This window comes from Cyprinodon tularosa, unplaced genomic scaffold, assembly GCF_016077235.1.
Source record: "Cyprinodon tularosa strain WSP-4 unplaced genomic scaffold, ASM1607723v1 ctg96, whole genome shotgun sequence".
NCBI classification, from domain to species: Eukaryota; Metazoa; Chordata; class Actinopteri; order Cyprinodontiformes; family Cyprinodontidae; genus Cyprinodon; species Cyprinodon tularosa.
Genome location: NW_024039740.1, coordinates 825057 through 897145, shown reverse-complemented (window position 1 = coordinate 897145; position 72089 = coordinate 825057). Strand labels below are relative to the sequence as shown.

The window sequence follows — 72089 nt, the reverse complement described above, 5'->3', positions numbered from 1 at the left end:
TGGCTGTGACAACATTGGGCAATATCTTCCAAAAATGTTATTCATAATTTCAAGAAAATGTCCACAAATTTCTTTGAAGCTTTACAAGGGAATCCCTTCTGTTAAGTGTTGTTGTCACACTTGAGCCTAATTCCACCTCCTCTCTTTTTACACTGGGTTATAGGTAAAACCAAACAGGGTTCTAAGATCTCTAAACATAACGACTATTATCCTGCTAGAGCTACTATGACAACTATTTTGTTGGATGGGTAGGATTTCTTGATCCTTTAACGTGGGTCACATCCCTTTTCAGTAGACAAGTCAGATAACCTAGCTAGCTTTAGGTCTTGGGTTTCTTTTCAACCTTGTTTAGATAATGGTGGCTGCTACATTAATACAACTGCCATTTTTTCTTTGATCAGATATGCTTTTAGTCGCTAAAAAGCCCCAAGAGTGTGGTTTATAACTTAAGTTTTACTACAGGCAACCTTCATGCCATGTACAGAGCTTTGAATTGTCGAAACTGGCTGTAGTCCTCATAGATAGGTGTAATTTCATTACTTTTTATTACGAGATGTGTGGGTTATTATCTAAAAGGTATAGAAGACAATCTTTTATGTCTGGGTGGATCATCTAAAGAATTGGTCCTCCTAATTGTCAATCATTCTGGTGGTATGTTCACGTAAGGCCGTCCTACGTGCTAATCCCATTAGCTATCTTTTTCTGGCCATGCGTACTTTTAAGCGTAAATGTGAGGTGAGCTACGGGTTCCGCCAATCATTGAAGCTAAACTTTCACACCACGATTCTGTAAAAAATGGCAGAGGGTTGTAAGAGAAGAAGTGTCTACGAAGTGTATGAGAAGAAAAGAAAGGCCTCAGAAGAGGCAGATATATCCCGGAATGCTTTGCGCAGAGAGCTCTCCTTGCAAAGCATTATGGGATTTGCTGTCACAGCTGCCCGCTGTCACTACCCGACAGCGGCGACTAATAATAAAGATGGCATAGGCACCGTGTGCTGAAGCAGGAGTTGCGTGATCAATGGAGCAAAAAGCAGTGATCATATGTCCAAACGGTCAGTTGACTGAGTTTGCTAGAAAGTCCACCATATATTCCCCGCTCCATATAGTGATTGAGGGATTTAGGGGTTAGGTTAGACCTTTTGATACGGTAAGCTTGTATGAGCTATGAGAACAGCAACTTTTCAACAGAGCGTGCAAAAGGAGAAATTGTCTCGAGCATGATCTCGTATGGGCTTTTTTTTTCTTTTTATTGGAGAGGGCGGGTCTTTTGTGAAAATCCCCCAAAAGAGTCTTAACTAAACTGGTCTCCTTGCTCATAGTTCAAAACTGTGCAGCATCAGGTACAGCCCCTTTTAAGCATTTGACGCAAACTGACAGAATTCTACATTTGACCAATCAGCCAATAGTAAGAAAAAGGACAAAAAGAAGTAAAACAAAACAAAGAAAAAATCTCCAAAGCACACCTGGAGGTGAAGCTGTTCAGCAAATACCAGACCTTCAGAATGAGGTCCTTCTATGTCCAGTGCTCTGCACATTTTACATGTGTTGTTGCTTCCACACTTGAATCATTAGTTAATTACCTCTTCAGATTGTAGTCAAATTCTCAAGAGTCCTGCTAATCACCTGATGTGTTAAAGCAAAAACACATAATGAAGGTGCTGGAGACCAGACCTCAATGACCAGAACTGAGGAACCCTCACGTACGCTATATGGCTAAATTGTTGTAGTTTTAGGATTTTACCTTTAGTTTTGAAAATGTGATTATTTGTTCTGTTTTGCTTTTGGGTCAGTCAGTCTTGGGACGATTGTTAGAAAACTTTTTTTCAATCTGTACAATGGCTTAACGACACAACGATAGGCCCGTAGGCAACATTATCTATGTGGGCCCCATACGAAGTACAACACCCAACTTGTTAACTGAGTAACTGATGATTGCATCTGATTTACTGTTTAAAATGATTATGATTAAGTTATGGGAAAACTTAGGTATTTCAAAGACTAAGAAGAATGCTACAATTGCATAAAAATAACATAATAACAAACTAAGAAATTTAGGGAAGACAATGGATCTAAAATCTAATAAGTTAGTGTAAAAGATAATAGATACAAGTTTTCAATTTAACTATTATGTCATTCCATAAATATTTTTATTAAAAAAACATTTTAAATAATAATATCACCAAAACACTAACACCAGATTTTAGTTTGTTTTTAAAAACAAAGGCCGAGTGTCAAAGGATAGACCATAAAATTAATTTAGAAAACACAAGTGATAAAGAAACATCATAAAAATACTTGGGCCTTGTATTTTTGTTAAAAATGATTTTTTGAAAAACTCAACTTTGATGGGCTGTATTGGCCATTCAAAGCTTTATTGCTAATACTATCTAAAGGTCATTGGTGAATTAGTACCTTTTAAGAGTGTGTTAGTCAATAATTAATATGCAGTACAGACAGTCATAAATTAAAAACATGGCATGTCCTCACAAATCTGAGTAATGATAAAATTAAGTGGGGCTTTGGGGTAGTAGAGCTATTCCTCTGGTAAACTAGAGTTGGCCAATAAATCTGTAGGAGGTTACACTATTTCCTTGGCAGCAGAGGATAGTTTGCAACTCCTTTGCCCTCTGATCCTCCTTCACATTTGTAAAGATCACAAGGAAGTTTTAATCTGCCTTTAACTTTTTTAATTCTGCTTCTGAAAAAATATTTCTCAGCAACTCAGTACTTCTATAAAGAATGTGAAAATGCATTCCATCACTTTAAAAAAAGTTCAGGCATTTCCTAGCCAATATAAACTTCCAGACCATTACTGTCCCATTTTCATCATTGGTTAATGTTTTACATTTTGATTTCAACAAGAATTGTGATCTTTATTACAACAATGCATTAATAAAGGATTGAGACCAAATATTTTATATCGAGATCTATTTATAAACTAATTTGCATTTCTTTGTCTTAAATAAACCATAACTAGAAAATATCTCTGTGGGTAAAGACATTGTGATGCCAAATGACAACAAAAACCTCTCTTCAATGCCAAATACGTGTTTCAAGCTGTCATTAATTTTGTATTCAGAGTTTTTTTGAATTTCCATCTTTGTGTACCTAGATGACATTTCAATCTTTTCAAGGAACCTCTTGGACTACAAAAGTCATATATACACTAAGTCATTCAACAGCTCCTTCAGAACTGATTCAGTGTTAAAGCTGAGAAATGTGACTTCCATAAACCATCAGTCATCTTTCTCTCTACATTTTTAAGAACAACCAGGTTCTTGCAGATCCCAGCAAAATTCAGCCCTTTCAAGAATGGAAGACACTTGAGAGCATAAACAACTACAACGCTTTCTAGGTTTTGCTAACTTCTAGAGACGTTTTTAGCAAGAACTACACTCAGATACCTGTCCAATTACCAATCTTATATCACCAAACAATCATTCACTTGGACCACTTACACTGATGAAGCCTTCAACCATCTCAAGACCATGTTCTCTGAAGCTTCCACATTAGTACAGCCCAATCCCCACCAACAATTTACTTTGGTTTTTGACACTCAGACACGTGGGTCATAGCTGTACACTCAAGATCCGACAAACCTACTTCTCTGACTGTACCTATTTCTCCTGATGCGTAACCCACCAGAGCGAAACTGTGATTAAGATGGGCACCACTGATTGGAGGGTGCCCATGGCATTGACAAAGTGTAAAATCTTCAAGGGTAACAACATTTCTGCAGGGTTCTGTTTATCTTGACACTATTGGGATGGAATTATAAGAAATTTGTTTTTTAAACCCAAACCTAATTTTAAACAATCACAAGCCTTGTAAGCTTTAAAACATAGCCAGTCACAATTTTCCCACACTAAGAAAGGCATCCATCCATCCATCCATCCATCCATCCATCCATGGTCAAGACATCCCTCTCCCCAGCCACTTAGGCCAGCTTCTCCGGACACACTATGGAGAAAACTCTTTTCGGCCCCTTGTATCCAGGATCACCTTCTTTCAGTCATGACCCTAAGCTCATGATCATAGATGAGGGTAGGCACATAGATCCCATTTCACAGCACACACAGTACCAATCCACCTGTTGATCTCTTCCCCTCATTCGTGAACAAGACCCAAAGATACTTAAACTCCTCCAATAGGGACAGTATATCCTCCCTGTCCGGATAAGACAATCTACCCTTTTCCGGCCATATTAGGCCTCCAAGGTTTCATAATTGAGACAGTAAGGTGCTGGGTTATGTCACAGCACAATATAGCTGGAAATAATAGAGGTGCAGTGGTACAGTGGTGTCTATCATACTTGTTCTGATACGCTCAGATACATATGGCTGAAGAAAAGAGTGATCACGTTTTACCTATTAGTCACAGAATTATAGCTTCAATTAGTGGGAATTTTATGACTTGCATGATTGATATAGAGCACCCATTGATGTGTGCAGTAAGTTAAAATTAGCTCATCTTGCAAATACATCCATCTAAGAAAGAGCAAAAAAAATTGTGTTAACATTTTAAAGGTAGCTCAAGGCATGTTCTATTTATTTCCCCATTCTCTCTTCCAAGTTGGCCTTTTGCTGCCTGCCTGATTGGTGCCTAATATGGCAACTTGTAAGGTTGCCTAAAGTAAGACTGAGTTTGAAGTGTTTGACTGATAATAACCCGCAAGCTGGCTCCCCGAGCCAGAGCTGGCAAGTCCAAGCACTGTAAGGCTGTAGCAATAATTACCCTGTTGGTTTAAATCCACTGTGTGTCATTTGCACAAAACCCTGTCAGCCTATCAGAGACAAAATCCTTCTGTTGCAACAGATGTGAGGAAAAGATCTGTTTGTTTTTCTTCTGGTACACTGTGTTATTTAAGCTCCACTGTATGGGGCGAATGATGGAGCTCTTCATCCATTTCACTGTGATGGGAGGTATGGTTACAATAAGAGGAAGTTCAATTCTGTTATGTGGAAAAAACATGAAAATTGATTGTGATTCATAGCACTGTTTACACTTTAGAAAATCAAGAGTGTACATCTATATTACGATCTATACACCAAAATGATCAGATCAGCATTAAGGTTTGAATCTGCTGAGATCCATAATGCAAGAAATAAACATTTTTGTTTTAAACCCCACCGAGTTTGGATGTTGGTCTCGCCCAGGGTCTTTTACGGCACAGCGTCCCATATGCTGTCTTCATTGCCAAGGCAGCGAGCTTACAAAAATATTCCCTTTAATCCACTGACAGTACACTAGTTGAGAAACCAAGTGAAAAGAGCCAGTCGGAGAAAACAATGAGTCTTTCTTTATGCAGTGAAACAAGAGGAGGCTGTCAATTTGATTAGAGTTTAATGCTGAATAATTCTGTGGGAAATGGCTCCATGCATATTTCAAAAACTGTAATGTTGTTGGTCATGTGCAATTCTGACCTCTTGTTCCAAATTGAATTTTCATATCACAGTAATTGTATCAAAGTTTTACACGTCATTGATATTTGCTCACTATTTTCACATTGTGTAGAGATGTCAGCTTATTGAATGTGTAAAAATATAAAAGACATTTAAAAAATATATATTTAATTTTAAGAGCTTTATATCGTAATTTCACTATTCAATAATTGATAATATGATTCTGCACTGACGCATACCATGAATGAATTTAAACTGTCACATATCCATCAGTCAGAGGGGGGAAACCGTGTCAATTCTGTATGAAAAGAAACCCTGACGTCTGATTGGCTGCTTGTCGTTGATTAAGATAATACAACTCTTTCCTATTTCTTTTTTTGTCTTGTTTTGTTTTTGTACTGTAATGTAAACATTTTAGCTTGATTCTTGTATGTAGAATTTCAGCACACTGAGTGAGCAATTCCCGTCTCTATATCCACAGTGTGGTGTATAAAAAGTTAATGAGAGAGTGTGAGCTGGCGTTAGTCAGTGAGCAGGACTAACTGTTTCCACTGAAGCTTTGACAGCTCCCACCAGACTCAACCACAGCTGGGTCTCTCGTAAGTTTATGAGATATATTTCAGACCAAACCAGGGATATAGAGGCTGGATTTGAACACATATTTGCTGTAAATAGATTGCAACATTTTTATTAATTTGTTTCCCACTTTCCCAGGCATTCCGATAACTTTTTTAGTAAAAGGAAACCATGAATAAATTGTATTTATTTCCAGTTTTAACAACTTGGTGATGCATATACAATCTTTTTTCATGAGTTTAAATTATTATCATTTCATAAGGTTTATTGATTTGTGGCACTCTCCATAGTAAACAGAGCCAACTTCAAAGATACTCGAAATTATACTATGTTTTCAATTAAATTAATGATGTGGACTGTGCAGGTGGCGCAGCGGGTAGCGCACACAACCCATATAAGGAGGCCTTAGTTCTTCGCCGTGGCTGACCCGGGTTTGAATCCGACCTGTTTTTGCCACATGTCTCTCCCCCTCTCGCATACCCCCTGTCCTGTCAGCCTACAATTGAAAAACGGGCCACTAGTGCCGTAAAAAAAAGTGTTGATGTGAACTGTTCACTATACTAAAGTTTAAACTGTTTTTCAGTAACTAGCAGTTTATATAACAAGGAATTAATATGATAACTGATTATAATTTCCTATAAATAGTATTTTTGGCAGTTAAAAAGATGAATAGACTTCGAATGTTTGGCTTTTTACCTATTTGTTTACTTACTTTACTTTGCCCTGCAATTTGTATTTTGCCTTCTGTAGCTGAGTTTGTTAATTTACTCTTTGGTGCGTATTTCATTTTGACAGTGTGGTTCCTTTTCACTTACTTTTTTCGTTGAAACTGCTTCTAATTTTTTTTTTTAATTTAATGATTTTTGCCATGACTCGGTCTTGTAGAGTTTTAATGTCACATTGATCCAGGTGACTAACCCTTCCTCCTCCCCATTATAAGGTCATGAGGTTCTTCCCTTGCTAACATTTTCTTTCTCACTGACGTGTTTTATTTTTTTCTACAGTGAGTAGACGAGCACACACTAGCCTAAAGTCTATGTTTACAAAAACTATGATATATTTACAAAACTACCAACAACTAGATCGATTAATACGATTTAAACAATTTAGAGACGTCAAATAACCTAACTGTCATGTTAGTGGGTGTAGGTGTGACTGTGCGATGAAACAGAAGTATCCTAACATTCATGGGGAAAACATGCAAACTCTATGCAGAAAGGTCCTGGGCCGGTAATCCAGCCTAGAACTTTCTTCCTGGAAGACAACCATGCTACATGTGCCACCGTGCCGTCCATTTTCTTTAATCATTTCAGAAATTGAAATCTAAAAAACACAGTTACTTTGTTTTGATTATGCTATGATTTCCAAAAAATAACAAATAAAAAAATGAAATTAACTAAACTCTTAACTAACTCTAAATAAGTTCCTTCTTTCATGACCATCTTCCGTTTCTTCCTTCCATCTTTCCATCCCTTTAGTCCACTTATGAAGAAACTATTTTCTATTTGTGGTCCCTGGCTTAGAGTTGCCAGAGCAATCCATACATATGATTGGAAAACACTGCATCATGAATTCCTACTTTAACAGCAGACAGTGTATATCGCTCTGTGTATAACCCAAAACAAACATTAAAAAATTAAAGAGGTCAAGATAATCAAAATAGTTTTTCTTATTGGCACAGTTTCAAATAGCTGTCTAGTTAGATCACAGCTCAATGTATACGTGTGTCCTTTTTTATTTGGAATCTGGCAAACTTGGTTTCATGAAATCATAAACCTTTTGGACGACTGTTTTGAAATGTCCTGTTAACTACCCATTAAATGGGCTGTTTGAATGGTGAGATGGACAAGCAGGATGGTGGCTTAACAATATCTATGGAGTTACAACATGTTAAACAATATTTACAGCAAAGGAAAAGGCATCTGTGGCTCTAATTAGAAAACTAGCACATATACTTTTAAAAACCATTGATACAAATATTAAGGTGTGTGTGAGAGTTGATGGCATATTTGCATATTCATAATTGTAGCCCCAATAGAATGAGCCGTGTTGTGCACACAGCATTAGGTGTTTTTAGCTTTAGTATTAGCAGCTAAAATGGCAGAGGTACAATTTAGCATGGTTAAAGGGACTATGTAGACATATTAGGGCCTAGTGAAGGCTTGTGAGAGAAGATGTAAAAAAAAAAGATTAAATTAAAGAGATAAAAGTGACCCTTTCGTAGCCATCAACTTTACAAATAAAAGCTGTCATATTAGGCTTATTGGCCTATTATAACTCCAGAATTTAGGCATCCAAGATAAAACAAAAACAAGATAAAAGAAAGTTAAGAAGGGTATGTTCAAAGCTATTTTTCTCTGCTCCTCTTACTTGAACCATTCTGATACACAGATAGGCCCAATAAGTTACATGACAGCCGCTCTGGTTAATAGCTGAAGTGTACGACTGCCTGTCTGCACACTGAATAGGCATGCATGGCTGCAGCCTTCAAATGATATGTTTTTTTAAATTTTTTATATAAATTTTTTCCTTGTTGACAACTAATCAAATCAGATGTTTCATCTGTGAGAATAAAAGTTTAGATGTGAAGACAGGTGAATATTTACGTTTATGAGTGAATTATACATTTACAAAAACAAATCTCAAGTTTTATAGGTAGTATAGATCTAATTTTTACAAGAACAAATCCCAAATTTACAAGAATCTGTCTCAAATTTATGAGTACAACTCAATAATTTAAGAAAAAACTAATCACAAGTTCATGAGCAGTAAATTTAATGGTATAAATAACAAAATTACCCTTGCTGGGGCGTTGGTTGGGGGCTGTTTTATTCAAGCAGTGAAAGAAAAGTGACCTAGTTGTCGTGTTCAGAGACTCTTGTGTTGGGGAATCTATTACTCTCTGAGATTATTTTTTTGCAGAAGCTTGGTTAGGTTGGCTAACCTTTTTTTTTTGGTATAGCTACAGTTAATAGGTACACAAATGGAATGCCATACTAGCATTAGATCCAAGGTTATTTTGAAAGTGTATTCTTTACTTAGTCAGAGAAATAGGATGTTCATATGTACGTTTTCCCAAATAAACACAACTCTCATAGTTCTATAATATGAAAGGAATCCTAGCTGTTACTCCTCCTTTCTGGGAGGACATGTGTCAATAAAAATAAGTAGATACAGTTCTTTCTGTATTTAGTTCTAAATGGAGAAGCAGCATTTAGTTCCTATCCACTTATCTGGTACAAACTTCCAGATATCTGTAAAAGTATTGAAAGCCTGAGTTCTTTTAAGTCAAAGTTAAAAAGCCACTAGTTCAGATCTGCCTTTGACTCCTGAAGTTATTATTAGTTGAAGGTTGTGATCACATTGATTTTGTTTGCTTTGCTACCTGTTTTGTCCTGCTTTTTTTTCATTTGCTTTAATTCTGCTTTAATGCTTCTTCTATTGTACTGTTTAATTCGTGTAAAGCACTTTGGGTTGTCCTTGTACTCAATTGTGCTATACAGTTAAACTTGGTGTGTCTTCATATATTTGTTGTTGCTGTTTTGTTTTGTGTAAATCTTAGTCCCTTTTCTTTTACTGGCTATATATTAGTGTTGCACCGATACCAGTATCGGACGGGGCCCCTATAATGCCCTAAAATGGTGGTATCGGCATCGGCGAGTACCAACAAATAGGGCACTGATACCATTTTGAGCGCCATAAGTTTATTCAACTATTGTCACCCAATCCTGGTAGGCAATAAAAACTTTTTATTTTTATTATCCAGTAGAACTTTTTAATAAAAGGTTCTACTGGATTCACTTTGTATTAGAATTTTTCCTGCTTCACAAAGGTAGGCAGCAGCTTGACAAAGCCATGATGGCAATTATTTTACATTATTATGGTATCGGCCGATACTGCACAGCCAGATATTGGGTATCGGTATCAGGTCCAAAAATGGCATCGGCGCAACACTACTATATATAGATTGAGCTGACTGAGTAAGTACAGAATGCAGAGTAGACCATGCAAACTCACCACATTCACCTACAAGCAAGAAACAGATGTGCTTTCTTTATTTATTTAGCTATAAACAAAGCACAACTATAGAAACATTTACTATTTCAGCTGGTGTCCCTAACAAGACAGCAACAGCAAAATATAATTAATTCCAGAGAAGAAATTGCAAAAAAATTATTTTGCTGTAAAATCTGTTTTCTGGTCCTGAAGTGAATATTAATTTAAAAAACCTAATGTGGTATTGAAGGTAGTCAAGAGCATCATCAGTATAACAGATCATTGATAAACAGTCGAAAGCTAGAATTTGAAAAGATATTGCTGACCAGTGAGTCACACTGATCACAAAAAATAAAAAAATTTACTTGAAAACAACATGGGAATGATTTATAATTTTCCAACCAAGCAATAGCACCAGACTCCAGTCATCTCATCAGTTCATCATGTTCAGATTGGACTCACTTGATGAGATGACTGGAGTCTGGTGTGCTATTGCTTGGTTGGAAAGAAAACCTGCAGCCACACAGCCCTTTCTGGAACCAGTTTGACACCCCTGGTTTAAACGGTTCCCATTGACCTCATTCTAAACTCAACTCAAGTTCAAGATAAAGTTCGGTTGTCAAACAACTTCATGCTGATTTGTGATATCACATTTATGGGGGAGAGTTGGCCTAGTGTGGTAGAGCAGTGGGCTTGTGCTCTGAGAAGGTTGCAAGTACCCGGTTGATCCCCACAGCCTCCACTCTGGGTTCCTGAGCAAAACCCTTAACCCCTGATTGCTCCCCGGGCGCCACACAATGGCAGCCCACTGCTCCCCAAGTAGATGGGTCAAAATGCAGAGAATGAATTTCCCCATTGTGGGACAATTAAATAATTTGCTTTTTTTTTTCTTTCTTTTCCTTTTGTGTGCATAGTAGCTTAGTTTAATTTAGCTTTACTAGTTCAGACAACGATTTTTAAGCGATATATATGCTTGAATTGAAGATGAACGATTTGCACAAAAAATACATTCTTAGATTTTAAATGGAAGTTTTTGTTCTGTTTGACCATGATTTGAGTTGGATTTGCCGTTTTATTCGTTGTCCTAAGACATTGCTTGGATGTTTGTTTTCACAGAACGATATATGAAAATCCAAAAGTTATTTGATTAAATAACAATAACTGTGGGGGAATTAAATGTAGTTTTTACCACAACATAAATTATTTTATTGTGAGATTAACAACACACAATCAATCAGGTGAGAATATTTTAAGTGAAGTACATTTTATTTTATACTTTCTATTTCTGTAGCACTTTCACAGATAGGCTATTGGCATCACAAGGTGCTGGTGATACTGAGGTGTGTTTAAATATGATTTTTTTCTAAAGCATTTGGAGCAGGCACTTAATCCAACAAAACATCTGGTAAAGGTCAAAGAACTTAGTTCTCAAAATGATATTTTTTATTAGACATTTAAACTTTAATTATGATTACATTTAACATTTAACTCTCTAACTCATCATAATTACGGTCAATTTAAAACTGAGGGTTTAAGGTTTTAAATCTAAGTCCAAATTGGCTTTAACTTTGTAATTATTCATAATGACAACAAAAGGCTAGCAAGCCAAAGTCCACATTGGTGCCACACATGAACAACCTCATAAACAATAGCAATTATGTCATCCAATGACTGAGCCCTTTTAAAAATTGCATTCATTGTAGTGCCGTGTAATGACATTGTATTTCCCAGGTAACAAATACCACAACTTCAATTCTTATAGTATGTGGATTACTAGTTTGATGTAATGAAATGCAAAACTATCCTTTTGTCAAGACATTTAATGGCAAAATATTGTTGTCTGTTTAGAAAACAGCAGAATAGAATAGAATAGAATAGAATAGAATAGAATAGAATAGAATAGAATAGAATAGAATAGAATAGAATAGAATAGAATAGAATAGAATAGAATAGATACCAAAGTTTGGAAATGTGGGTGTCAAAACAAGTAGATAGAAAAAAAGCTTGTAGATACAGACAAGATTTAATAATATGAAGAAAAAAAAAACAGAATTGTTAAATAAATAAAAATGGCATACTATTCAGCTGAAAATGAGAAATATTAAAGTTAAAAAAGACAAACAGCAGCCAATTTAGAAAGATAAGAACAATAAAACAAAAATGTGCAAATAAACATTAATGTAGAAAAGCACTTTTAGAGCAGGTAAAAGAGAACAGCATTAGTATTTGTCATATTTGCAGATGAAAGGGTTGATGTAAACAGATGTTATTAAGAAATAAGAACATTAGAAACAATGAAAATAATGGAATGCTAAGAAGCAGCTCTTGACCATACACCGTAAAGAAACTGGGCAACTAAAAGCATGGCTGTGCCCACTTATTTGGCCTCATGGGAGCAGTGATTATAATGTGTAACAGCAGAAGGGAGGAAGGATTTGTGCAGCCATTGTGATGCTGAATATTTCTCAAATCCTCCATGCATGGTGTGGGAGACATTGCCCAACATTTTCTTTTCTTTAATCAACTTCCTGGTTATGGTAACCTGCACTGTGTCCAGGGAATCTTCTAGGACAGACCCAAATAGTTACTTCCTATTTACTAGCTATTTCTTTTATTAGATTTGAAACTATGTGATGTTTTAAAAATTATATTCTATAAATATCAACATCAAAATGAACACAATGCATCTATACTCGTTTTTTCTTTCTCTTTAAATAAAAATAATAACTTGTATTTTGTCAAAGGACAAGAAACATTTGCCGGTTTAAATAAGCTTAATTTACATGGACTTAAGATAAAAATGGCTCTTGACAATTTAAAGTTTGGAGGCGCCTACATATTAGCTTTGCTAATAGCTATATTATTTTATGAATTCATTACGCCAAACATGCCAACATTAATCTATATCTGTATAATTTCTGTATCATTTAAATGTGCATATAACTTTATGATTCACTGAAAATTATACATTTTTCTTTCTATTAGGTACAATCACAGAACAGCAATTGTGGTGATAAATTTAAATAAATTTCTTTGAAGAAAATAACTGCAAATAGATAAATGTATAATTTGCTTATAGTAGAATTCAAGTTACTTTTGAAAGATAGGGCCTTGAAAATAAATCACTTAGTTTAAACTAGCTCTGTCAGCACATGTATAAATAAACTCTCAAAACCCACCGGTTTAAAGCGTTTACAAATGATAACTCAGAATGCTTGAAAATTACACTGGTAAAATGTTTACCCATACAAACATGTTAGACATTGTTGGAAAGCTTAGATTCTCCACAATTTAACCACCTAGGTCATTTTATGGACATAGCGAGCACCAAAGTTCAATTATAGCAGCATGTCAAAATGTAACATGACAAAGCAGCCACAACTAGCAAGCATGTCTTTATTACTGCTGGTCAAAAATGACTTATTATTTTAGAGAATAAAAAAACAACTTTGAGTCTTGTTTGAACTGAGGCAGCTTGGGCTTGATGCAGCTTGGGTGTTTTACTCACCTAATTTTCATGTATATATTCAGAAACTAGACGGTGTTAGCTTTCAAGTAACATATCACACATGTAATTTGGGCTTAAGTTCCTCAGTTATTTGCTTTTCCATTTGGATATGCAAAATAGGCAAATTTCCCAGAAATAAGGTGGATATTAAGAGGATAACAGAAAGCCTTGAAAATACCACCATTAAAGCTACTAAAAAGTTTCTCAATGTTAAAAACTTATCCCCATTTGCTGTCTGAGCTAACAGATTTATTTAATAGCAACCCAATACTTTTATTTTTTTCTTTTTGATTTTTGTATTGCATACTGTATTTTTTCCCCTGAGGTTGAATCTTTCAGTGTTAATATGATAACAGCTTGCTTCTGTATTTCAGGTCTCTGATAGTGAGGGTAACAAAAACAGGAACGATAATTTTATGATGCATGAAAGAACTCGTGCTGTGATAAAGAAATGCCAAAAGCTTTTAGCATTATAAAAGACTGATGGTTTAACACATTTCCAGACCCGTTTACAAAACACTTCCAGCTGGGTGTTAGAAACCATACAGCTTTAAGTTTTTTAAAGGTGCAAAGATAGCAGGGGAACTTTAAATCAACCTGTTACTACCCCTGTCCCTCAAGAGAGGCTGTGACAGACCTGCAACCGTTGACTTAGGTGGATTAGCCAGCTTTGCAGCACTAGGCTTTGTTATAGCAATGAAAAATGGTTTGTGTGACTAAAGCATCTCCAACTGGTTTCTGGAATATAATGACTATATTTTACTCACATTGCTTCCCTAGACCCTAGATCTTAAAGGTAAAGTGGAGGATGTTCTTTTTCCGGGTGGATAATCAAAATCAGTGGTCCTAAATGTCAAACATTCTTGTGATTTGTTTACGTGAGCCTGCCCTATGTGCAGTGATGGGACTAACGGCGTTGAAAGTAACGGCGTTACTAACGCCGTTACCTTGTTTTAGTAACGAGTAATCTAACGAATTACTTTGACTGTAACTATAACGCAGTTACCATTGCAGACAATCCGTTACTGCGCGTTACTCAGGTCGAACAATGAACCTTTTTCATGATAGGACTCGTGCGCGCCTTGTCATGAGAGAGGGGAGGATGAGAATGGCTGATGTATAGTGAGATTCCGTCTGTCAGTTGGGTAGGTGGTATGTTTCCGCTGGTGGGTGTTAACGTACAGCACACACAGAGAGATGGAGAGTGAGGTTGACTCCAGCAGCAAAACAGCGTTTCCACATGGAAATACCGGTGTTACGTCGAGCTGCGTTTCCCCATCACATACGGTTTCCCCTGAATCTCCGCACAGCTCTGGCGGCACGATCACCGCCTTTAGCGAATGCTCGCTAAAGGCGCGCAACAGTCGCCCTGTGCTCGCGCCACAGGAGAACTACTGTATGGAGAGCGTGAACGATCAAATGATAGCCTATATGGAGAAAGGGAGAAATCTGGATGGATGGATGGATAGATGGATGGATGGATGGATGGATGGATGGATGGATGGATGGATGGATGGATGGATGGATGGATGGATGGATGGATGGATACTCTGCCTTTTCAACCTACTGTATTTTTTATTTTAAACATTATTTGATGGCCTTTGTGGCAGGGATGGAGATCCATATTTTATGTCACACAGAGAGTATACATCTAGATAGATAGATGGATAGATAGATGTTGCAGTATCTATAACAACCCAAACACACAGGATTTCAGAATTAGACATCCCCAGTTATTAATTTCATATCCTCACCGGATCTGAATGCCCTGTTAAAAAACTTCACATCGCGTTCCACCCTGATGCCATTTACGTTGAGTTGCAATAAATGCAAAACTCTCTGCAGGTTCTTGTCTTTGTCGTCCGCTCTACACAGCTGGCTTTTGAAACACACGACGAGAAGGTGGGGGCTGGGTGGTGAGGGTTACGGGGGTGATAAACGCAAAAGTAACGCAATAGTTACTTTTACTAGTAACTAGTTACTTTTATTGTGGAGTAACTCAGTTAGTAACTCAGTTACTTTTTGGGAGAAGTAACTAGTAACTATAACTAATTACTTTTTCAAAGTAACATGCCCAACACTGCCTATGTGGTTGTCCTAACTAGCTATCTTTTTCCGCACGTGTACTTTCAGGTGTATATGTGTGGTGAGCTACGGTTTCAGCCAGTCATTGAAGCTCACCTTTCTCCCTGTGGTTCTTTGAAAATGGCAGTGGTTCATAAGAGAAAAGCTTTTATGAGCGATGCAAACAGTAACTTGCAAACAAAGCATGCATGAGGAGAAATAGGTTTGTGGACGCTCTTGCACACATTTAATAGGCATTCCCTCAACCCATCAGTACAGGGTTGTGCATGTGCATTTCTTTTAAAGTGGAGAGGGTGGCTCTTTTAAAAAAATCGGGAAAATCCTCACTTATACCTTTAATTTAACACAGCAAGTTTAAGAGAGCTGGAACATTTGCATCATGAGATGTGCATTTTGTTTTTATTTACCAAAAAATCTGAGAAGCATCTAAGATACCTAGTTGTATGTATGACATCTAGCTAGTAGAAATGAATTTTTGTAGCATTTTAACAAAAATTTTATGTTAAGTGGAATATTATTTTTTCAGTATAATGAATACTAATTGAAAGGATTAGCTGTGGTACAAATCTAGAAATAGAAGAAACTACCAGTGAACCTTAATTAAAAGCAACAGTACAGTCCACAAGTTACTAGGATTCGTTAATAGGAACTTCCTTATAAAATAAGGACAAAAATAATGTCTTCTTCTATGCAAGTATATATTTCCTCATTTGGAATTAAATAAATTAGCCACTGGACAAGAGGATTTCTATACAATAAGAATACAATATGATGCTTAGTTAAAGCATCTTTAACATCTTTAAAAAAAAAAAAAACTGTAAAGTCTGAGATGTTCTTAATAGCCTTCTTGAATAGGAGTGTACAGGATATAAAAAACCTGCCTGAGATGTCATTTGTCTTTAATTTCCCCTATTACATATGAATATCTTTTTGTTTGATTTTCTCTCTGAAGAGCTTTAGCACCCTTTGTACTTTGAATAATGCTTTCTAAATCAGGAAAGAGTAATGGGTGCTCTTGAAATTCATTGAAAAAAAACCTTTTAATGCACAGTAATATTTTTTCTCCTTACTTCATCTTAAATTTGTCAGCCTGTCATATCTCTGATTTAAAGGGTTTTTAAAAGCTGCTTCACCTTTTTAATAATAAAAACCAATAAAAGTATAATAGGATTATGCAACACTATGACGAAAATGTTCCTTGCTGTTGGGGGTTCGGGGGTTCTAAGGGTGCAGTATGTCTTTGCAGTTTGCTTAAACATTTTTTTATTAATTTGTATGTGAATAGTAACCACACACAGGCTTACCAATAAATGGACTTTTGCTCAGACTCCTGGATAGGTTTTGAAACGTCTTCAGAAAACTGAGAAAAAGTCCTTTTACCTTTTGATTTAAGCCGGTCTTTGGTTGCCATGAGCAGGATGACTGAGAATTTATACAAGCATACATTATATGAATAGCAGATTATGGCTCCATTGATGGGCTTGACCCACTTCACTTACAAATGTTTCCTTGGATATCAGGATATGACCGTGTCTAGTAAAGTAGATTTTTGGTTTTGCTTTCAATCATAGTTTATTTTGACCTCAACCCAAATATGAATACACACACACACACACACACACACACACACACACCCACACAAATATATATACACAGACACATGGATATTGCAGAGACTTTTTTCCTTCTATCTATCCATCTTCTACTATTGGTCTGTCAGCACCATCGAGGCCTGGGCTCTGTCTCCAGCAGTCTTTTGGCATAACTGTACCTTGAATAGGTTGCCAATATATCACTAGAGATTTTTCCTTTAATTTTGTCTTCATTAGGGTATTGAAAAATGTGTACTCTTACCAAATATGAAAAATGCTGTTGCAAGCTGTAAAAATTACTTTCTGTTGACAAAGGTCTATCTACTGAAGAGTGATTTATTCATTCATTTTTATTTGATCTCAATTTGGTAAAACAAAAGGTTGTGTTGTTGAAACAAGGAGTCTTGAATTCCAGTCCTGGAGTTGAATGTTAAAAGCATAGAAACAGATACAAAAATTGTCTCTATTAGATCTTTATCTTTTTTTTTTTTTTGCTGCTTAGTTTACCACAGTTCTGTGCTTCCATTGCCTTGTTGTCTCTACATCCATGTTATATTTTTGTTATTTTCTTAAAAAAAAAAAAAAAAAAAAAAAAAAAAAAAAAAGCACAATTGCACTGTAAAATCTCAGAAAAATTTGACAAGTTTCCTCTGTGGGCTTTTGTATACACAGTGAAAGGAGCTAATGTGAAGAGAGCCCTTCATACAGAATTAACTTTAATTCTGAGTCGTTGTTTGTTGCTAACAGATGGAAAATAATATTTAAGACTAGGTATTTTTTTAGTTCGCCTGCTGAGCCCAAAATTAAGGGTGTTACAACAAACAGTGCAGCATAGTTATCTGAACCTATACATACTTACAAGCATTTTATATTTGAATCATACAAAAATTTAGAACTTTAGCTGTGCTGCAAGCACAGTACTACCTTTCTCTAAGCTGCTATTGGTTTTCTAAAACAAGAAGAACTTAGTGCAGCAGCACACAAAGAAGCAGTTTGATAAGGAACAGTGAATAAAGAGTGCATGTACAGACAAAAAAGGTAAAACTAGTCTAAGTAAATTAAATTTCCTTTTCTTTTTAAATAGAAATAGCTATATTGAAAATAAACCAATAAACTCAGCCAGTTACATGTATTTGTATGAAACCTATTGGGAGCCATGCTACTACTAATGTTGCATCAGTGGTTTCATTTGGACAGCTGCTTTTAACGGCTCAGCACTGACTCTTCCACTTTGCAGTGTTGTCAGGAAGCTGAAGCTGACAAAGGCTATTACTAAGTAGCCTTTGGATAAAACGTGACATGCAGTAACTCAACCTTAATGTTAAATGTCAGTGCAGATTAAGTTCTATGCTGCAGCTTTTCATTTTGAATATAGGAAGGATATCTGTCTTACCTATTTTCTGCAAGCAGAGATAAACTCATTAGCCTCTAATGAGCTGGGCTTTACTTAAGGACTGTGGCAAGAGACCATTCATGAATGTGGCTTTCAATATTTGGCTTAATTTTATTTACCACTGGCATTTTCTTTCAATTCTGACCCAATAGAATAATTTGTTGTGTTTTTTCCCTGATACAATCTGAAAATGTATCTGAAAAGTAAAATTGGTAGAAACTAGTGTATCCCATGTAATAAAAAAAACTAAATAATTCTATATACTGTAACTGAAAAAAGGAGCAGAGCCATTAATAATTTTGATTTTTCTATAAAGAATTTATTCATGTACATGTATTTCAGGCTGTCGTCACATTTTAATTGAGATCAATGTTTTTCAAGGCCAATAAAAAGTTGACCAGAAATAAGAAAACCTAAAGCGCACAAGTTTAGGCACCACTTTGCTTTTCTAGAAACTGAAAAACATTTTTTTTTTTTTTGAAATATGGATCTAAATACTGAGATAAGCACAAAGAAATTTCACAAACTTCGAGGAAACATCCTAGTACATACGTGATACATATAGATATTTTATTGTAATAGAAGTTCAAAAAGTAAAAGAGGAACAGAAATCAACTATGAAGAGTGCAAATGGTGATGCAGTTAAATCCCAGTATCAAAGGTCTAGTAGATTTCTGAGACTATAAGAGATCTTGGAGATGCCCTTGTGAAATTGATGCTGAGAAATATCTGGTCCCCTTATTTACAAAGAATCCGAGGAATAAATCTATTCAAGTGGCATCATTTTAAGAAAGATTCTTTAGCAAGGAACTCTAAGAACTCTTGGTAACATATGATCCATTTAACTTAAAAGAGCTTCTGATGTGAGCAAACGTTTATAGTAGTGGGAACTCTTAAGCATGGTAGAAAGGAAAAACAATGAAATAATTATTGGTTGCAACAAATAAACATCTGTAACAAATAACACAATAATTTATATGGAAAAAAGATTAAATTCATAATCCTCCTAGGAAGAAATTCAATAGTTTGAGTATTTTCTATAGAAACTTGAATTAAATTATGTATGCAATTAACTGCCTTAATTCATCATCATTGTTTTCAAGATTAAAGCACTTGGTACATATAAAGCTTATATCAACTTAAAATCTGTTGGGTTTCTTATAATTATTTTCAAATAAATTAGAATTTCTTTCTGCTGCTCCTTATTTTTCGTTTTTGTTACGTTCATATTCTTCTCCTCAGGTAGAAGAGCACTTTCCCCCTTATCCTCTAACCACCTACAGTAAGTGGGATTTCAAGTAGATAACAAAAATAACCAGGTTTAGTTGTAGGCTGACACCAAGAAGTTTATGAGAAAATAAGAGAACATTTATCATTATAGAATTCAATCTTCCAGCCTTTTGTTTGAGCTAGGAAAAATTTCATTATAACATAAGCTTATTAGAAATATGAGGAAAACCATCAAGAACAAACAGGTTAGATTTTACACTATTTAACGTGTACCTAAAGTGGGATGTGAGAAAGTATTGCCTCTTAAATATGGATGTGCTGTCTTACCCGCAGTAAAAACATATCTGGTATATCCATTAATATTTAATTTATGTCATCAAGTTTCAGTTTTTCAAGGACAAAATATTTTACCGAGGCCATTAAGCTGTAGAAAATACACTCAGCTTGTCAGCAGTTATCTGATTTTCTGGCTAAATCAGGTTGTTATGTAAAGTAACATTTTAAACCAAGTTTGGATATATTCATGTCTTTATCAAAAGAGGATTACAAGGATTAGATTTTTTTTTTTTTGCCTGTTGCAAGCTTGAAAAAAGTCCTTTCATTATGCAATAAGTATTTTACTGTCTTAACTGATAACCTATCAAAAATTATCTAAAATATTTGATGAATAAGCATGAAGTGCAAACTAATACTGTCCACTTTTGCCCCTCTTTTGTTGTTTTTTTGGAATACATTTGTGATATTTTATAAAAACAAATTTGTAAAACTTTTTATCTTCCAGTCTTTTTAAAGGTGGCAAATCCTAGATACCTACTTTTGTGCATCAGAAAAAATATATATATTTTTAAGCTATCTTAATATAGCTTTAGATATGTCCATGTGCTACCTTTATAATTAATAAAGGACATTTCAGATAAATTGGAAATAACTAATTCCATCACAATTCAATCAGTTCCCAGCTTTTTCTAAGTTTGTAAAATAAAAGTTTTTGTATCCCTTTCAAAAGAAAAATTGCAAACTCTCCAAATCAAAAGAGCCTGTAACTCTACCCTTCTATATAGCTGAGGTGCAGCTGACACTTTCCTCTTCTAAACTCCAACTCCATGCAATAAAGCTGTAAAATAACACTCAAACACATTCACACAAAGGTTAGTTTACAGGGCACCATTAAATAAATGCTTAGTTTGTGAAAGCAAGTATATGCTCAAAGCCTCTAAGGGAGCTTTGTCACATTTAACAAGATAACCTCTACCGATGTCACTGGGGGTTATTTCTGCTTGGGTGTATGTTTGACACTTCAGCTTTACAAAGCTGTTCAGTGTAAGCGAGATTCATCATGAACACCATTCAGCAGTGACTCTTAACACTTTAAAATCGAGAAAAGAATGCATCTTTTACAAAACATGGAGGGTCTCGTAAAATGTATCAGTATTTTTAAACCTAACCTTTCACTCACACTCAGGGCCGGATTTATCAAGATCCAATTTTGCGTGCAGTAATTTGCGCTCGCAAACTGGAATTTTGCGCGAGGGGCTGAACCATGGTTTGCGGGTGATTTAACAAGAGCGATTGCGTAACTGGTGGCAGGTGCAAAACTGTTGGAGACGCCCTATTTAAATGATGGTTTTGCGCGTTTTGTGGTTTGCGGCATGGCGAGTTTGGACAGCAGAAAGCGCAAAAGGAAATTCGACCCCATGGAAATGGAGGTAGGCTATTGGTGGATGAAGCCAACAAACATTTAAGTGAGCTACAGCAAAGAAGTGTGACTGTCACACAGAGGAACGCTATATGTGAACAAATCTGTAATAAAGTAAACATTGTCGGTGAAACCCTGCGAACAGTGGATGAAGTAGAAAGAAGATACCAGGATATTAGAAGGCGAATCAAAGAAAAACAGGCATATAACAAAACATCTGCGAACAAAACAGGAGGGGGCACAGTAGATGAGGTGCCTCTGACCAGCATTGAGGAACAAGTACAGCTGACGCTCTGTGAGGAGCAAATCACTGGAATTGCAGCTCCAAAATGTCAATGCTGGATAAACGATATGTTTTGATGATCGTTTCCTCCTTCATTCCAAAAATATTCACACGGAGTGAAAAAATGCGTTCTCTGCGTCTCCTTGCTTCATTTCGATGTCTCCTTCTTGCGACAATAACCGCTGCCATGTGTGCGCAATTACGTATACAGACCATTCGCACCTTCTCTTGAAACGTGTTAAATATAGAGTCAGATACCGTTAGCAAAATTGCTTTCAGGTTTGATAAATCACTTTGCGAGTGCTAAATTAATATATTTACATGTTCTCCTCCCACAAGACGCACTTTTGCGTGTAAACGCCCCATATTGCATATTCATAGCAGAAAAAGTATTAAATGGATAAGAGGCGCTATTTAGCGCGTTTTAAAGACCAAATCCTTTTAGCACGCTGTTGATAGATCAGTTTGTACATTTTTTAGCGTGCGCAGTGAAATAGCTCACGTTTTTATACACGCAAACCTTTGATAGATCCGGCCCTCAGTGGTTTGACTTCTTTTTGCTGCATTAAAAAACAAACAAACAAACAAAAAAAAAAACTGGTAAGTATTTATTCCTTTGATTAGCCCCGCAGAATATTTTCCTTTAAAGATCTGCAGTACCTATTGGTTCTCAACCTTTTTGCACAAGTGACCCCTATCCATTTAAGGGCTCCCTTAATATCACCTCCCCCAGTTTCAGCCTGAATCAGCTAAGTTAGAGCAAGTGTAGTTCTACTGTAGGGATGCATGTGAAGGACCTGTCTGAATCCCTGCTCAGCACGATAAGTGGTCCACAAAGCAATAACAATCAGCCTGGTCGTCCCCCAGAGAACTGGATAACACGTGGCATATTTGGTCCCTGTGCTGCCCCTGCTAGAAGTACCAAAAGTATACTTTGAAAACAATGCTCTCAAGGTTTATCCCTCAGAGAGATTAACCTCTTTAATAGAAAGAAATTATTTCACAGGAAATACAACAAGTAAATGCTAATTGTTTAAATGCCAAATGCCATGTGTGTGAATTTTACAGATGATACACTGATGCTCCTCTCTCCTGAAGGCAGCATAGATACTGATGATGCTTCTATATTTTTATGTTTTGTTTTTTCCCTTCATGGTAGCTTTATCTAGCCTAGTACTCGTTTAGATATGACCGGATCCTGTAGTGAGCCATAGGCTGGAGTTCTGCCATAAACAACTTCTCTTCATTGATGATGGTTTGGCCTGTTTTTCAATGCTTGGTCCTGTTTCTCATCTAGAGAAAGATATGGGCTCAGCTTCTGGTGTGTTGTACAGTATGTGCTCTCTTTCATCCTTCTTGACTTGAAAACAGGCTCAGAGCTCATCTTCTTAATTGTTTCTTTCATATGTAGAGCACCTATAGAGCTATTTTATGTTACATTTTCTAACATATTTATTTAAGGATCAGGGCTACCATGTTCATTTTGTGTCTCTAATTCGGTTTTACCTGCTAACACGTCTAGTCCCTCCAAATTTCCCGAACAATATTAATGGTGTTTTATGAGTATATTGTGGCCAATGCATTGATATTTGATGGGGCACCAGCATGAATGTAACACACCTAAACAGAATCGTCAGGAAATTCAGTCACATCATCGGAGAGGAAACAAAATCTAAAACATAACAGTTGGACTCAGATTGTACCACATCCGTGTTCATAGAACAACACATGTCAGAGCAAAAGTTATCTGATTAATTATTGAGTAACATAAAGGTACAACATGCTAAACCACAGTATATTAACTATACCAAATTGTGTCTGAGATAACACTGACCATACATAATAATTAGGGAGATGGGTAATCTCATTACCATATCAGCCTTAGGGTACAATACCTGTGGAGACTGAAACTAATATGAAATTGCTGTTTGAGTTTTGCATAAATTTAACAGCAGGACTGTTTTACTCTGCTGCTTGACATTTTCTCCCTTGGGTGACCCAACAAGACACAGGACATTTGTATAAAAGGAAGACTTCAGGATGAGACTTGTAGCATTTCAAAATAGGAGTTTCAAGAAACACATAAGTAATCTGTTAGTCTGTTTTGTAAAATAAGTAATGAATATAATTGCCTGAATGTGATTTACACATGTTGTATGTCCAAAATGAGAAGGAGCTGAATTAATTGAAATGTGGCAGACTATCCATTTCTTATGCACACAGTGCAACCTCCCCAAAAAGATCAGTAGTAAATTGTCCTCTCAATGCACACCTCCTGTCACAAGGGAACAACACAGATGAAATAAAATACTGTAAATAAAGGAAATATATTATACTATTAAAGATTTACGATTACTAATGTTTCTACATGCTAAAATGCAAAAATTATAAAACATGGATGTGAGTACAGGCAGCCCAGAATCAGTCAGAGAGCCAGAGGAAGCAGGTAGAAGTACTACATAGTTCATCTTTGTGTGAATGTATGCATGTAATACTAAGTAAGTTTCAATGCCTGAGTAATTCAATGTTTCTTAATGCTTTCCATTGCTGTAAATGGCCAGTAGATTTATCACAGTTTTTCAAAAGCAGGAGACTTGACCAAAGGACTTTACATTACATCTAGTCATTCATCTATTCACGCACACACTGATAATGGCAAGTTACATTGTAGCCACAGCTCCCCTGGGGCACAGGTGCCAACAGGCCCTCTGACCATCGTCATTAGGCAATGCAAGTGTTTGTCCAAGCGCAAAATGACATTGATACCAGGAGCTGGAGCTTGAACCATCAACCCCTACAACCTTGCAGGTCAGACTCCTGTATCCCACATTACTGTCACTATAATTTGGAATACAAATATGAGATCTAGTGTGCAGTTTTTCTCTGCATCGCCGCTCAGACTATTTGTTTTGCTGACTTTCTCAAGACATAAAGAGAATGATATAAAACACCAAAAATGAAATTAAAATAAACCAAATAAATGAATGAATGATGTACATTTTATAGAATTGTTTAAATTGATTAATATTTCTAATGTAAAAAATTTTTTTCAAAATATTTCAATAAGCATAAAAATTGTACCCTTTTTAGTCCAGATGCCATGACTCCATCGTAATATTGGGCTATCAACTTACTGGTGCACTAGTGAAAGTCACGAATGATATTCTCATGGCTTCAGATAAAAGCCTTGTATCTGTACTGGTCCTGTTAGATCTCAGTGACTTATTTGATTCAGTTGATCATAGTATTCTTTTAGATAAACTTGAACATTTTGTAGGAATCAAGGGCACAGCACTAAAAAGGTTTAAACATTATTTATCTGATAGATTTTTGTTTGTTCATACTAACTCTTCCTCAAGCTCCACGGTTACCTGTGGAGTATCACAAGGATCAATGCTAGGGTCAATGATGTTTACTATATACAGTATATGCTCCCAATTGGTAGAATTATTAGACAGCAAGGGATTGATTTCCACTGTTATGCTGATGAATCTCAACTTCATCTTTGACGTCTTGAAGATATAAAAACCTGGATGACTATGAATTGAGTTAATTAGCAGACATATTTATCTGGATTTGTGCTTTTTTTCACCTTAAGCATCTTATTTGGAGTGTTATTTATTTGCAGACAGTCTTGTTATTTTTACATTATTTGCACTGGTATAGCAACTTACAATGTCATTGCACTCATAAGAATAATATTAAACACTTTAAAATAGAAATGGTCAGACATTGTTGCATAAGTAAATTACATGACGTGAACATGAATTTATCTTAATTTTATATTACTACTCATGTCAGTGTATGGTAATAAAACAGACAGATGGGCATTCGATTATTTGACCTGTCATGACCTTAGAGGCTCTAGCATCACATTATTTGGTAATGCTTTGGGGTAAAAGTAAGGATACCGACTCTTGAGACTTTGGAAGAGGCACCTCCTGGCTGGGTGTGGCATTTTTGGATCAATTGGAAAAGACATAGTAGTTCTGGGCCATTAAACTGTTCCAAGTGCTATGGTCAGAAGACAGGCCTAAAACAAAGAAGATCAAAACTTAATCTGCAACTTCTGCTTACATAAAGGATTTTGTTAAACAATACTGGAATAAATTCTGTTAATACTTAAAGAGGTTTTCTTCTTTTTGTACACTTTCTGAGAATCATTCTTCCTTGGATTAGAACCAGTTGATCAAACAGATGATGGAACAACACATAATAAAGTAGATTAAATAATAATACATAGAATAACTTTTACATGCATAGCTACTAAACTTAGATCTGAAGTTGATAAAACTTCCCATATTCTTATCACCTAAGTATCAAAGTGCTGTTTGATGCTGTTTGAGCAAATTTCAAATCTTGAGACAAGAAAAACAACTTCAATGAGGAAGAGTAAAGCTACTATGTTTATTTTCATCAAAACCAATAAACATAAAAAGTTTGTTTTATATAGCTCTGACACTCTGGATGGTTGCTGCTCCACCTTGAGTCACATCTGCAGCTTCACATTCATTATTATTCAAACATTAGGTAGGTTATGAGGAAATCACCATGTTAATATACGAGTAAAGACAATTAAGACTAACTTAAAAAGAGTGAGTGCTGGTTGGGGAAAAAGAGAGAGGGTCTGATTTGCCACAGTTGTGTTTGCTGCTCCCAGCTTGCTAGGCTAATACTAACAGCCTTCTATAAATGTGACGAATATTAAACATCAATTACTTTTTAAGGTCATATGATGAGCAAATTTGGGAAACAAACCAGACGAAAGTTATTTTTTATCCAAGTTTAGACAGAGTAACAAACCTGTTATTTGCCTCCATGTGTACTTGATAGTGTACTGTATGCTGCTATTTTCTGTTCTTGGAAACATTTCAAAAATAAAAGTCCCAAAATAGTGATTATTGGATGCTCACAACCCATGATATTTAAAAAAAAAAATCATTAGAGGAAGTTCCCATGAAATTATAACAATAAAATTTGTCATATTTAGCATCTCATACATGGTTACAAAACACATGAAAATGGCGGAAAGTGATTTTAAGAAATAATTTTAAAATAATTTCAAAGAGCTGGACAAGGCTGGATAGTTGCATAACATAATATTTTGACACTTTGAATAATGAAAGACTACAAATAAGTATTTTTTTAAATAAAAATCAGGCTATCTGGGCAAGGTTTTACATAAATCTTATATTTTTATGGATTTAAACCCTTTTAAAGCTGTAATAGAGGCATTTGAAAAAAAAACAAAAAAACTTCTACCATCTGTCATGATTGGTTTAATGAACGAAAACCCACATGCAGAACACTAACGGAGACAGAGGAAAGTTTAACAATGTTTATTTGGGAAACATACACAGAGTTAATCAGGAACTGGTTCTGGTGCAGGTCCGGGACTGGTTACTCTTATATCTGGAGAGATGAGAGTTTGGTTAGCCAGGTGGTTATGGCTTGACGAGTGAGTTGAATTCTGATCGTACCTAGAAGAGGTTCTAACAGATCCTTTGAGAGGGGGAATCGGTTGGGTCCAGAGACTGTGGAAGTAGCAGAGAGCTCAGCAGCAGCAGCGTCTAGCTTCAAGCCAGAGGGTTTTCGGACTTGGGTTTATTTCCTAGCTCTTCCCAGAGAACTGACGGAGGAATCCAGACTGAGATCTTCAGGTTTGGCTTACGTGGGCAGACAGGCAGATTTCCAGGTTATGCTCATCCAGAGCTTCAGACTTCAGTCGGGTTTCTGCGAGCAAAGAAGACAAGAACAAGTTAGAAGGCCTAGTTTCTCTCAAGAGGCAACTAGTATTCACTAGGGTTTCAGAGGCTCAGATTCGCTAACCAAGCTAGGTCAACACTTCGGCGTGGAAGGAAGGTCTGACTGCTGCTTATGTAGGGAGGTCTTCTGATGAGCTGATGATCCCCAGGTGTGCTGAGGACTCCAGCTCAGGAAGCCCACAGCGCTCTCTGCTGGAGACAGGTGGCAGATCTCCAGATCCCGACACCATCATTTCAATGACATGATGTGACATGGATTCATTTACCATTGTTCCTCAGTCTTTTACACAATATATATAAAGCTACACAGGCATCAAAAACCTACCAACTGCCAGCAGGTGAGTCGCTGTTTGTTGGATTGTTGGAATCCACCTCTGGTAGAATAGAGACAGGAGTGGACTAATCTAAAGTGAACCAGCTAAAGTAAGAGACTTTGGATCTAAAAACAACTATCCTAACTCTTTACAGCAGGAAAACTTTCAGTTACCTCCTGCAGCAATGAAGACTCTCTTTAAAGCACATCATTTAGTTCTTTAGTCACTCAAGTCACATCTACAACAAGTTAAAAACATGTTCTGAATGTGGGGCATTGGCAAATAAAGGTCAAAGTTTTTCTGTGGACAATGCTTTTTTTTAATTGATCATATTTTCTTAAAGGCAAAAAGACAACATAATGTTACCTTTTTAATATATAAAACACTGATGCAGTGAGTTATTACAAATTAAGATATAGTGCTTAAACTCTTATAAAAGAAATTAAAATTACATGTTTTTAATGTAACACCAACAGTTTATTTCTAGAGCAGTAAGAACCTGACCATACATGGTAAAGTTGATGGCCCTGCTAAAGATAACATGTCCTCTTGCCTCTTTTAAATCCCTGCATCAATGTTTCATACATCTGGTTATTAGGAAGGGATCCAGGTCAGAGCCTTGTTAGATCTCAATCTCATTTAATTTACATGGGATGACGGCTTAGAATGATACAATCAACAACCTCCTGGCTCCATGGCATGGATCGCTAATTAATTAACTTACCTCAGGCCTGACAAAGAAGAGCTTATGTCACCATTGTTTTGTCAATGTAATAAATGACTCAGGAGAAACAACAATATGCTGTCGAGTAAGGCTGCACAAACGGGTAGACCTGCTTCAGCAACCATTAAGTCTATCCAGAGATTTTGCAAACGTTATCTTCAATGTAATAGCATTTCAAGACAAAAGGCCAGTGCTACGATGTGGGACTATAGATTTGCAATGAAACCCTGACAGGAAGGAAGTACAGAATTGTAAATTGCTGTTGTCATTGCCGCAGAGACCATTTTCCTTTCGTTGGACCTTACAGACCTGCTCCCACTAAAAAGGGGCACACTTATTTCATTGGACTCAATTCTACTCATTTAGACCATCCCTGGTGAACCTCCTCAGGAACATGTACCTTTTTTTAGTTTAACAATCATGTGCTGCGCTTGGGGAGAGCCACTGCTGTGGAGGGCTTGAACCAGGAAATCAGCTCACGCTTGTAATTAGTTTTCCCATTTTGCTTCTGACAGTTAAACTCCTTTTATCAAAATACCACACAGTGTGATGCTTTTCCTTGCCAGCTGTAGCAGACAAGCCTTTGTGACTGGTGATTGCTATCCCATCCGAGAAAACAAGTCCTCATACCAGTACCATCCTAACTATTTCTGTCATCCATTTAGCGAGGAGAGAAATTCCATCTCCTGTACACATTTCCCCAGGAAAAAATAACCAGATTAGAGGCAAATATGTCAAAACTACTGATTATCTGCACTCAGTTTGCAAGCCAAGGTTAATATTATGAGTAATAGGAGGAAAAGAAGGTCTTCAACAATGTCAGTTTGTTTTCACAGGAATTATATTTGTTCCTTGTTATTTTTTTTCTTTTTCTGAAAGACTTTTCAAATGTATGCAAATTATCTTGTCACCCTTTATGAGATGCAATTGCAATCCTTGCATTGTCCCACAAATTTGTTAGCATGATACAAAGTACAATACACATTATAAAAAAAAAAAAAAAAAAAAAAAAAAAAAAATTGTATGACTAAAGAAAATAGAAAATGTTAAGATTTAATAGCTTTTCTGCAAGAATGTTTTCAATAAACGATATTGCTATCTCAAAGGCCCTATTGAGCATTTTCTGCATTAAAGCGTTAAAATAAATGTCGTTTTCTGAGAAAGAAGTTACTTTTTATTCAATTGCAATGTATGGCATTTGTAGATAAACTAAAGAATTTTACTTTAATCAAGAAAAATATGGAGGGGTGCAAGCTTACAAGAAAATTATAAAGTACAGGTTGTAGATTTGTGATCGGTTTCTCTCTGTTTTTAATTGTCGTCTTCTCTTGTACTCCACTAACTGAAATATGAGGTTAAGATCACCCTTCTCTCACTTTGTAGCAGAAGTTTAGCATCCTAATCTCTACAACTAGGTAGAGAAACACATCCTATCAGAGCATCCACACAAAAAAAAAAATGGCAGGAGCTACAGAACTGTTTTCAAATAAAGTTGCTAAATGCCTGTCTATAATTTTCTTTTAATGTAATTTCCTGAGAAAGCTCTTTCATTGGTTTCCACTTTTCATAATTTACCAGAATTAGAGTTTCATTGAACTTTCTGACAAAAGAATTGTGTAAGGATCAGGGTTTTCAAGAACCAAAATATCACACTGATGATGCAGAGTTATCAAAACTCATGTATCAGATATGACACACTTGGCTTTAAATGGTTTAAATCCAAAAGAATAGGCCCAGAAGAACATATGAACCAAGGAAAAGATAAAGATAACAAACAAGAACCGACTTCTCACAATGACCACACAGACAAGTTTCTAAGCACTCAAGCAAACCTACAAAAAAAGGAAGGTGAGAGGAAACTAACAACAAGAAAGTAGCCTAGATCACTAATTTAAACCTACAAATTATAACTACAACAAAACTTTTTTTTTTTTTTTTGTCATTAAGTACAAAGCAACGAAATGAACTCTCTGAATTTAACCCACCCTTTGGGGAGCTGCCATTGTGGGGGTGAGTGTGGAGTTAAGGGTCTTGCTCAAGGTCCCAGAGTATCGGTCCGTGGGAGTGGGGCATGCACTGAGAACATCTGGATTCCAAAAGCAATGCCCTAACCACTAGGCCACACTCTCCCACAAATATGAAAGCTACACATCCTGACAGCCAAATAGCCTTTAAACAGTTGAGCTTTAAGAACTTGAAAACTTCTCCAGAGTGAGCTTACCCTTTTCCAGCAGCCTGATTGATGACTTTCTGGTGTTTTCTCTCCAGAGCTAGTTTCTTCAACCTCAGCAAAAGAAATAAACAGTTAATCATCTACACAGAAATAGACAGAAATAGGGTGTTTACTAATTGTGTGCACCTACTGTATATTTGCATCATCCTGAATTTTTTTAATTTTTTTTAGAACATAGCAGTCAAAAAAAATAAAAATAATATATATATATATATATATATATATATATATATATATATATATATATATATATATATATATATATATATATATATATATATATATATATATATATATATATATATATATATATATATATATATATATATATATATATATATATATATATGTGTGTGTGTGTTGATGCAAGTAGTATATATGTGGAATGCCAAAGTTGGGTATCATCCTGTTGCACCAATTTTTTAGACAGATATACCAGTCAACAATTAGGGCAAGAAAATAGACAGTTAAAAACATAGAGAATTGTGACTAATGAGGCTGGGGATTAACCCTGGGTTCTCATACCCATCTTGCACACATGAGGAGGAAGGTAAAAAAATTAATCTTGATAGCTCACCATTGAAGAGTTAGTGGAGAACATATTGGAGTAGCACTTCAAGATTGTTTTGTACATTTTCCCTGGAGGTGCCAGTAACTGAAGAACGAACTGAATGTCTTACTGAAAAAAACAAAAAAAACAGCTTTTGTTTTTAAAATGTCTGATGCTGTCACTACGGTTTTCAACTAACTGGTCTTTGCTATACAGTATCTCCTTTCTTTGTTTTTTCTTTCTTTCACTAACCAAAACTATGTTTTTTTTTTCTGTGCCTCCCATGATTCAAAACTTGCCTCCAGTATTGGCCACACATAATGTATTTACAACAACACTGTTGATGCCTCCAGTGAAGTTTCACTGTGGAATGGGCAGAGGACCCTACGAGACTATCTGCATCTTACCAGATCTGCTGGATGCAGTGGTGCACGAGCAGCTCGGGGCTCTGGTTCTGGCTTGAGTGGATATTAAGCAGCTTCCCCCAGCTGGGTTTTTTAAAATGGGATTCGAAACGCTTTGTGGTTCCTCTAGAGACATTGCTCCATCAGCTTTAACTCCCTGACCACTTTTTTGTTCTTATATAAAACGTTTTGATTATAAATATATAAAAATTTTAATTTCAAAACATAATTAGCCATGAGCAAAGTGCATATTATTTTATAAACTTGGCAGATGTATGAGAGGTGATTTTTCTATAATTATTGAAATAACTTGTGCTGTTGTGTTTGACTTTTCTACAACCTGTCTGCATCTTCAATACACTTTCAATGAGGAATTCACGGCAATCATTAGGCTACTTGGTGGGATTGCAAAAGCTCAATATGCACATACAGATATGTGTCTCTCTCTAAAATAATTTCTTTGGAATACATGAATAAATGACAAAGGTTGTTGAGGTTTAATGGTTTGAAGGCCACTATGGAAAATTGCCTCGGAAGTTTCATCCATTTAAAAGGTTACCGTAGAAATGTGCTGTTTCATTTACAGTAATGCTTGTTCATGTGATTGCCTTGGGAAAAAAAACACAAGTTGCTGAGAATTTTCTGTTTTTTAACATGGATGTAAAGCTAGTTAGCTACCTGAGCTGTAGAAACCCCTTTGAGGATTACCGTTTGAAATAGAAAAGCCCTTGGAGTGCAGCCCTCTGCTAAGCAGCAATTTAACTAAAACATGATCTGGATCATTACCGAATTTGAATTACTTTCCTTGGCATGAGGCACACCTCTGGTAAAAAAAATTGCCATAAAATCTGTTTATAAGTTATAATTGATTCTGCTGACAAACCCTCAAAGTACCTTTTTCTTGTGTTTTTGTCTTCGCTTAAATACCTCTGGACTTTTTTAGTTCAATTCTGAGGCTGTCAATTGTCACCGCTGTCATCATCTGGTTTAGTGTGGAACTGCTTGTTCTGCCAAATATCCCTATCTTACAATGTTGGAGAAACTTTTAAGAAATTCATGTATCCAGATTACGATCTGGATCATCAGCAAAATGATTGTTCCTTGGCAAGAGGGAAACCTCTGATAAAAATGTGCTAAAAAATCTGCCATAACTTTTCAAGTTATCTTTTACACAGAGAGACACAAAAACGGTCCTAAAAACATAAAGTCCTTGGTGAAAGTAATGAACAAACACACCAGTAGGAGGCGATAATAAATGAAATGATCAGAAATGTGTTTAACCCTTTAAAGGGTATTCAGTGAAATACTTTGAAAATAAAAATATCAAACCAATGGTGTTATTGGAATCCAGGACAAGACCTTATTACCTTTGTAACATTCAAACGATATGGTTATTTTGATGGCAAAAATGAATGTGAATGTAATAACAAGAAATGGCAACTTGCCCAATTAAATTAAGAAAAATAAAAAAAGTGCTTCTATAAGAAATTAATGAAAAACACTCTTAGAGGCAATAATCCTGATACTGGAACTTACATTTTTTAGTTTATAACCCTAAATATAATTGTTAATTAGGCTTATTAAACTTTTAACTTTTCAATTAGCTTTTTTTTCATTTACAGAAACTTTCCCTATAAAGGATAAAGTTGTGTTTTTCTTATACTTTGCTGTAAAAAGAATAAGTCCCAATATACAACATGTTATATTTAACCCACATGAGAATAGGATTCTATGAGTTTTAGTTGACTTTATTCTTTGGTTTACTCAATTTTAAATGTTTGAAATTGAGAATGATGGTACTGTTAGTTCTATTTTAAAACAGGATCTTTCATATCTTGCAACAAATGCGTAGTATTTGGCCAAATTTAGGACAAACTAAGTAGTTTATGATCATTCTGTGCTCACATTAACCATGGTGCAGTGCAGGCATACAGCACAAAGGTGCTCACACAAACGGCTTGACCTGGCTGGCCCAGCTACAGCTGCATAATAGTTGTTCACAACAAAGAGGTTTATGTGGGTTTAAGCTCTTTCTAAAGCTTCTAGGGCAAAGCAAGCTATTTGTGCACATAAGTGCCCTTTACATCCTCCAATAGTCCCACCTGTTTCCTCCTAATTCTGTTTTGTCATTTTATTTTCCCTAGTCAACTTAGTATAGTATATTATCAGGGCGACAATGGCGCTGGATTCAGGAGTTTGCCCTGCAACCATGCATGTGCGTGTTTGTGGGGGTTTGCAGTGTAAACAGCTTTGGTCAAGTCTCCTGACTTGAAAATGTTCTATATAAGTACAGGCCATTTACCGTGTAGGTTCTTGGATTTATGTATTTCCGAAATTCACCAGGACTCGTTTTCCTCTGCTGCCTACTTTTCCTGTTTAGCTTGTGGGATTCAGGAGATTGATGCAGACCATTGCAGCTAAACTCCTTCTTGAGTTATCACACATTTAAGCTGCTCGGTAACCAGACCCACACTGCACTGTGCATGATGTGAAAATACGTGCTGACTTCAGTGACTTGGGTTCTTTGCTGTCCTCACACCACAGCTGCCTGTGTTCATTGTGAGCCTGGCGTAAATACATAGAGAGGGTAATATTTAAGAAATGTTAATTCATCAGATAAAGCCTGCAAATTGTTATGTCCAATGTGTTTATAGTTTATCTTATTCAAATATTGTAAGGTCCTTTAATTCTGTATTTTGTCTTAAATATTAGAGCATTTTCCTTGTAGTTTTTTTAGTTTGTTTTTACTAGTGAAGGGAATTGCAGCTCCTTATAAAGGAGCGACTCTTTCATCTCCCAAAATTATTATATTTGTCTATTAATACTCACAATTTAAACTAAGATGCAAATCCATTTTTGATCGAATGCAGAGAGAAAAACAAGCTAGTAATGTGCACTGGAATGGTGTTCTTAGTCTTGCAAGCTACTCATAACTTTTATAAGCAGAAGATTTATATGTCTTCTTTGATCTAATGATAAAAATGTGAATAAGCTTCAAATCTCTATCCAGCAGTAAAAATTATGTAAGACATTACTTTAATACAAAGTTACAATAACATGTACCTTTTATAAAGCAAATTACTAAGCTTCATCATCAGAAATCAGGCTATTCTTATTCTTGAATAAAAAAAAAAGTAATGGAGATAAAGAAGTCATAAAAGGGCTTAAATCAGAGGTAACCAGACTTTTTTAAGCACATAGAAGCTTACGCTTTGAGTTGAATTTCAAGTCAGATGCAAAACAATGACTTGCAATATTTTAATAAATTGCTGCCCTCTCTGGTTTGGTGTAATGATGAGACTGCTAATGTAATTTCTCAGGAATGTGCTTCAATATGGGGCTATGTTTAGCTAAAACACTCTTGTGTGTTGGCTTTTCTCTTTTAACAAAGGCTTTTTTCACTTTGCGAATCACAATGAGTTTCAATTAACATTGAGACTCATATCTGACTTTTTCATGGCAATCAAACAGCCCAATTCGGATGTTTTCACATCCAAAAAGTTCAGAATTGTGCCACTTCCATTTGAGGTACTAAATCAGGTAGATATACCATAGTTTGTAAAGAGTCTGGAGTCTGAGGGGTCATTTCCAATTGTTATCGGAAATTGACATCATCATCTTGCCTCTGACTAGTAATTTGTACTGACTCCCCTCAAGCACAGTAGTCCCTGCTTCTTTCTTAAAGTGAGCATGCACTATACAATATTTCCAATCGTCGTTCTCAGCTACTGCTCAAACTATAACAAAACTGAAGGCTTTAAAAGTGCACAGGTCATGATATCTGTTCTTACACTATACAGCTCAATGCCCTGGTGTGATCTGTCTTGCCCCAAACTCCCATCTTACCACATGTATATGTAGTTGTTTGGTTGGTCTGAGGAATTAGATGACTCGCTGCACTAGGCTGTATACACCACAAGAAGACAAACAAGAAGGCAAGAACAACAAAAAAAAGGGAGCTAATAATTCTTATAATACAGTCACAATAAAACATAGTTTACTGTGTACTTCCACAGCATTTATTTTTATAAAACAAGTTAGATAAGCACCGTTGATTGCAAAAAAAAATGGAATCTCCAGGCTGTATGTAAGTCACCACATGCGGCAAGTGCAAAGGTTATTTCAAGTAATGAAAGACTCGGGTTTTTTAGCCATCTCAACTCAATTTATGCCACAGGGTTTTCACAAATCCTTTTTTGCATATGATGGCATTTATGATATGGCCCGAGGGGGACTGAATAAGTAATAAGTAAAGTCACGGAGCAGGTCCTCCAGAGAGTTCTGTGTTAAGCCTCGAAAGAGAGGAAGTGACCGTGCTCCTACAATAATTTTATTGTGAATATGGGGCTTTGTATGAAATTGTGGGTTGGATCAATAATGCCTCGTAGAATTCGTTCCATTCATGATAACCTTACCTAAGCTAAGCAGATGCCTCAATCCACAGCACTTGAATTGAATGACATGCTAAGAAAGGCCTCTATCCAAAGAGGCTTGAATTCTTTTGTGTTTATTGCTGCCAGAAAAGAAAGTTAATCATCTGAAAACACTGGGGTTTTTATTCACAATGCACTCACCTCTTCTGATAGGCAAAGCTTATACAGGGGGTTAAAATATTCATATTACCCATCAACCATGTAACACATAAATTCAGAAGCCCACCGGAACTTATTTGGGATTTTTTTTGTTTTGTTTTGTAATTGCCCAAAATAAAGTTGTGAATGGCCGGAAATTAAAATAATTACATTTGTTTTTTAACACAAAACAAAATATTGGGACTTTTATACCTATATTGCTTTTCAGCTTCCTCTTCTCTGATACCGCTAAAAGAGTGCAGTCGAACTATTTAATTTCAGGATTCAGCTAATTGGAAATTGACTAAAAGCAATGATTAATCATCAATACAGACCATGTACGTGGACCTTATCCCTGCAAAAATGAACATTTTATTAACATTTCTAAGTTTGTTATTCTGTTTTTCTAATGTGACAAAATGTAACAAAAAATATTTGCTAGTATTAAATGGTAATGAGCAATACTCGAGTTGAGGGGGGATGGCATCCCACTTCTTAAAAGAATCTTAAAAATCATCCCCCTTCTTAAATGACCACCCCCCCATACCATCCCCTGTGACATTTTATCACTGAATGTGTAAATTTCTATTATATATTAACAGTAATGGCAACAATATTGCCCTTTCAACATTTGGCAGTCTGTCTGCTTATGAGTAGCTCACAGCCTGCCGTCACCTATTTTGAACAGCATCACGGCCAAGTGGCAAAGACATCGCGATTTGAGGGAATGTGAAAAAAAGGAGGGGAGGGAATCTTCCACAGGTTTTATCTTCTAAGTTGCTGAGATCTCCCTCCCCTGCTTAGTTTTTAGAAATAATGTGCTTACAATTATGCTAGTTTCTCCACATAATTATACCTGTTCTCCATGATTCTGGTATAATTTTCATAAGTCTAGGACAATAAATGTGAAAATAAGAAGGGGAGGGAATCTTCAGCAGGTTACAAGTTCTAAGTTGAACAAATAAAGTGTCAGAAATGATGTAGAATAGTGTTGATAGCAAAATCGGGAATTGGCATCCACTGAGCAGAGAATTTATTCATCACACATTGACTGTAGCACATCGACTGAAACGTGTCTCCATACAAGTAAAATTCTATTAATTCCAATTTATTTGTCCACCAAAACTATACATTTTAAGGCATCCATGTATAATAAATATTAATAATATGTTTAAAATATCCCTTTTTGTTCATATTTCAATCTGTTTTCTCATCAATGGACGTGAGTTTAGGACGATACGTGCTCCAGCAACAGGTGAGGTAATTCTCGGCACAACAGATGAAACCCAAAGGAGAGAATCGAAGGTTTGAAAAATGCATTTTAATTAAACAATTTAAGACACATGTTAAGATTATTATCTTGAAAGAACTGTCAAATGTGATGTTAATGTCTGACCAATGGTCATAAATGTATTGAATGTTGACATCTGACTGCACGGTCCCTCGTGTGACTTGCAGAATGCCTGTTGTCCAATCAATGGTAAATTTGTGGATTGAACAATCTACTTGTGTAGAATTCTTTGTGAGAATAATTTCGCTTTGTTGTTCAATTTTTGTAATACTTGCGTGTGTATTTAACCAACTGATGACTAGTTATTCACTGGATTGCTGATGGGTCAAAACCTGCCGCCATCTTGGGAATCCCACGTTCACAGAGTCACACCATAAAAATATCTGTAATTTACAGCAAAAATACTGTAATTACCGTAACATTGTAATCAATACATGAATATTACATCAATTTAGCACTTTTGGCACATCATCAGATAGTGTGTGTATGTGCGTTTTTAATATTCTTAATCTCTGACTACGGTATTATTATGCTCCATTAAAACACAAATTTTGTTGAGATGGATTTGTATAATAAGGTATATTACATGATTTATAGACTTCATGCAATGTAATGTGCCTATTTAAAAAGAAATCATAAATAACCGTAATCTATTTATGCTATGAAACAGCAAGTGTCTGTCAAAGTGATTAATTTTTCTTCGTTGTTCGAGGCTGTAGCGTACGTATTGTTTACATTCCGACCGGTCTAACTAGGGAGTACCAATATGGCAGCTGGGTAACTTCACAGCACTGTGTACTTCGAATGGCCTATCAGCAATCAAGTGAATAAATAGAGATCAGTGGTTTAACCACACATTTGCAAATATCCAGTTATCTCAGAATTTTTGTGTTTAAATTTATAAATCATGTTTTACAATACAAATAACCAGTCTTACAAACAATTTTACAGCTTTACAGGTTACAAATCCAGTAGTGCATGTTTGCAGGCGAATTTAATCTACTTTATTTCCATAGAAATACTCCATTTGAGTGGGATTTTAATGAAATAGAGTAAGAGCAGAAGTTTAAAAAGTTAATTTTGCAGGATATATCCCTTTCCTCTTACTACTACCAGCAAGTATGTAAAATTTGTCATGGACCTGACATCAGTGAAATAATGACCCATCTCCATTCAGCTGATTAATTGGACATTCAAGGTTTTGTGAATACTGCTGGTGTTTTAGGGTTCCTAGTAATGCATGCAAATATTCATAACCTTTTTTTTTCCATCTTTTCTACCCAAAGCTTTTTACACCTTTACTAAATAAAACTCTTGAATAGAGTGAGGCTTGAACAGAAAAGAAAGAAAAGCAGTGAATGCTGACATCACTGGCTCCAGCCACCATTAGCTGAATACTGTAGATAACTCCAGCTGTATATTTGTTCGACTCTCAGCCAAGTTAGCTTCAGAGGTAAAAAAATTAATAAAAATTGCACTAAATTTCACTGCCTCACTCTAAATCAAATGAACTATAACACAAAGATTGCTGATTGTGATTTTATGTAAAACAGCAACATTAATACTTGCTCTGGTTTTTACTCCTGATGCAAGGAAAACTTCCCACATAAAAGCACCTGGATGTTTTGTGTAGGTGTTATGGTGGTTAGAGGTCATTTTGTATTTAAACTGCAGCATATTAAATGAGACCTCTTTCTGATAAAGTATTTTTTCCTATCTGCCTCTTGCTAAGTAAAACTATCTGACCCTTAAATGGATGGCCATCTAGATTAGTTTGACCTACTTCGAGAGAGCTTTAATGTTGTTTTAGATCCGCCCATGCTTGTGCCTCAACCATCAAAATTGTCCTTTATGTTTATTCATGTGCACTGACCCTTATATTGACTTGAAAAAGGTCAGCTGTACCTTGTAGGTTTTGCCTCTACATTCAATATGTGGCAGTCAAATCCTTTTATTTTTGAAAGTTTCATGTCTAGCCTTTCTGTGCATGGTGGTTATGCAGCTGACACCTATTTGAAAGCCATTTTCTTGTACATGAACTGAGTTTTATGCTAAAATTTTCCATAGAGTACTAAAAGAAGAGAATAGTGCATCATACAGCAAAGTGCTTTCTACTGGCTATTTATTGTAAATAAGGCAATTATATTTCAAATGTAAGATGGTAAACAGACAGCAAAGTATGTAAATCAGCTCTGGAATATCCTGTAAATATTTACATGGTGGTCTTCAACCTTACAAGTGAAAAAGAAAATATGTTCACATTAAAGAGCAATTGAAGAGTAATACTGAATTTATTATTTTCAAATATTACCATCATATTGGGAGCAAATTATAAATGATCACCTGTCCACCTATCCTAATTGGACATCATGCACAAGTGGCCATATTTCACCAAGAATGCATATAGTGTTGAAGGTGTTGTTCCAGATAATCTACTCTCTGCTGCAAGTGGTTTGAGAGTAAGTAAACTGGCTTATATTTTTTTGAATAACTAGATAGCAGTGTAATCAAAAATGAGCATAGTTGCCATTATCTGTGTAACAAGCTTGTTACTGTATATAGTGGAGTGACTACCCGCTGAGTCAAGTTAGGATGAAAATAATGGAAGTGATGATGACTGGCTGCCAGATGTTGAAGAATAGAATTAAATACAATTTATTGTCCCAGTTTCTATCATAAGTCGTGGATGAAACTGGTCAATCATAATCTGTCATATGCAGAGCATGTATGTCAAAGGACGTTATATTTACATGGAATTGTGAGAGTTGCTGATAAGAAAAAAATAACCAATTTCAAACAAACACTTATAGATTACCACTGAAGGACATGTTTAGTGGGGCAATCTGATACACTTCCACTTGTGTTTCTTTCAGATCCCAGAGACCTAAAGCAATCAAGTGGAAACTAATACATTTTCCCAGCCCTGTGTCCAATCATCTTACTGTCAGGGTGTTTTGAAATTGCCTGTGCTTAGAGGCAAGCAGAAACATTTATTCCAATCAAATATGTGTTGAATGCATCTCACCCTCTAAAGATTGATAAGTCACTAGGACTGCAGTGTTAAGGGTTTTGCTGCCTTTTATCTTTCTGACAAAAAGAGAAATGTGAAGCTTGCAAAATTCCTTGTTCTATATTTTCTCCAATACTGATGGAAGTAGCCTAATAGTCACTTTATTTTCACTTTAATCTGACCCCAGGGCATGTAGGGTAACAGTTTAAGTCTTTCTCTATGGGATCACTTACAAACTGTAATCTGGCTTTTATCTCACTTTTGAAATAATGATCTCTTCATGATAGAGTGGCATTAATTACAGTACATTGATGATACACTCTTAACCAAATTAGGAAGCATGTAGTGTACGTAAGGTCCTTTAGTTTTGATCTGAAATATATTAACAGATCTAGCACAAAACGTGTTGCTTTAAAGTGGTACGGAAATGGCTGTTCCAACCGTTGCATTTCAGAATTCTCCTGAGTGGTGCCCAACTTTACACGAGTGAATAAAGTGAATGTGATTGGTCGTTTATCAAGGGGGCGGGATTTTTGTAGCGGAGGGTTCACAAGCAAGTTTGATTGTAACCGGTTTCTAGGAAGCTTCTTGTTAAGCAGTTAGTGCTAGTAGGTTCCAAATGGAAACTAAATTGGTGATTTAGAAACAACATTGTCAAGGAACGCTATGGACAGCTGAAACATGCAAGAGGAGAGTTTTGTGTTGGAGGTCGTGGATGAGTCTCCTCCTTCAGAATTTTTTTATTTAGAAGCGGAAAGCGGGGCGAAGATAATGTGAAAGAGGACACCAGGGTGGCAGAAGCTTCATTTGGTGTAGAAGGCTTACAGCCGTACATGTTTGAGCTCTTGCCTCCCAACGTTGGCAGTTCTGTTAGCTCTACGCCTGCTGAAGACACAGACGTCCATCCCCGGGAACACTGGGACGGAACTCAATGGTAAAGGAAATTATTCTTATTTCAACCGTTGCATATATTAGCTGCGACATATGAATCAAGATGCTATGACCGACAAGATTTGATTGACAGAAGATCGTTGATATGTGATTGTCCAAATGTAGGTGTACAAGCTGACGTATAAAGAACTGACCTGAATAAGATAATGAAAAAAAAAAAACAGATTTCAAGACAGTTTTTTTTTTTTAAATAGAAATTTTCAAAATTTTGGGAAAATATCGCCTGATATAGAGTACATTTATATACATGTTTAAGCCAGAATGATTTGACATTTAAATATATTTTCCCTACGGCTTTAAAGACAACAGATCGTACGGTGGTTGGAGAGTTCCGTACTACTTATGTTTATATTTGAGTATATATGCTTGGCTCTTTTACCCAATGATAAAACAAACCTGTGCCAAGTTCACATTTTATACTGGTAACCTTTTTACTTTTTGTATGATGTTCAACAAAAAACTGTGTTTTTTTTAATTTCTCTTAAAATACATAAAAAATATTGACCTAATTCACTCACCTATAATCAAACATAAAGGCAAACGTATACAGTGGCTACTGGTTAATCTCCTTAGTGAACAGGGGTGGCAGTATTTAGCTGCCACCACCCTCCAGTCCAGCCTTACCTTCACAGCTTACTGCAGAAGGACTAAAACAATCAGGGTCTCTAAATCAAACACTGACTTCAGCAGGCCTGACTGTAATATGGTACAATTAGTGGGACCAAAAATATGTTTTTATAAATATGTATTGTTTTTTTTTTTTTTTTTTGCTGTCATATCTACCAGTAAAATAAATCCTTTCATTTACACACATCTATTTACAGGGGGAACACCCGACATACTTATTTATTTATTTATTTATTTATTTATTATTATTGTTTTAATGTAAATTAAGTGGTCCTTCAACTGTCAGTTAACTTGCTGATAACATTTTGCACAACCCTGTTTACCGGAAACGGAAATGGGGCCTGTTTACACAGTTGTAGTCTTTTCGCTTCACTCTGTGTACTCCGACGTCGATGTGCTAACGTCTCTGTTAAACACTTTAAAAAAAACTCTGAAAATGGAATACGAAAGGTGGATTCTTGATTCTCGACGTCAGAGTACACAGAGTGAAGCGAAAAGACTACAACTGTGTAAACAGGCCCCATTTCCGTTTCCGGTGGCAGGGGAATATTGACTATTCCAACAGAACTCAATGGGATTTACAAAATGCTAAATAAAACACTACAGGAACGTTTTTTCTTTACGAAACTTTTTTTGGAACGTCATTGAACAGCGCTGACGACCCGGTGAGTAGCATATTTAAAAAAAAGAACGTTTAAGGTTGTTTTAAGGACATTATTAATTAAGGACATTAAGGACATGCACAATGGAAGCCATTCTGAAGCAGCCAGGGGGTGATTCTGCATGAGCCAAAAAGCAGAGACAGGACCATTTGTCAAAATTTTGGTGTCGATCATTCGATTTCATCCTGGACACTACAGAAAATGGGCTTAAAGTGTTAAAAAGTGAACTTCTCCTTTAAGTTTCATCTGGGCAAGAGCAGTGATAATTAGTCAGCCCACATGGCCATGGTAACTCTGTAAGAGCGACAGAGATTCATAAATGAGGTGGGAGGATATCTGGACATGACAGCTACCAATGATGCACTCCACAAATCTGACCTTTATATTAGAGTGGCGAATAGAACGTCATTAAAGTCCAGCTATCACTCTGCCACAAGCAACATAGGGGAAACAACAAACATGCTGTGCTTAGATAACATCAGCTTTATGACCCAGGGTTATGGGTTTAAGAAAAAAGAATAATTCATAGGGGAGAACTTTACCTGAGTTGCTGATAAATGCAGAGAGAGATGTAATTGTATGTAGGAAAGCCAAGCTGCTGCATCTGGTGCATTAACTGCAGTTTTTGCTTGTCGCTAATGCTACAGCTATTTTCTTGTCTACAGTCGTGATCGTAAAAGCAATTTTGTGAGCATGGCTCGAGTGCATTGTTGCTATGTTTGCTTTTTATGAGAAACTTTGGGCTGGGGTTTTTTTGAAGTCATTTGTTTGGGCTGTTTAGATTTATGGATATGCCATGGACAGAATACTATCTCTGTAGAATGTCTAAAGGGAGTTTGCAGGCTACTATGCAAGTAAATGATCAAATTATTTGGATTGAATATTGTTTTCTCTGTCTAAGATGTATTTTTTTAAAACAGTAGGATTTTATAAGCTCAAGGGAACATTTTATTGCTCTTTATGTATTTTTTGTAACAATGAAAACCCAAAACAAAGTTATGCATAATTGTGTCCAAAGCAGTTGACGAGTCCATGAAAAAAATGCAGTTACTTGACATAGCCTTATTTAAATGACTATTGACCTTATATGGATCTGTTTATTATTGCTCTTGAGAAAAGCTCAAAGGCAATATTTAGATTCAATTACACGTCTGTTCTCCAGCTAATATTAACACGAGTTCTGAAACTGTTGCTTTCAATGAATAAGATCAAGGACAGGGAACAAAAAGGCATTTAAAATTTTAATGTCATTTGTGAGTGGATTTTCTCAATCATACAGAATCACAATATTAAGTTTATAGTTAGTGCTTTCTTTCATTTAATTTTACTAGCTGGTCTCTTGCTATGAGTGTGAATAATATAACAAAAAGCCTCTAAAATTTCCCTTATGTAAAATTCAAGCGCCTGTGTCAAGGTGTGATAGACTCTGTGCACATAATTAGCTGCATAACAGACACACCTGCTGTTCATGTACTGACCTCAGCCCCACATTCACACTAGGAGCTTTCTAAACTTTGTAGTGCCGTCTGTTAATATTAGCGAATGACACTTTACAAGTCGAAAATAACCACAATAAGATCACAATGCTCCACTTACGTGAACATAAAAAAGCCATCTAAGTAAATAGTGCTTAAACTGTGTGTGGTAAATGCAAAGACTCATTAAAACTGTAATACTTTCCCCTGACAGACCCTGTCAAGCTGGAGACAACCCTAGAAGGGATGGGGCAAATAGACCAGGGAAAGCACTGTCAGATATTAACTTGGACTTTGAGGCTCTTTCATTCAACCCAAGGCATTGCCTGAGCCAATGAGATAAAAGCCTCTGCACTTGTAAGAGCCAATCAGCAATACTCTGAAGAGACCCAGGCCAATTAATCTCTTTGGTGACATGAGCTTTGGAGGGATGGCGTGGTTAACTCCTGGATGAGTACTGAGACCGGAATGAAACCCCACTGTTTCCCTTTTCATCTCAAAGACTGCCAAAGAAAAAAAAAGACATTCCCTGCAGCCGAGAGAACTTTTGAGGGGTCTCAGTTTGAATTTGCACCTGTTCTTCCAAGCGGTGAAAAGACAAGCTCTGAATCACATCATCAATCTTTTGAAGAATTTGCTGTCAGAATAATTTATGCAAGGGGAGCAGGCAGACACATATTGCCTCTTTGTAGGTCCTTTTTTTCCATCCCTCTGTGATGGCATACTAGTTTAACTGGCAGACCAACATGTCTACTCTCAAAACCCTGTAGATCAAAGCTAAAAGACAGTTGTGTTTCTCACATCCCATTCCAGCTCTTGATGTCACATTGGGTCCATCATTTTGATAAGTTAGAATTTTAAAAACTATATAACATACATAAACTGACTTTTGTTGGCCTAAGGGACATATGCGCCTTTACATTCAGTACACTTCACACGACAAAGTTAGTGTTGCCACAGGCCATTTGTGTTAAATCATCTGGAAAAAACATTTAAGGCTAAATGTTCTTGACAAAATCCTTGGTTAAAGTTCATCTCAGATATGATAAATGCTCTTTGATGGGATCAGAAGTTAATTCAGAGATAAGAGCAAAGCTTTTTTTTTTTTGAAATTTGGAGCACTATCACAATATATGTTCCTAAGTTGTACTGCAGGCAAGATAAAAACTGTGAAAATATATTTGTATGTTGTTTAGTTTGTCCTCTGTCACAATTTTTTGGATTCATGGAGATAATATGATTCAAACCCATTTCTCCACACAAGGCAACAGTGGAAACTGGTCATCAAATCAGAGAGTTTTAAAGCATTTATTCCAGCTATCATCAAAATGCTGCTTACACTTGTGATATCTTATTCGATTTGATCCCATCCAAATGAGTGGCTTTAAAAGAATGACCCTGACATGCTATTTTATCTTAATTAAATAAAAGATGTTGAAATAAAAAGATACAATAAATCTTTGTTCCTTTTACATTGCCTATATTACTATAGCTCATAAGCTATATATTTCAATAGCCGCATCGCATCAAGAATCAATAAAAAGACTTTAAAGAAAGAAACCAAGCAATGAGAATCAAGCCTAAAAAAGATGCCATGTGGAAAATTAAACTCAGGTATCAATGATGATACACTGGACACCCAGAAAGAAAATTATGACGGAAAAAGCTCCTCTGAGGCAACCTGTCAATTCACTCAGCTTACACTTGAGCAATCTGTAGTTGGAGCCCTACTGTCCTAAAGAATCTGGAGGTGCATACTCCAGAGCACTTTTGTCAGATGCAAATTTAAGACCAAACTGTCATTCTCCCAGTTTGTTGAAGTCTTTTGTTATGTTTGGATTATGTGTTTGGCGATGAAACAAGGGAGCCCATGTTTCTGTCAGTAAAAGTTGTCACTGTATTTGAAATATGTGGAACTCACTCCAAAGAAGTTACATAAGCATACTTATCATGATTCATTGTTTTACTAACAGGCATTTTATACTGCAGTAGACAGTTCATCCATAATAAATAGGATTCCTGTAGATGTGTAGAACACCATTTTCTCTCCAGTTTCCAAGCATTATGCTTCAAAGTAAGCAGCTCCATATTAAACCAAGCAGCCAGTTTCCTATGAATAAAGCCCTTCTTTTTTCAAACAGGCTATCTTACTAATACAGGGCATTTAAAGCTATGCAGGGACTGCGTTGGTCACGCTTTTTTATTCTTAATTTTTCATCAAAAGGTAGAGTTATTGCCTTACTAATTCATAAACTTTGATCTCTATTAAATTCAATAGAATAAGAAAAATTTGGCAATTTAGTTTCACTACTGTAGATTGGGTAATAACAACCCAGTCTCATGGGAAAATGTACCCCCACTACGTTGGTCCACACTGCAAAACGTAGTGGAGGTACATTAATGGCCATTTTTTTGTGGTACTGTTACGTTTCTTCTGCCTATACGCTTTCTATTGTTTTACGTCCTAGTCACGTGACTTTTAAGATTCCAGCTGGGAGAAGAAAAAAATATATATAGATGGCCGACATTCGCTCATTTTTTTGTGGAAAGATTAATGACTTGAGTTTGTTTTTGCATTAAAATGAGTTTTGATTACATTTCTAGTGAGAAATGTATAGCTTGTTGGCAGAATATTTACTCAGGGAATGTACATATTCACTTGCTTGTTCGTTTCTTGCAAAGATTTTTCAAGATAATGTGAAACTGTAACATTTTGGTATAAACATGGCTGAGATTTCTCTAACTTTTAGTGGGAAAATCAATAATTTCAATCAGTTTCTGCATTTAAATGGGTTTTGATCACATTTATAGCGAGAAGTGTAGGGTTTATTTACATAATATTTACTTAGTGAACATACATAATCACCCGCTTGCTAGTTTTTGCTACGTTTTTCGGATCTCGTCAGGATTATGTGAAATTGCAACGTTTAGGCTGCTACCTATAGCCTAGCATTTAGCTGCCGCCCCGATTCAACATTGAATTCTTTGTGATTTAACTCCATCTGACGGATCAAACCCTCGCCACTGCGTGCGTTGCGTCTGAGGTTGATTTTCAGATCAATGCATTACGTCGTGGCATACGGGAGAAACTAATTAAACTAGTTAAAAAAAGGATCATGGGTTAAGATCGGATGTGTTTTATTTGGAAATCTACCGGATCCTTTGTGCAATTAACTTCCTGTTTGGTGCGATCTCATTGATGGGTTTTGACCAGATTTTGACCAAAGAGGAACTAAAAAAAAAAATAAAAAACAATTTAAATACACAACCAGCATATCTGGAATCAATGACAGAGAGCATACATAATCACCCGCTTGCTAGTTTTTGCTACGGTTTTTCGGATCTCGTCAGGATTATGTGAAATTGCAACGTCTTGGCTGCTACCCATCGCCTAGCATTTAGCTGCTGCCCCGATTCAACATTGAATTCTTTGTGATTTAACTCCATCTGACGGATCAAACCCTCGCCACTGCGTGCGTTGCGTCTGAGGTTGATTTTCAGATCAATGCATTACGTCGTGGCATACGGGAGAAACTAATTAAACTAGTTAAAAAAAGGATCATGGGTTAAGATCGGATGTGTTTTATTTGGAAATCTACCGGATCCTTTGTGCAATTAACTTCCTGTTTGGTGCGATCTCATTGATGGGTTTTGACCAGATTTTGACCAAAGAGGAACTAAAAAAAACAAAAAACAATTTGAATACACAACCAGCATATCTGGAATCAGTGACAGAGAGCGACCGGGACCAGAAGTTTATTAATTTCTCCCCACTGATTTCCATTCAAAATGTTTTCGATCCCACCGGTCTCTAGGGAAGGGGCGGGCATACCGCCACCTACTGTTCATGAGTGTATAGCAACATTGTTTTACATCTATTAAATTCTATTTTTTTATTTTGTATTCTGAAGATAAATAAATAATGCTTTCCTTAATCTATAAATATCTTTTATATTTCCTTTATTTCCCAATAATCCTATAAGACTCCATTCTTGACCTGTCCTCTTTTCAATTTCTTCCTTTCAGGTTCATATGTTTTGCAGTTCATCAATACATCTGCATTTTCTATCTCTCCACATCCTTCACATTTATCATTATTTTTCCTCCCTATTAAGTATAAATTGTCATTTAAATAAGTATGACCTACTCTTAATCTGATCATTATTATTTCTTCCCTTTGGTTTCTCTCATTAATATTTCTATTTAATACTGACTTTTGTACTTTATATAACCTTCTTCCTTTTTATCTTCATTCCACCTTTTTTTGCCATTTTTCAATTTCTTTCCTCTTAATAAATGATTTTCCTTCCCCTTTCCCTAAAGGAATTGTAATTGTTATTGCCTCCTCTAATTGCTAATTTGTCTACTACTACCCGTAGTGGGGGTACATTTTCCCACTTTGACCTTTTAAGGTTAGCATATTGACCAAAAGCTGACACCAAAAATAAAGCAATCGATTATTTACAACAATATGCTACATTTAATGAAGACTAATACAGATTTTACTCTCTTATAAGAATTAGTTTCAGGTTTTATAGGGGAGAGTTTGTATCGGCAGTTATCTGGGAATCTTTTATGTATTTACTGGTAAAGAACAACCGCTCAACCCATTTAATGTAAATGTTGCGTCGAACCAGAAAGTTATTTGAAGAGCATAGATGCATAAATATGTGCATAGCTTTAACAAGGGCCTCATGAAGGTCTGTTCTGTTATTCTCTTTTGGAGAATATAGACATTGTGTGGGCATTCGTTTCCCTGATAAGCTGGTGAAGATTCTTAGACATCCAGGTCATAATCATTCCAAAAAAAAAAAAAAAAAAAAAAACTTTGGACTTTGTTTTTCAAGTTTGAAGACTTCCCATTCAGGACGTTTTTCAATTCAAAATTACAGTAGCCCAACAAATCCTTGTTTTGGCTAGGAAAATATGCAAATTGAACCTGATGCCTGATCCCAATAGCTTGACTCTGAACCGAATTTGATCCCTATTACTTTTTGGCCACATGCACATTATTGTGCTGCCTGGTCAACCCTAAGAAAATGTTCTGGAACTGCCACTGAACTGACACCCAATGCATGGAGGGTAACCCAAAAAGGGCCATTGTTAGAGAAACTGGGTGCCTACAAAGTGCTGTTTTCAAGCTAATTAATGGAAAGTTAGGTGGAATGAAAAGTAGACAAATAACAATTACAATTCCTTAGGGAAAGGGGAAGGAAAATCATTTATTAAGAGGAAAGAAATTGAAAAATGGCAAAAAAAAAAAAAAAAAGAAGGTGGAATGAAGATAAAAAGGAAGAAGGTTATATAAAGTACAAAAGTCAGTATTAAATAGAAATATTAATGAGAGAAACCAAAGGGAAGAAATAATAATGATCAGATTAAGAGTAGGTCATACTTATTTAAATGACAATTTATACTTAATAGGGAGGAAAAATAATGATAAATGTGAAGGATGTGGAGAGATAGAAAATGCAGATGTATTGATGAACTGCAAAACATGAACCTGAAAGGAAGAAATTGAAAAGAGGACAGGTCAAGAATGGAGTCTTATAGGATTATTGGGAAATAAAGGAAATATAAAAGATATTTATAGATTAAGGAAAGCATTATTTATTTATCTTCAGAATACAAAATAAAAAAATAGAATTTAATAGATGTAAAACAATGTTGCTACACACTCATGAACAGTAGGTGGCGGTATGCCCGCCCCTTCCCTAGAGCCCGGTGGGATCGAAAACATTTTGAATGGAAATCAGTGGGTAGAAATTAATAAACTTCTGGTCCCAGTCGCTCTCTGTCAGTGATTCCAGATATGCTGGTTGTGTATTCAAATTGTTTTTTGTTTTTTTTAGTTCCTCTTTGGTCAAAATCTGGTCAAAACCCATCAATGAGATCGCACCAAACAGGAAGTTAATTGCACAAAGGATCCGGTAGATTTCCAAATAAAACACATCCGATCTTAACCCATGATCATTTTTTTAACTAGTTTAATTAGTTTCTCCCGTATGCCACGACGTAATGCATTGATCTGAAAATCAACCTCAGACGCAACGCACGCAGTGGCGAGGGTTTGATCCGTCAGATGGAGTTAAATCACAAAGAATTCAATGTTGAATCGGGGCGGCAGCTAAATGCTAGGCTATAGGTAGCAGCCAAAACGTTGCAATTTCACATAATCCTGACGAGATCCGAAAAACGTAGCAAAAACTAGCAAGCGGGTGATTATGTATGTTCACTAAGTAAATATTATGTAAATAAACCCTACACTTCTCGCTATAAATGTGATCAAAACCCATTTAAATGCAGAAACTGATTGAAATTATTGATTTTCCCACTAAAAGTTAGAGAAATCTCAGCCATGTTTATACCAAAATGTTACAGTTTCACATTATCTTGAAAATCTTTGCAAGAAACGAACAAGCAAGTGAATATGTACATTCCCTGAGTAAATATTCTGGCAACAAACTATACATTTCTCACTAGAAATATAATCAAAACTCATTTTAATGCAAAACAAATTCAAGTCATTAATCTTTCCACAAAAAAAAATGAGCGAATGTCGGCCATATATTTATTTTTTTTCTTCTCCCAGCTGGAATCTTGAAAGTCACGTGACTAGGACGTAAAACAATAGAAAGCGTATAGGTAGAAGAAACGTAACAGTACCACAAAAAAATGGCCATTAATGTACCTCCACTACGTTTTGCAGTGTGGACCAACGTAGTGGGGGTACATTTTCCCATGAGACTGGGTTGGTAATAAATATGAACAAGAAAGCATTTGTGTCTTTACAGTGAGTACGGAAAGTATTCAGACCCCTATAAATTTTCCACTCTTTGTTTCATTTTAGCCATTTGCGAAAATCAATAAAGTTCATTTTATTTCTCATTAATGTACACTCAGTACCCCATCTTGACAGAAAAACTAAAATGTAGAAATGTTTGCAAATTTATTAAAAAAGAAAATCTGAAACAGAGACAGAACTGTGGCAAGGCACAGATCTGGCCAAGGTTACAAAAGAATTTCTGCAAAACTCAAGGTACCCAAGACCAGTTGCCTCAGTAATCCTTAAATGGAAGAAGTTTGGAACGACCAGAACTCTTGCCAGACCTGGCTGCCGAGCCAAACTGAGCGATATTGGGAGAAGAGCCTTGGTGAAAGAGGTAAAAAAAGAACCCAAATACCACTGTGACTGAGCTCCAGAGATGCAGTAGGAAGATTGGAGAAAGCCAGTCGGGTCTTTATGGCAGAGTGGCCCAGATGGAGGCCTCTCCTCAGTGCAAGACATATGAAAGCATAGAGTTTGCCAAAAACACACACAGAAGATTCTCATGTCTGATGAGACCAATATTGAACTTTTTGCCGTTAATTCTAAGCAGTATGGGATGTATATGGCCACAACTTAGATGACCCAATACTTTTAATGGCATATTTCTAAAACTGCCAGCAATTGAACCCCCTTGTATTTTGGCCGTGGATTACAAGCTAGTTTTCCACCCTTCAATGGATCATTCTGTCAAGTCTGCTTCTGTCTTCTTGAACGACAGTGGACCTCGGCAGATGGCCACTCACACTTACCCTGGTTCTGCTGGAGTTTTCTTGCTGTTTAAAGGGAGTCTTCCTCTCCACTGTCGCTACAAACATGCTTGGTGTGAGGGATTGTCCTTGACTTAACGAGTCAATGCAATCAGCTGGTTTTTATTAGAAAGAAATCTTTGAATAAGTTTGACTGTATGCTCTGGTTGAATTGCCCTTGTGAAGTGCGTTGAGATGACATGTGTTGTGAAACGGAACCATATAAATAAACTGAATTTAATTTAATTCGATCATCATCCTTCTAAAATTGCTGCACTATTCAAATTTGCAACGCTTTTGACTTGGGTTATGAGGAAATTAAGACTGAGAGATGTATGGCTGACATGATTCAAAAGTAGACTCTGGCGCAGACACAATGCGAGTAAGGAAGCAGTTAGATTGTTTATTGAAAAGTTTTACAGAATAAAGTTCAGCCTGGCGTGATGGTTCGGATAACAGCGGCTTCTTCAGGAACTGCACGGAGAGAGATATAAGTTAGATTCTGGCAGGAGGATCCGAGTTATTTTGAGAAGATGCTGATTTCTTACAGTTCTTGGAGAGCGGTTCAGCTGGAGGGGAGGTTGGAAGAGCCCACTGAGATTGAGTCTTAGACAGAGATGGAGGGCTTAGACTTGAGAGCTCCAGAGGGTGGACAGGCAGGCGAGCAGTCGAGGGGAGGATCCAGGAGGACTGAGAGGAGGACCGGCTTGGAAACAGCGAGGCTTCACTGTGTGGAACTTTAACCGACTGGCGTCCGTCCCAGGGAATCCACTCCTCTAAATACTGCTCCCTGATTGCGTCCAATTGGAACCAGCTGGAGGCTCGTCAGGACTGGAGTCTAAGGAGGAAAAGGTAAGAAAGAACCCTAACGCAGCTCAGCACACAATCCAGTGAGCCCAACAGTACCCCCCCCCTCAAAGGACGCCACCTGGCGGACGAGTAGAAGAAGACGCCGAACGGCGCTCAAAGTCGGAGATGAGCGTGGGATCCAGAATGAAGGAGCGCGGAACCCAGGACCGCTGCTCCGGACCATAACCCTCCCAATCAACCAGATACTGGCAACCCCGACCACGGGGGCGGACATCCACAATGCGGCGCACAGTGAAGGCGGGGTGGCCGTCGACGATCCGGGCGGGTGGAGGGGGTCTGGACGGAGGGCACAACGGGCTGAAAGACACAGGCTTGGCTTGGCTGGGTCCGTCTTCACCTGTCCACCCTCAAAAACAAAACCAAGGAAAGTGATTGAAGAAACATGAAATTCGCACTTTTCAGCTTTGACATACAGGCGATTTTCTAGCAGACGGTGGAGCACCTTTCTTACATGGACCTTATGTTCCTCCAGATCTCTGGAAAAGATCAGGATATCGTCAATGTAAACAAAAACAAAGAAATTTAGAAAGTCTCTCAGAACATCGTTTATGAGAGCCTGAAAAACTGCTGGGGCATTAGAAAGGCCAAAAGGCATGACCAGATATTCGAAATGACCAATGTGAGTCTTGAAAGCAGTTTTCCACTCATCCCCCTCCCGAATACGAACCAGGTGGTAGGCGTTTCGGAGGTCGAGCTTGGAGAAAACGGTGGCCTGGCTTACGGGTTCAAAAGCAGCTGATATGAGCGGAAGAGAGTATTTGTTCTTGACCGTGATCTTATTTAGGTCCCGATAATCTATACATTGGCGGAGGGTTTTGTCCTTCTTCTCGACAAAGAAGAAACCGGCCCCAACTGGAGAAGAGGAGGGGCGGATGATACCTGCTTCGAGAGAACTGTTTATATAGTTCTCCATGGCTTGACGTTCAGGTCTAGACAAGTTGTATAATCGGCCAGAGGGAAGTGGGGCGCCTGGAAGAAGATTGATGGGACAATCATAGGGCCGATGAGGAGGCAAGGAGAGGGCTAAATCTTCACTGAAGACGCGTTGCAAATCGTGATAATCAGGTGGGACCTTAGAGAGGTCAGCTGGAGGTTGCAGAGGATTGGACATGGAGCTCTGAGGGGGGAGAGCAAAGCGGAGGCAGCAATTAGAGCACTCAGGGCTCCAGGACTCAATGCGGGAAAGAGACCAGTTAATTTGGGGGTTGTGTTTAATTAACCAGGGGTAGCCCAAAACCACTGGGGAGTTCTTGGTGGGAAAAACTATAAATGATATTTGTTCGTTATGGTTGCCTAGAGAAACAAACTGAAGAGGGACAGTCTGATGAGTAATGGTCTTGAGAGCGCTACCATCTAAGGCAGACACAAAAATTGGAGTAGGGAGTCTTTGAACTGGAATCTTGTATTGGTGAACTAGATCTGGGCTTATAAGATTCTGTTCAGAACCACAATCCACCAGGGAGAGCACGGGGAGGTTTTTACGATCAAAGCAGATGGACGAATGAATAGTTAGACGGAGGTTGTTTTGAATCGTGGTTTTGCCCGTCAGCACCCCCAGATTTACTGACGGGCAAAGGCTTTTGGGCGAACCGGACAGGCGGAAATCAAATGACCAGGGTGACCACAATACAGACAGCAGCCAGATGACAACCGCCGTTGGCGTTCCTCAGGTGAGAGCCAAGCTCTACCGATCTGCATGGGTTCGGGAGACGGGGGGCGAGGCTGAGGCTGAGGCTGAGGGTCAGGCGTCATAGCATAAGCATGGTGTGAAGTTGCTACATTTCGCTGACGGTTTCTTTCTCTGAGCCTATTGTCAATCCGGATGGAGAGATTAATTAACTGGTCCAGGGTTTCTGGTTCCTCTCGGCAGGCCAATTCATCTTTTAGCCTTTCACTGAGAAAATGCTGGAACGCCCCCTTGAGGGCTGTCTCGTTCCAACCGGATTCTGCTGCAAGAGTACGAAATTCAATTGCCAATTCTGCTGCTGACTTGTTTCCTTGTTTTAGAGTCCACAATTTTTTGGCTGCTTCTTCCTCTCCAACATGTAAGCAAAATGTCTGTTTAAATAAATCTAGAAATTCTCCAAAGGTGTACTCATAAATGTTTGAATCATCAATAATTGCTTCAGCCCACCTTAAAGCCTTGTCTCTGAGCAAGCCAATGACGTAGGAGATTCTGCTGGCGTCATCCGGAAATGACTGCGGGGACCGCCCGAACACTAGGGAGCACTGTAGCAAGAATCCCTTGCTTTTGTTCAGGTCGCCGGCGAATGGCTCAGGAGTGGGCAAAACAACGTCTCTGGAGATGGGAGACCTGGAAGAGGCAGCAGAACCAGCAGATAGGTTAAGTCTAGGAGGAGGAGGAGGAGACGGCAACTTGGAGCTAAGTTCCTGTACTTGGAGTGACAACTGGCTAAGAGTCTGCATGATTGAGGTTTGTTGTTGAGCTATTGTTGAGATAGCCGAATCATGACGGCCAAGGAGAACTCCTTGTTCGGATAAAGCGGTTCGTAGTTGTGCTGCAGAGTCATGCTGGCCAGTCGGTTCTGACATGATTCAAAAGTAGACTCTGGCGCAGACACAATGCGAGTAAGGAAGCAGTTAGATTGTTTATTGAAAAGTTTTACAGAATAAAGTTCAGCCTGGCGTGATGGTTCGGATAACAGCGGCTTCTTCAGGAACTGCACGGAGAGAGATATAAGTTAGATTCTGGCAGGAGGATCCGAGTTATTTTGAGAAGATGCTGATTTCTTACAGTTCTTGGAGAGCGGTTCAGCTGGAGGGGAGGTTGGAAGAGCACTCTGAGATTGAGTCTTAGACAGAGATGGAGGGCTTAGACTTGAGAGCTCCAGAGGGTGGACAGGCAGGCGAGCAGTCGAGGGGAGGATCCAGGAGGACTGAGAGGAGGACCGGCTTGGAAACAGCGAGGCTTCACTGTGTGGAACTTTAACCGACTGGCGTCCGTCCCAGGGAATCCACTCCTCTAAATACTGCTCCCTGATTGCGTCCAATTGGAACCAGCTGGAGGCTCGTCAGGACTGGAGTCTAAGGAGGAAAAGGTAAGAAAGAACCCTAACGCAGCTCAGCACACAATCCAGTGAGCCCAACAATGGCATTTACAAAATACAACCAATAATGACTAATGATTTTATTCCAGCCCTCATAAAGCCTTTTCAAGAACAGACATATTTTTTATTCCACAGACACCTTCGTCACAAATCAAAACTTGCTCTTACTTATCATCTAAATCATATTACCGGTATTTCATAGTACTACACTATACAAACCTGAAATTGGGGAGTTGGGGGATATCTACTAAGATACTCAGAGTCTGCTATGTTATTAATAATGGAAAAAGTGATACAAAATATTATCCATGCATACCAAACAAGTTCTCTTACGAATAGACAGAGTTGGTATAATTTTCAGAGGTTGTTTCATGCCATTGGTATTACCAAAATAAAATACTCTTTTGGCTAAATAATCTATTTAATTGCATTCCCAAAAAATGTTCCAGTAACATAAAAACGACAAGCCAATCTCTCTGTTTTTTGTTTTGTTTTGTTTTTACAGAAAAAGCTTCCAAGAATTAAACTTCATATTTTACAGCCTCCCTAATTAGAACTGACATTGCAATAAAATTCTGTGAACTGTTCTCTATTATTGTACTGTAGATGGTGGTCATCATGTATTCAGCTGGGGTATTTAAACTCAGAGTAATAACTAACAGGCATATAGCTTAGTTCCTAAGTGAATGAAGCAATGCTTTGATTGGATCCGGGCTCCCTGATAACCAAGCATAACAGATCTGTCTGCTCTATTTGTCCATCTTAGCACAGTGCATAATCCTGTATGTCTTCTAGCCAAGGAAGCCTTGGTATCAGCGTGATTTATGAAAGAGGATGTGACAGAGGGTGTAATGGTATCAGTTGTTTTCTCTTTATGCATTCAAGCTGCACAGTTAACACTTTAGCATCACTTCCCACCCATTAGGTCCTTCTTTACAAACACGCTGTTCTAGACAAGCCCTGAAACGAGAAATGTCATTGTCATTGAAGCTAAACCTATCATCTTATGTGATCTAGTTACTTATAGGACTTTTTAGGCCTTTATTGTTTTGTTATAGGAAAAAAACATATCAAAAGAAACACATCAGATAGACATATATCTAAAATTCTAAGTAGTTTAGACAAAGATAAGAATTAAAAAAAAGTTTTATGGGAAAAATTATAATTGTAAGCAGTTATCACCAAAGTGTTTGGAGGACCAAACCTACACTGGTCGCTTTTCTGGGTTTGTGATTCTTTTTCACTTAGCATACAAACAGATATGGTTGTTTCTTTTGTTGAAAATATACCAAAACTGTGTTCTGCCTAACGTCTGGGAACATGAAGTAACAATGTGAACAGTGAAGAACTTGTCAATAATTTGCTCTTCTACTTGCCAAATGAAGTGTTCAACCCCCATCTGGCTAGCTGTGTTATCTTCAAAGTTAGTTTATATTTAAAGTTAGCTTTCTTCAAGCATCTTATAAGGAAATGAACAATCATTTCCACCCAATTAATGTTAAATGTTAAATGTTGAATTTAGGAGCATGCTGTCATGATTTGATGAAGAGGGCTCAGAGTAGGTCAAAAAACTATAGTCAGTTTCAATGATGAATAATAAGAAAAACTTACTAACTGAGCTTGCAATGAGGAAAAAATAGAATCAACAATACATACAAATATGACAGGGCAATGGTAATATCAGAACAATGGAAGGAACCAGTACTGTTTGCTTCTTCTGTTGTGGATCTCATATTATTTTCAGTGGAAACTATGAACTCTTTGTCATCATCTGCACCTTGTGTATACATCTTTGCAAGTATTAACTTACTCATGAAATACATAGGAGACAGGAAATATCATTCGCAGTGTAACTGGGAGCCACACTGCCCTACTGTGGCCTGAATACATAGAGTACAAGGAGGCTCCACCTTTATTGCTGTGCTCAAATGAGCTTAATTACCAGGTGGCAGTGCAGATGGAAGGGTTTGTACCTAAAGCCCCTGTCACACTTTCATTATTTAGACCAGCATATGCCTGCGGTACTAAAAATCTGGCAAAAATGCTGGAATACGTTCGATAAGTTATGGGTATGTTTTGTATAAGTTATGAGCATGCTGAAGAATGCTAAACACGCTGGTACAAGATGACACATGGCGAGTGTATGCCAGTGTATGTGGGGCAAAAGTTACAGGTAAGGTATCCGATCGTTGACATAAGTTGTGGCATCTAGCTTATCCAAAACTTACGAGTAACTTGTGCATAACTTATGAGTAACTTATTAACTTATTAAGAACTCATCTCCAATGCATATCAATGTCTGATGTGTTCCAGATGACCATTGAATGTGTTTCTAAGTTACATTTACAGAATAATGGCGTATTGGCAGCACTTTGAAATAAAAGGGGTTTCACAGGAGGAAACCGTTCTCTTCCAGACTGCATCAACATTGTAGGGTTATTGAGAAGGTGAGTGTGATGGATCCTCCCTGCATTCACACCCACGGCCACAACCAACAAACTTCCTAGCAGACATGAAGCTGAATCTGCTGGGACTACAAACCTTTCGTTTTTTATTTATTTATATATTTATTCTTTTTTTGGCCGAGCGGTAAACAGCTAGGTTAACACCGCGATCAAAGACACCTGTTTATGCAGCCCGGGCTTCTCCGGGCGCATCGCTGCTCCCTGCAGGACATTGGCATCTGCATCATTTCATGGGCATTACGCTGCTGCACATTATGCATACGTTAGGCTGTTGTTGGACATAAGTTCTGGACTCATTATGAATACGCTATGTATACACCCAAAATTGAAAAACTACATAGAAAGTTCAGCGTATGCCAGCTTTTTAGGAGATTCTGCGACGTCGGGCATACACTGTCTAAATCAGCAAGGTATAACAGGGCCCTAAAGATTTGTTCAAACCGAACACAAACTTCACAGCAGGAGCGAACAATATACATGTACATATGCCCAATATACACCTTATGTAGTGGAGGACTCTGGAGCACTGTGGGACAAAGATCTCTATTATAGGGAGCTGAATGATGACTTTTTTCATCCAGCTCTCTAAATCTTGAGTATTAACAATACTGAGGATGATGGTGAACCTCTACACAGCTATTGTTGTCTCCATTGTTACATCCTGTGTTGTGCATGAATGTGTTCAGTGAATGGCGTCACTGAATACGTTCATAATTTTAGTGAATGGTGAACTGAACGGATCAGTTTTGAAGTAATGAAAGTAAACGAGAGAGACGTTCAGTCGGGGAACAATAAGCAACACACACAGCTCGCATTCACGTTCATTAATAATGACACTTTCAATGGATAATGTTAGGTTTTTATGCCACTTATTACAGCAAACAGCATGAAAGACCAGCATGTCTACTGCTAGTACTAAACTGCCTTATTCAGAGTCATCTGCTGGTATTTCTATTTCCAGTTTAGAAGGGCACTTGCCAGAGTTTTATGAAATAGCAAAGGAAGACTCTGCTTGAAAAAAAAAATCACGTTTTTGTGCAAACTGTGCCAACTAGGACTTAAGTCCGTATTTCGGCCACATCCACTTAACATTTGAAGCATCACATGAGTTAAAACATCTAACCTCTAAATCCTCTGGATGAGGAATGTAATGTAAGGAATTATTTTTGAACCTGATATTTTCAGCAGAACCTGAATGTACCTGTATGCTTCTGAAGTTCTGTGTAATTTGGCTGAATAAAGGCTTCATTGCTTGTAAATTATACCTTGACTGCATCAAGTATTTTCCATTTCTTTGTATATATTATGATCACACATTTAAATGGTGAAATGTGAGGCTAGTGTGTAGGATCGTGGCTTAATTTGCCAAATGAGCTTGAAATAGTTCATTATAGGTTTGTGAACTTACAGTAGTTATTTGTTTGAAAAAGTGAACTATGAAAATGAGCAAGTGCATTTTTATCTGGGAAAACTGAACTTCGAGGTTTTTAATTTTATTTGTAAACTGGCATAGCATTGCTTGCATCATCTATCACAGGCTGGTTTGCTGCAGCTTTAGCCAGGGACAAAGCCAAGTAGGAGCGGCTCATCCACTCAGCAGAGAGGATTATTGGCCTCAACCTCCCATCTCACCAGAACTATATGTTTACAGTACCTAGAGGAGTGCAGCCAGGATTGCAGCTGACCCCACTCACCCTGGACACTGACTGTTCCATTGCCTCTGGCAAAAGTCTCGGGTCCATCAGGAGCAGGACCTTAAGCAACCAGAACAGTTTCTTCTCTGTCACTGCCTTGCCGAACAGATGTTTAAGTGGTCACAAACAAGTATGAGCTTATTTTGTTTTTTGCTTGTTTTTTTGTTTTTGTTTTTTTTTGCACTAACCACACTGCTCTTGGGATTCATTTGGTAGTGAATGATAAGGAGTGTAAACTGTTCCATAAAATATTTCACTTGATCATAATAATATTTGTTGTACAATTGTGAATTAGAAATGTACGTTTTTATTGTCATCAAATTTAAAGGGTTTGCAATCTTTCATGTTTTGCGACAGAAGAAAATCAAACCAGATGCTGTGGCTGTGTTTTCAAAATGAAGAAAGAGAAAAGAGAGAAATACATCTTTTAAATATTACATTAGAAATATGTAAGAGTTTTATAATATTATTTCTTTCTCTTTTTTATGTTATTCGTAACACTTAAAAGAATTAGAACTGTTGATCTGTTTAAGCAAATTTCCTATAAGATCAGTAGGCTGAAAATAAATAAATGAAAAATTCTTTACCTTTCTATGAACTTTTTTGTGAAATATTAGTTATTCTCCCTAAAATTGACTTTTGCTTTTGTGATAGACATCTCTGTATCACATTCAGCTACTTAGCAAGACCAGTTGGTTCTGATAAAAAGGGAGGGTATACTGCTGTGGGTTCTACAGTGGAAATGCCCCCAAAAATCAGCAAGGATGAATAAAGGTTTTAGTATAAGATGTTTGAAAATGAAATGTCCCAGTTCTCCTGGTAAAAAAATTGCCTTTACACTAACACACACACACCCGAGGTTCAGAGTAACATACTGCAAAAATGCTTGAACAAAGATGATGGAACTTACTGATGATAAATCGCATGGAATATACATTGGTAGCCATTAAAAATGTCGCCACTTTCCTTGATAGGCCCTTGGCTGGTCATTGGCTGGTCCCGTACAATACTTTTGTTTAAACATCAATATTTGTACTAAAATATTCCTTCTGTCATGATTTGTTGACATTAAGATCTAAACAGAAGAGTTATCTCCTGGTCAGACCCTGACATTTAACGAAAGGGTGGAGTCAGAGTAAAAAATATGCAAGAGGAGGTCCCTCCAGTGGCTGGAAGTTGGAGGGGATTTCGCTGGGAGTTGGATGGAAAGGGCCATTTTGAATGGCTGCTACTGTACTTTTAGTCCCTTACTGCTACATGCCTTCTTTAATCTCAAGTAATTCGTAAAGATATGCTTTTTTTCTTAATTTAAGTCACATAAATTTAAAACATGATCAGAAGATTCATAATAGTTTGATTTAACATGCTTTATATTCATCTGGATTCACTGCATTACATCAAAAATGTGATATTTAAAGCTCTAGAGTGAGAAGATTGTGTCATTGAAATGTATTATTAGATAATATTAATTCCAAATTTTATACCATTATTAAAGCATAACACTAACTTATTTATTGTATAAGTCATAAGTTTGTTAGCACAATGGCTACAGACAGCAAAATGAGTCAGTGGTATGTACATCACCAAACCGTTGCATGCTAAATAGAGGAGCTTATGCCCTACAATAATGCTACATTCTGGCTGCGACTCTAATAAAACAATAATAAATCTCAACCCTGTTCAGAGAGGGTCGGCAAATTACAATATCTCTCAGCCTCCTGGGTAAAGTGTTATGGGCTATGTTCAATGACATTCAAGCTCACTGTCTGTCAGATGATTGAGAGGTTAATCGCTGAGTAAACAAACATCTCCAAATGCATTATAATAAGAGCTTAGCTGTACTAAGGTAAGAATGTGATGACAATGATTTAGCTGGCTTCAGTGAAAAATCTCTGATTTTTAATCTCTTTGGATTAACAGAAATGCTATTGTTTCCAGATTGCTATAAATGATTTTAAAGGAATAACAAGGCCAATATTTAATCACAGCTTAATGGAGCTGAAATGCCAAAAGACCTGTAACATGGATGATAGATGTCAATTTTACTTGTTGAACAAACAGGGAATATTTTATGTCTATGTTGCTCACACTATACTGTTGGTGATGTTTTTAGGTGTATTCAAATGTTAACATCAATTTTAACATAAGAGTTCAAATAAATCATCCCATTGTTTGAGTAATATTTAACAGACTAATATAAAACTGTATAATATAAAACTGTGTAATATAAAAGATTTTCTTTCCCCCAAAAACATGTTTGTGAAGAAATACTATATATATGTCTTATACTGAGCATTAGAATGATTTAAAATAATATACTCTACTTTGTCTAATAAATATTATAGAACAATAATTTAAGCTTTGTGCTCTTTCAGTGCTGTTAAAAGAAAATTATAAAAACAACATGTGATTATTTGGGTGGTTTGATTTCTGTTTGTGGACCAAAGTAGCAACAGAACCAGGATAGTCTCATGATGAAGATATACATAATAAATTACAGACAGTAATTGTAATGAATTACACAAAAAAACCTACAGAACCAGAAGGAATACAACATATAATCCAGCAATAAGAAGACTAAACTCAGAACAGAAGTGTATACTTTGAGGGGAAAATAACAGAGGAACAACATAAGTACAATCAACAGAACAAAAGCAAACTAGGGGATGAACAAAACAAGAAAAAATGCATTGAAAACATAAACAAAACTCTAAATATATATGATAGCTGTGATGCTGGGTATGCTTATATCACGTTTGCCTAAGAAATTCTTAAAACTGCAGCTAAAGAATCAGTTCCCAGTTGTTTTTGAAGGGACAAAGCAGTCTGTAACAGGATCACCAATCAAGTAAATATAACAATAATGTCAGATGCTGCTGACTGATAGTAACATAGTTTCAAAATCACTGCTTGGAATTGTTTTGCAGAACAAATGTTCTTTCTGTGACTTGCTGTGGCTAACTTGTTGTATCTTTCTTGCTTGTTTTTTTTTTTAGGTTAGTATTCCAACAGACCATAGTAAAGTTTCCTTTATTTCCTCCTTCCAGGCAGTTCCTTCTAACTCTCCTGTGCTACATTTTCTAGGTCCATATTTTTTGCTTGTATTTGCATTTTGATATGCTACCAAAAAAAGGCTGTTCAACTGTGCATCAACTTTTGGAATGAATCACCTACATCAAAGAGTTTTTGTTTACTCTGTTATTTTTAATTAACATGATTAATGCAATACCAATTACATAATACAAGTGAAGTAGTTCAGCTGGAATATGAAATATAGAAATGATAAATGTATGAAATAGATAATTAAATAAAAAATCTCCGTCAGCAAAAATGTCCCACATATGCTTCACCTGCACCAAGTCTATCTTTGTCTGGAAATTTAGTACAGTATGTCATATAGCACTGTATAATAAACAGATAATATTAGGAAAGCCAGTGTAAAAAAATTAATGATGTCATTGTTAGAAACATCACACATTAAATTAGCAATAACTAGAATAAAGACGTTACCATACCTGCAGAACAACATGCAGCAACATGCCAGTAGTAACAAACGACACTAAGGTCCTTCTAGCTGAGATATAGATAGCTTTAACCCATGGGGATAGCTGGGTGGGCGATAATGTCTTCCCAGAAGGCCTCACAGAGCCCAGCACCCCTTTTCCCCCTAGGAGGCAGGATAGGTTCAGTTCACAAACAGAGCAGAGTTACTCACCCAGGGAACTCCTGAGCCGTACAGGTGAGATCACACATGTATCACTTCAATTTATCATTCTCACAGGGCAGGCTTTGCAAACATGCTCTAGCTGCTAGATCAACCGATACGAAGCATGGCCAGGCACCCGTGTCCCAGCAGCTTCCTCTCCTGAAATGGCAAATGTGCAAAATAGGGATTAGGTTACTGTTGCTTGCAGCAAGTATGAACAGCTCTTGCAACTATATACTGTAATGCATTTTTTTTTTTATCTCCGTCCTGAAAGTTATAGAATGGATTCTTATTTTAACCTTTAGGATAACATATATTGTATCTTTGGCTTTCCACTAGGTGCCTTTATAATCCAATAGGTTTAGCACTAGGTATCCTGTGAGGAATTTAAGTATAATAAAATTAAATATAACTCAAAAATATCTGTATTTAAATATTCTCTAATTTTAATCATCTGCAATAGAGATAAAAACCACACAACTCTGGTTTAGACAGACATAATACATTATATTCTAAGTATGTTGGTAAAGCTTTATGTGGATGTTAATAAAAGAAAATTAATTTTAACAGGATTAAACTAGAATTGAAGAAAAAAATACTTAAAAGGACAACAACATCCAAACCAAGCCACATACTGCCGACAACCGTTTTAAATCTTTTGAGGTGTGATCTTTGCTTGTGCAAGAGAAAAAAAACCTTATAGATATGAGAAACTGAAACCATATTTTTGCAAACAAAAAATTATTTTGGTGGATCTGTTATGATTACTAAAATGATTATGTTCTGAAAAAACAAAATAAGTTATTTTTATCAAATACAAAAACACACAAAAATGTTGGGTCAAATTACAATCACAGTTTGGTAAATCGCATGTGATTATTCCAAAAAAGCAAACTAGTTTCAAAATGTGTCATTCTCAAAGACACAACTATAATATTGAGATCATTTATGGAGGAGAATGTGACCTCAGCTTGTACTGCTAAAAAGATGGAATAAGTGGTGATGGATTTATAAGGGCAGCGTTTTAAAAGTTAACCTCGTAGGTATTGCACAGTAAACTGTCGAAGTCAAGGTACTGAATTTACAACATTTGTTTGATTAAGCTGAAGACATCTGCTTTCATTGTATTTACTATTACAATTTTTTTGTTAATAGAATAACCTTATGGTGTTTAGTTTACACAACTAGTATCTATTCCTCCTTCTAATGAGGTGGGATAAATCTATGAAGAATAGAACTGTAGTACTTTAAACAAGAACCATAAGGCCATAAACCTTGATCATTTTGGACATTGTGAACCGATGTCCATGTTTTATCCTAATATGTTCACAGGAGTAGAGGGTGATGCTCTGCTCCACTGTGCAGCTGGCCTATCATAGCTTCTGCAAACCTTCCCCGAACTGACTCTACAAGACACCTCCAACAGAGGTGTGCCTTGGCCCCCAACAGAGTTTGAGAACAGTAAAACGCCACAGCACAGAAGGTTTGTTTCTCTTTCCATGAAGCTTCCCAGGGGTTCACATTCGAAGAGGACAACATCATGGCGCCAGGCCCAAGGCCCAGATCTCAAGCATGACCAAGGCTAAGTCATAATGGTTGACATTTCAGAACCAGATGGCTGCTAAACAGATGGCAACATTTTTCTCTGAGTTTTAGAAGCTGCAGAGGCAGAGTGGAGGTGAAAGCCTCATAAGGAAGCCTTTCCCTTGGTGTGTGGCACATGCTGTGAGCCTGCCATGCTAAGTTGCTAACTGTTGGAAGAAACCCAACTTTTCAAAATGGACATGGACAGAGGTATAGGGTCTGGCACACTTAGGGACAGATTTTAGAGTATTTTGATCAGTTTGTGTGTTTTCTGATTTTGAGATGTTATTTTTTAAAGCTAAAACAAGCTTTATTTCACTAAGGGTTTAAATACTGATGAAACATGTTAATGTGTTTTTTTTATCATACGCTCATTACATTTCGATTACTAAATTATGACAAAAAAAAAAATCATTTAATGGAATCCTCATGTCTGTTCGCTGCTAGCTGGTTCAAGGAGGGTAAATAATCATTTAACTAAAGGTATTATATTCCTGATTGATTTCACAAAACATTATCTGGCCAAATAATGTTTTATTTATAACACTTTCATTTGTTGTGCTAACACATAGCCAGTAGGGCCTATGTTCATAGACAATATATATGACAGTCGGAATAATATTTGATCAAATAAGATATTTACCACTCCTACTGGGATAGGAAATACATATATTAATGTTGCACAACAACTGTATAGAAATACTTTAAACAGTAAGAAACAACAATACAATGTGTCACGTACCAATCATTGAATAACACCATATTTATTTTTAGGGGTTGAATTAAAAAATGTTGAAAAGATTCCAAAGTGTCTAGTCTTCTGCAACAGCGATGACAGCCCTTACTCTAACGAAATAGCAGATCATACAAAGTGTTGAGGTATTCCAATATGGAAAGTGTGAAGTGGTTAAAACAGATGGCGGGGGATCAATGCATGTGCCTTATGTACCTCTCGCTATGCAGTTATTCTCAAATTTTCCCTTGTTTTCACTTCAGTGCTCCCAACTGACAAACCCTCTGCTCTTGCAGCTTTCTATTGTCAGACACAGCCGAAGCCATGTCTCGCCAATTAGGGGAATAGCAGCTTTGGAAAGCCTTCCTGCTATGTCTCCCTGCATTTCAGTCTTGGTTTGGATATGGCTGTGCTAAGGTGTCATATTGGGAACAGTCTGCCAAGACAAGACACATACCACAGTAAGCATAATGATCAATAATTTGCACATTCCTATCCACTAGTGATTTGACTAAAATAGCCTGTATGCAGCCACTGCTGCTTAAGTCTCAGTCAGACTCAATTCTTAAACCTGAAATACTGATTTAAATATATAAATGTTTAAAATGTTGTCTTCAGAAGAATTATTATTGTTTTTTTATTGTAATTTGAGGTAGTTTTGCTTCCAGTTTGAAAAAAAAAAGATGACCATTTCAAACAAAATTATTCTTTTCAAATCTAGAATTAACATTCTGGATGTCTAGAAATTAGTTTCAGATCTCCACATTCCTATTGTTACTGGTCATCATTTGTATCATTTTGACTGTGAAGACATGTATTTCAGGTATCACAAATACATATTTAGTCAACTTGATAAATGTCAAAACGGCCACTTAAACTATGTAAACATTTTTAGGTATATAAAACTTAATTCATACTAGTATAATTTAGTTTTTTACTTTCTGGGCGGGGAGGCACTTCCTGTTGCCATAGTGACTCATCGAATTGGGGCTCCACTGACATTGGCTTTTATTTCTTCTTATGCATTTGTTTAACTTTGAGTAGACCTACTTTGAGTTTACAGTTTCACAACAGCTGCTACGTGTATGAATTACTTCAATCAACTCTCAGTTCCTGACCCAAGGCTAGATCAATTTAGAGTTACAGATTTTAATCTTAGTTTATTAAACCTCCTTCTTGAAATGGACCGCTGGTCACTTATTATCTTATTCTATGGGTTTAGCAGAACACACAGAACACACACTACAATTACCAATACAAGCTGCATCTGATATAAACAAGACCATGCTGCAACAAGTGTTGTAATTCACACGATGTTTGAAATCTAATAGTCATGCATACCAATTTCTTACATTTTACAAATTCCTACAGGTCAGGGTTGCATATTAAACAGCTTTATGTAAACACTATGTTGCCAAGTTGAAGTTTCTTGCCTATTAGGTTATTGTGTAACACAGAGTACTGTATGTGTATGCTGTACAACAAAGCTCACGTAAGGCATAAAGCTTATGGTTATATTTAGCTTCATGCTGGCATGGTAAGCTGCCAGGGAGACAGAATGGAGGCATATGAAGACACATGACACATGAGAAAAATTTAAGTAGAGGAGACAAGAGAAGAGACGGGACCAGTTGGCAGCTGGTATTCTAGCATTTATGATATAGACACAATAAACAATCTGATTTGCATCTATGAGATCTGTCTGCTTGGTTCCTGGAATTCTTAATAGTCAATCATTTACTTTCTAGTGGCGATTTTTCACTAACTGTATGGAAAAAAGAAAGAGCAACACCTGACGAGTAAAATATAATTAGACTGAGTCTGGGTTATTCTTTTTCATAAAGATTATACAGAGGGAGCTGATACACACTTATTCTGCTGTATGGGAACCCGCACTTCCACTCTTTTTTTGACCTTGAAATCTCTATGCTAATACATTGATCATGGATACTGCGCAGAGGTGAATATCCATGATGATGGAAGCAACTACATGTTTATTTCCCAAAGTTGATTTGTATGCACTATGGGTTCTTGGACTATATATATGTTTCAGTTTGTTTCTCAATCTGCTCTATATATGTGGACGCAATTTATATACCCAATGCACCTTTTCTTCCTTTTGGCACCTTTTTTTGATTATTGAGCTGTTCTGACAAGTGAATATCTCCACTCTGAGATCCATAAAGTCTCTCTTATACCGGTACAGCACACCCAAGGTTTATGATGAATAAGCAGCTGAAGAAGAATGGATGGATATAACTGATTCTTTCATCGTTTCAGGTTTGTGAGTTATAGATATATTTTGTGTTTTATTGTCGACTAGACATAATGAGCACCTCTGAGTCTTTTTTTCCCCACATCTCCCCATTTCACAAATGTGGATATCACTTTGTAGTTGTGAACTGTATCACAGTTATTAATGTTTCATGAACTTATGTTAACAATTAATCACAGTAATAGGGTGACCTGCATTGAAACTAAAGTTATAGCTACTCTCTTTATAATGAAGGCACATAATGTTGCATAGTGAGTTAAATATTAAATCTATTTCTCTGGTTTGAGAATTTGTCTTGTTCCTTTAAAATTTTAAATTCACAAAAAAAAATTTTTTGTGTGTGTTTCTACAGCCTCCTGACATCTGTGCCCTATCAAATCTATAAAGAAGTAGCTTTGTTGTTGAGACTGTTGGACTGTTAGAGATGAAACCGTGTTGCAACAACCCAATCCTTATATTTCTCTTTATGAATATGGTATAATGACGAGTAGCATCCTGTTGTGCTTACAGGGACTTAGTTAAATAATAGCTCTTAGCTGCTGGTGATTAGGGCACTGTGTTAACCTCAACGTTTTCTTCGGGGATTTAAAACACTTCCAAGAAAACACATTATATCTCCACATTCAATTAATTAAAGGAAACTTAATTCTGAATGCTACAGGCCATCATTGTAGAAATGCAATTTGAAATTCATACATGGTAATTTTAGGGAACCTGTTTAAGTGGTGGGAGGTGGACAATTGGTCAATGGTTACTTTATTGGAGACTCTGGCACTTTATCAATAGCATCTTATTAGAATGACTTTTTTTTTAACAGTCTCCTGTCTGGCAATGTGGCAATAAGAATAATTGTCTTAATACCAAAAATAACCCAACAGATTTGAGTTTCGCAAGTGAAGCAGTACAGCTATCGTCATAGTGTTACGCTTGATTTATGCATATAAATTGCTTTATTATAATTATGCAGGGAGTTTTATTGATTATATGAACACTGCAATGTAAGTAGAACAGGAAAAAAAGGAGAAAAGATGAAAGAAATAGATAATAGGGTAATAACGATAAGACATCTTCACTCTGCTTCATTACCTGCAAAAAGATGTAAAAAGAACAGCACAACCAAAAGACATGGTACAAGACATACAATAAAGTAACACCTAGATACTATCGCTGAAGTATAAGTAGTATTATTTAATATGACATGTATACTGGGGTAGCTAAAGGTAAGAATATGGGCTTTCTGTATGGAAGCTGGAGCCAAGCACCTGTAATTGTTTGTGAGAGTGCACTTGTGCATGTTAAGTTTAACAAATGGAAAAATGCTCAATAGTGGTTGTGAAGAGACCCAAAGCCCCAAATGCCCATAGGGTTCCCAAGAGCAAAGGTGCCAAGGAGGGGCCAACCCAGGAAATGGCGGAAGACATATTTGTTTCCCCACATGGAAAAAAACAAAACATGGAAGCACAATCGCACATAACACTCACATCCAATAATCCCAGGACCGAGGACCCGGCGGCACCGGTGGTCGGTCCCAGGTGATTATTATAATTATGTAGGGAGTTTTATGGATTATATGGACACTGCAATGTAGGGGGGGGGGGGTCACCACCACACTAACCTATCTAGTTCCTGCTTCGGGCCCAGCCCCCCACCCCTCACCCGGACCAGAAAACCCCAGCAAAAGCCCCCCCTGGGGGTGGCCCCACAATATAATATTTGCTATGGTGGTGCATATTTTAAAATCAGTGATATTATTACTGCTCAAAAATGCCTGTGTATGCTGTAAACAAATGCATAATGCTTTCTGCCTTGTTTTCTGCTGCATTGTTACAGTACAATACACATGCTGACAGAAACCACAATAGCATTTTAAAATATTTCTTGTTTTTGAGTAGGAGAAGACATTTATAGGAATGATTGTAGTTTTAAAAAAACTACTTAGAAGTGACAAAGATTGTTTTAGAAAAACACTGTGTTAACGTAAAGATGATTTCTGTTCCCTAAAATTAAACACCATTTTCTAAATGACAAAGCAGGGGAATTATTTATTTGCCTTTTAAATTTATAGTGTATAGAACCACAATCATTCCCGATTTTTATAACATTTCTTTTGCATTATAATCTCTTTTCTTCACTCGACATCCTCTATCCCAAATTCTCCCCACCGGTATTTGTATGATCTACAGGCGCCACATTTGCATCCATGAATTAGCATATTGTACAGCAACAAAATCTAAGACGGATGATCTTGGACCCTAGGGACTTTCCTAACAGGTGGGAAAGGGGTTGGAAGATAACAACAACCAACTGTTCCAAGGATGAAATGAGCCCAAGTAAAATCTAAGCTGAGCATTTAATTTACCATGACTTCAAAAGGAAATTGCAATTAGAAAGCAACTTCAAAGTAAAAGAAAAATACCTGCATGAATAAACAAATATTAGCAGTTTCTTGTCCATCATCATAAGCATGTCTGTAACATTTGATCTAGGGAGGCTATTAGGAAGGTTAGCCAGTATAAACCATTTTTATTTTTATTATTTAAACTAATCTGCCTGCAAGAATGCATTTTGGGCAATGATGTTCATGTTGGCTATATGCTGGAAGGATTTTAACTGATACCCATACAATATTTAAGAAGTTATTGTTCTAATTCACTTCTCATGACTAAATTGGAGCGTTTTTTGATTCAGATTTAAATTACTGTACAGATGAATACATTCAACAAGCTATACTGAATGGATGATTGAATGAATTAAGTGAATAACGTTATTTTAGACCATCTGGTAAAATTACAAATTCAAGACAACAAAATATGTCTTTATTACTTTTCCTCCAGCACTCAAAAACCTCCCTCTCTTAAATAGTTTGAATCTTTCTCAAGAATCTCAGATTACTCTATAAATTGGTTAAAATCTAATAGGCCTCTATTATACAACTGCAGTAAGGGATAATAAAATATTTAGGTATCAACATGTCTTCGAAGCTTGTGGATTTAATAAAATTAAACCACATCTCACTATTTAAAAAAAGTGGAAGATGATCATGCTAGATGGAAATACTTATGCAAATCGGTCATTGGAAGGGTTGCTTCAATAAAAATGATGGTCTTGCCAAAAATAAATTACCTATTTTCGATGATTCCAAGCAAACCATCCTCAAGAATGGCTCTAGATTCTTCCATTTCCAAGTTTCTGTCGAAAGACAAACTTCCACGAATTAGCTTAAACACTCTACAAAAGACCAAACACAAAAGAGGATAAGATCTGCCCGACTTCTACATTACTTACTTAGCAAAAAGGCTGCAATATACTTGTAAATGGCTAAAAACCAGCTCAAAAGATGAGTCCTGGTTGGATGTAGAACAATCTCTATCATTAGTTTTGCAGATCTTCCATTTATTAGTTTAAACATAAAATTCTTAATTCTTGGAACATTTATTTTAAGGAAATAATTTTATCCCATTCTATAGCTTAATTTCACAGTATAGGATTTCAAAAAATATTTTTTTGGAATATTAACAGATTAGGTATATGGTAAAATTCAGATTTAAGATTAATGAAACATGTCTACAAATGCCACAAGATGTAAAAAAAAAATAAAATAAGCAAGTACTAAGCTTTTATCCTCCAAAATTACTGTCAAAAAAATATAGAGAAGTTTATTTTATCCATAATAGACAGATCTATATAGCTAACATTGGAAAATGGGAAACTGCCTCCCGTTCCCTCTTGCACAAAAAAGGTGGCAATCCTCCTGATGGGTTGTTGCCCTTCCACGGCTTCT

At 36.7% G+C, this 72089-nt stretch overlaps 1 long non-coding RNA gene across 2 annotated transcripts; it reads right to left on the bottom strand.

Moving 5' to 3' along the window:
* Positions 1 to 27036: 27036 nt before the first annotated feature.
* Positions 27037 to 63862, bottom strand: LOC119776847. 2 transcript variants are annotated; one of them, XR_005279840.1, is made up of 5 exons: positions 63726 to 63862; positions 31375 to 31476; positions 30786 to 30848; positions 27242 to 27494; positions 27042 to 27173 (listed from the first exon to the last, which is right to left on the bottom strand). It is a non-coding gene; the product is annotated as an uncharacterized LOC119776847 (long non-coding RNA). The 2 variants fall into 2 exon arrangements; XR_005279839.1 differs by having other exon boundaries at positions 27037 to 27494.
* Between the last annotated feature and the right edge of the window lie 8227 nt (positions 63863 to 72089).